Source organism: Durio zibethinus, chromosome 9 (assembly GCF_047325235.1).
Source record: "Durio zibethinus cultivar Kanyao isolate XHJ-2024 chromosome 9, ASM4732523v1, whole genome shotgun sequence".
NCBI classification, from domain to species: Eukaryota; Viridiplantae; Streptophyta; class Magnoliopsida; order Malvales; family Malvaceae; genus Durio; species Durio zibethinus.
The window spans coordinates 21,789,404-21,861,492 of NC_143170.1; the positions used below are offsets into that span (position 1 = coordinate 21,789,404).

At 30.4% G+C, this 72,089-nt stretch overlaps 1 protein-coding gene across 17 annotated transcripts; it reads right to left on the minus strand.

Annotated features, from left to right (window-relative positions):
• Window positions 1–19,093: 19,093 nt before the first annotated feature.
• LOC111311528 (protein MODIFIER OF SNC1 1-like) lies at window positions 19,094–30,634 on the minus strand. 17 transcript variants are annotated; one of them, XM_089765874.1, is made up of 12 exons: window positions 30,510–30,634; window positions 30,322–30,388; window positions 30,184–30,227; window positions 26,739–26,815; window positions 25,925–26,005; window positions 25,765–25,808; window positions 25,267–25,636; window positions 24,687–24,789; window positions 23,812–23,889; window positions 22,399–23,698; window positions 22,037–22,301; window positions 19,094–21,961 (listed from the first exon to the last, which is right to left on the minus strand). In XM_089765874.1, the coding sequence occupies exons 4-12, from the start codon at window positions 26,793–26,795 to the stop codon at window positions 19,448–19,450; spliced, it is 4,812 nt and encodes a 1,603-aa protein (XP_089622000.1). In that variant the 5' UTR covers window positions 26,796–26,815; window positions 30,184–30,227; window positions 30,322–30,388; window positions 30,510–30,634; the 3' UTR covers window positions 19,094–19,447. The 17 variants fall into 17 exon arrangements, with proteins under 17 accessions (XP_089622000.1, XP_089622002.1, XP_089621999.1 ...); XM_089765876.1 differs by having other exon boundaries at window positions 25,769–25,813; XM_089765873.1 differs by having other exon boundaries at window positions 30,317–30,388.
• Window positions 30,635–72,089: the final 41,455 nt, after the last annotated feature.

The window sequence follows — 72,089 nt, forward strand, 5'->3', positions numbered from 1 at the left end:
CTTTTAATAAAACATTTAAAACAGGTTTAAAGTTTTATAAAGAGAATAAATTTATAATCTTCAAAATCAAAGTTTAGGTCTAGAAGTCAATTACGCATAGATAAGGATTAGTACCCTGACAGTGCTTGTCGAAGATGATACCAATTAATTGCATGTTATCATTTACTTATGGTTGAAAAGGTCTTATTTTTTTTAATGTTTAAAATTAATTCCTTTTTTTTCTTTTCTTCCTTTTTCCTTTTTTTTCTTTTCTTCCTTTTTCCTTTTCTTTCTTTTTAAAGAAATCAAATTTTGAAAAAAAAACCAAAAATATTTTTTTATTATTATTTTTACTTTAAATATTGAAACACATCTTTCACTCTTCTATAATTAGGTAGAACTTTAAAAATATTTTTAATTTAAAGTTTTTAAATTGTCCCACAAAATTGAGATAACATCTCTTATAAATAATAATCATTAAGAATCCCTCTATAGTTAGGCAACATCTTGATGACTATATTTACTTGAGATATTATCTTATTTTAAAACATTTTTACTTTGAAAACATATTTTTGAAAATATATGCATGAAATGCTTGAATATAATAATATGATGAATGCATGATAATATAACATAAATGACAAAGTATGGATGCATGACAATGTAAAAATGCATGTGGTGACAAGGTAAAATGAAATGCAAATGCATGATTAGTTTTAAGGTTGGTTTGGTTTTGGAAGGTGGTTTAGGGTTTAGAAGGTGGCTTAGGGTTTGAAAGGTGGTGGTTTAGGGTTAGGAGGTGGATTAGGGTTTGGAAGGTGGTTTAGGGTTTAAGTTTTAGTGTTTAGGGTCTAGGGTTTAGAGTTTATGGAATTTAGGATTTTATGGGATTTGGGGTTTCATGAAATTATGCATGTTGTATTACAAATAAATTACAAACAAGTTTTATATGAAAAATCAAGAGAAAAATGGATCAAACATGAAAAACTTTTGAAATTTATTTAAACGTTTCACCATTTTGTTCTTTAAAAACTAACCAAACAAACACCAAAATCATCCAAACAACCTATTAAATGAACATTCTTTCATTGAAAATTTCACCAAAACCCATCGAAAAATTTGTAGAATCATGCAAGAAGCAAACATTCAAGCAAAAATTAAACAACCTATAGCCATGAACCAAGTTGGAAGTTTTGGCCAAGCATGGGAATGGCTTGGCCGAAAACTTCCTTGACCATTCCAAAATCATTCAATCATTTACTATAGCATACCATAAATCAACCACTTATTAGATCACCATATGAAGAGATTTATACCATGAGAAAAGCTTTATCAAACATATATGAACTAGTTAGAATGGAAACCAAGAAAGCTAGAACATTAGCCAAACAACCACACATTCACTAATAAATCAATCAAAATTCAAGTAAACTAGCAACTAAATTATCCGTTACCAACACAAGGAGCAAGAAAAACATGTAAGGAGAACAAGAGAAAGTTTGACCATAGTGGAGTTCTTTGGCCGAACCTCCGAATGGCCATCAATGGTGGATTGAATTTTTTTTTTTTGTTTTTGTTGCTTGGTTTCTAGTTTCAATCCAAACTATTAACTAGTTGTAGGAAAATTGATCAAAGCTTGGATAAAAGAAGAAATGAATAATTACAACTTTCTTAAAAGAACACTACAAGAAAAATCAAATGAAAAATCAAGATGAAAATGTTATGAAATTATGATGAGAGAATAATGAAATGCAAGAAAAGAGAGTAAGGATTCTACTTCTTCCAAGCTTCCTCCAATCTTTCTTTCTTTCTTTTTTCTTTTTCATGTTTTTTTCCCTTAATTTTTGCTCTTCTAGTTTTCACCTTTCCAGCCCCTTTCCCCTTCATTTTGCAGAAAACGTGACTCCTTTGTGAAAGAGAACGAGAAAAATATCCCCCCATGTAATTGAATCTTGGCCCTAGGATAAAAACCATCTATTGGCTTATAATTCACCCTTGTTTTTTAATTTTAAAGAGCCAGCTTTAGCTATTGGATCAAGATTCCCAATGAAATCCAATGGTCTAGATTGTTTACTATAAAAAATGTGATTTTTAAAGCTCTTAGATCAAGTGAAAAAAATCATTTTGCCCTTAATACAAAGTTTTTTATCATTAAGCCATTTTCTTAGAAATCAATGTTCTCTTGTTCATTTTTTGGATTTTAAAGCACCAAAAATCATGAAAAAATATGAAATTAAAATCTAAAAATTTTCGTGAAAATCTAACTTCAAAAAAGTCAAATTACAAAATTAACCCTAAGGGGTGTTTTCATAATTTCACACCTCTCGAGGTTCTACAATGGTTTTAAATACACCAAAAATTATCAAATATTATAAAAATATGATCTAGAAAGTTTCACAAAAAATGACCTCGAGAATGTTAAATTATGAAATTATCCCTAATAGGTAATTTGTCAATTTCACACCTTCCAAGGTGTGATTAAGGTTTTCAAAATTTTAAAAATCATTGAATAATATAAATCATGATTTGGAATGTTTCACAAAACTTTGATATTGGGAATGTCAAATTATGAAAACATTTTTAAGGGTATTTTTGTAATTTCACACCTTCTAATGTGTGATTTGAGTTTTTAATACATCAAAAATTATTTAAAAAAAATTCAATTATGATCTGAAAGTTTTCATGAAATCTAACTTTAAGGAGGTCAAATTACGAAAATATCCCTAAAGGTATTTTAATAATTTTGTATCTCCTAAAGTACAATCAAACTTTGTAATTCTTTAAAAATCACAAATTTCAATTTAAGCCACATCGATTCCAATTTGGTTGTAAATTTTGAGGGTTGACCCGAATTCTATCCATTTTCACTAATGTTGACATTAATTGACTAAATTTAACTAGTATTGACTAAGTTTGATCAAATTTGACCAGAGTTGACTTGAGGCTTTAGGTTAAAAAGGTTCAAAATTCGATTTTAAAAACTTGTAAAATTAAAAGAATATTGGATTTGAACTGGATCAAAATTTAAAGTGCTTCAAAAATGGTCAGATATTGCCTGAACAAAATTAAGTGTTTATAGCTTCTCTTTTTTGCATATTTTTGAGAATCCAAAATAATGCAGCTAAAGACAACATTTTTGTTCAACACCAAGAGCTAAGGAGTTTTGCTTGTTTGTGCTTGTTTTTTTTCAGGTTTGAGGATTTTTTTTTAAAGGTACTCCTATAATCATAGACAAGTGACTTTAAAAATCAATTTTGAAAAGTGTTGGTGTTGTGTAAGACCTTGAAAGGATTTTTTTATTTTTTGTTTTATTTTTTGTCTTTTTTTCCCTTTTTTTTTAACTTTTAGAGATTTCTTTTTTGAAAAACTATTTTTGGAAAGGGCTCCAATAAGAATAGGTAACTTTAAAAAAATTTGGGCTCTTATGAAAATAGGGAACAAATTTTAAAAATCTCTTTCTAGAAAAAGCTCCTATGAAAATAGACAACGAACTTTAAAAATCTCTTTTTGGAAATGGCTTATATGAAAATAGGCAACAAACTTTAAAAAATCTCTCTCTGGAAAGGGCTCATATGAAAATAGGCAACAAACTTTAAAAGTCTCTTTTTGGTGTTAGCTAATTTAGGCTTAATTTTTCTTAGCGCTAACTAATTTGGGCTTAATTCTTCTCAGTGCCAATTAGTCTGGCTTACTTCTCCTTAGTACTAGCTAAATTAGGCTTAAATCTTTATAGGTACCAACTAAATTGGGCTTAATTCTTCATATGTGCTAGCTAATCTAGACTTAAATCTTTATAGGTAGCTACTAATCTGACCTTAATTCTCCTTTGAGCCAGCTAAATTGGGCATAATTCTTCTTTGTGTTAACTAGTCTATGCTTAATCTCCCTTGATGCTAGCTAATCTAGGTATAATTCTCATCTCTTTCAAAATTTCTTAACATTTATTCTTTTTGAGAACCAACTTGTTATTATATCTCATCTCATTATTTTCATTCATTGTTTTAAGCAACCCCTTCTCTTTTGCATATTCTTTTTTTTTTTTTACTCTTCAAACTTATTTGTCACTTTTGTCTCTAATCAAACTATTTTCTCTCTTTTTGCTTACTTTTTCCCCCTTTTCCATGGCATTATCCTTTCTTTCTTTTGGTTGTTTTTTTTTTCTCTTTTCTTCATCTTTTTTTTTTTCAAATTCTTTTCCTCCATCATTTTTCTTGGCAAACTTTTCTTTCCTTGTTTCTTGAACTGGGAGATCCTTTTTTTTCTTTCTTTCTCTTTTTCCTCTTTTTCTTCTTTCCCCTCTTTTTTTTTTTTTTGCCTCTTTTCTTCCATCCCATTTCCTTTTCCTTTTTTTTCAAGCTGTTCTTCTTTGATAGACTTATCCCCTTTTTTTTTTCTTTTTAAACCTTTTTTCCTTTACTTTCTTTACCTTTTCATGGCTTAAAGTGTTTCTATTTCTATTTTTTTTCTATTTTTTGTTATTTTTTATTATTTTTACAAATTTGACAAATGCAACTGCGTCATAAATGTTAACTCACAACAAATTATGTGAATACAAATGCAAGCATCCATGATAGGACATTTTTATAATGCAAATACCAGTGCAAATGCAACTGACTTTCATGATGCAGATGCCAATGCAAATGCCGATGCTTATTCATGATATGGATGCCCTAAAGAGATATTTATGCAAATTTTGTAAGTCCAATTATTTTGTTGTTGTTGTTGTTGTTACATGTGTGTGAGTTTTTTTTTTTTTTTTATGATGTTAATGCCAATGCTCATGTAAATGCAAAAACTTCATGATGTGTGTGCCCTAACTTGGATGCAAACACCAAAAACACTTTTTTTCCCAAAGAAAATTCTTTTCCAATTCTTCTTATCCCAGCTGTTTATCCAATCACATCTTTAACTTCTTCCCAAAATAATCTTAACTTTTCATTCCCTTATTTCTTCACCTATTCCACCTTGTTTCTTTACCAATATCTACCTTCTATTTTGATTTTCCTTTTATTTCCAACATGCTTTCTTTTTCTTTCTAGTTTAAACATACAAACATGAAATATGCAATATGCATTTTGGATTTGATTGTGAAAACAACAAAACAAACCATAACTTCTAGAAACAGTTTTAATGAAAAGTAATTTTCTTTTTCTTAAATCCAAATTGATCTAAAGATTGCCTCAATTCAACAACTTTCTTTTTACAACAAACATGACTTCCTTTTTACAACAAACATGACTTCCTTTTTTTATTTTCAAAGATGTGTGATTGGTTATTCAAAACTTTAAAAATATTCAACAAAATTTACCCCACATAATTAAATTTCTTAGTTAAAGAGAAATGAAATATTTAAACAAATGTGTTCTTGAAAGTTGGTGTTCCCTATTAAAAATGAAAGAGGCAAAATTTTTTTTCTTAAGTGGATTCAATGGTTCAACATGTGAAGGCTTTATTTTATCTTAAAAAGGTTTCATGGCTAGAAAGGAATAAAGGAAAAATATATTTTTCCATGCAAGCTCACAAATGAGACATAAGTTTGTCTAAAGCATGAATCTTTTGAAAATCAAATATGTTTGATATTTTCTTTAGTATCTAAATGTGGCATTTTGATAGATGGCAAGACTAGCTATGAGGGACTCAAAATTTTGAAAGGTCATTTAGGGATGAGGAAAGAAGGCTCAAATTTTTAAAATCAATTCATTTTTATTCATTTCAAATTTTTAGGACCTTGGCAGCTTTGAGTCTTTAGAGGGGTCTGGATTGCCTTTAGTTAGTATCGAAAATGACTTTGAGGGTTTTAATATTTGCTCGACTGTCATTTTGTAGGATTTTTACCCTAGAGCCACATTCATCATCTTTTTTCTTTTTTTTTTATTAATATGACATGTACTTAAGAATTCAAACTTATCCAAAATGAATCAATGGCCCAAACGGGTAGTTAGGTAATAAAGGGAGACAAAAAGGTTCATGGTTTTTATAGTCATTCCTCAAAGAGAAACTCTTCAATTTTAAGCATCTGTGCTTGATCCAATATGAACTTTTATTAGGATGTAACGTAGGCAAGGCTTGGGGTTTTTTAAGAAAGAGATAGCTAGGCCCAAAGTAAGTGTTTGAGGGTGATTAAATCAAGGATCATTTTTTCATTTGAAGGATTCATTTTGGGCACATGTTTTTTTATTTTCCCATATTCTTCTTCTTTTCCTTTTATTTTTCTTTTATTTTCTCTTTTTTTTTACTTATTTTCTGTTTCTTCCACCTTTTTTTTGTTTTCGTTTTCCTTGAGTGAATTTAAAACTTGAGGACCTTTTATTAGACATTTTGCCCCCCAATATATAAGGTTCATCTTTAAGCATTACCATACTTAACTGCTTAAAGGCATCTTTTTTGCCCCTAGTGTAGAGGGTGATCTTTGATCATGGTTTATTTTGAAAGAACTTTATCAAGCTTAAATAGGTAGCAAGAGATAAATTTTTATATTTGTGAATGGATGATGAAAAATGATCATTTATCATTTTGGAATAAAAAGGTTTGAAGAAAGGTTTTTTTTTTTTTTTTTGGATTTCCTTGGACTTTAACTCTCTTTAAACATTTTGGTTTTCTCTTATTAGGTTTTCTTGTAAATTTATTTAGATTTTTTTTTGGATTCATTCAAATGTCATAAGTGCATGATGTCACAATCAATTTTTTTCTTTTCTTTCTCATTTCATTTCATTATGCTTTTTCTTTTTTTTTTTTTTTTGCATATCCCCACCACAACTAAAGAAAGATTCTTTATTTTGGCAAACCACCCCTAATGAAGGTTAAAGTGAGAAAAAAAGTCATGTGGAATGAACTCATTTAATGTATCAAGGAGCCCATGTCACTCTATTATAAAGGACAAGTTAATCACAATTCAAGTCACCTTATGGGTAATAAGGTCTTTATTTCTTGTCAATATGCCTTAAGATACTAATCAATGATAATTTTAAGGTAGAAAACTAGGATACTAGTGTGCCTATGATCATTTTAAAGGATTTAAGTGGCTTTGATTTTGAAAACTTTTAAAGCTTCACCATAACCTTAACACATCAATATACCATATCCAAATTCTTAATAAATGTTGTGTTTGCCTAATTTTCTCAGAATCCCAATTTTTCTTTTTTGTTTTGAAATTGATTGTCTCATTATTCATTGCCTAGAAAAAGATTAGTACCTTTTGATATTGCAATATTACCAGGTAAAGGCAAGGTTCAAAAATTCAAGGTCATGTTTCTTAAGGGGTTATGGTTGATGAATGACAATAACTGATTTGAACAAGGCATGGAGGTATTTGATAAGTTTATTTCAAGTAGAGATTGCCAACTCTTCTGAAACTCTATTAATCTTTTATTACAAAAGAAAACTTCTTTCCTTTTTCTTTTTTCTTTTTTCTTCTTTCTTTTTTTTTTCCTTTTTCTTTTTTTTTTCAAGGCATTTTCTTCTCTTTTCATGATTTTTGAAATTATGTGGGTCTTTACCCTAAATTGAAACCCTTTTTTTTTTTTTTTTGTTAAAAAATCCTAGAAATTAAAAATTCATACTTAAATGAATGGAAAAATTTAGATCACATATCTATAAAGTAGTATGGCATGCAAAAGTCTATCCATTTAAAATATCCAAACCAAATTGGAGTTCACATCTTCAAACTAAGACTATTTTGAAAATAGTGGCTTAACAACTTGTCATTATGAGCATAGCTCATCATTTTTTAATAGTACCTGGTGATGTGTGCCGATGGGCATTTTTGTTTTATCATATTTCTCGAAATCCAAGACCTTAAACTTTGATAGAATGATAAGATTAGCACTAAACTTAGTTCACCGGCATCAACACTCCTATGCATGTTTTGTCCCTTTATTGCTTTTAACCTCTTTTTCAGCAAGCCATATTTATCCTTCATTTCTATATCTCCTAATGGATTTGACATTCTTTTCAGCTTCTCCCATTATTTAGGATCATCCAATTAGGCACAATAGTGAGGTCATAGGTATTAGGCCCCGAGATCGATATTTATCTGAACCGAAGATAACTAGGCAGAAGTGCTAGTATAAGGTTAATGGGCTATTGGGGGTGCCTGTGGCATATAAGGGTCTTGAACATATAGATATGTGAACCTGGGTGAATACGATAGTTATTTAACAACTATTTCTTCCCTTACCTCATTTGTTTCAACAATCCTTTTTCTTTTCATAAGTCCTACCAGTATCTATTTCAATTCATGAATTACCTATCCATGTTTTACTTCACCTGACTAACTGTCTCCTTTGTTTCTTCCTGTGCCTTTTCCATCCTATCAATCCAATTAGCATTCTCATTCTCTACAACTTTTAGGATGCGTTATCTTTAAACCTTTTATTAATTTTCAAAAGTTAGAAATGCATGATATGAATTTTATTATTGGCCTTAAGAGAAGGTTTAAAAATCTTCTAATATTTAGGTAAAACCTTTAACAATATCTCTTTGCTTTGAAGGTTTGATGAAAGTATACTTACAATCACCATTCCTCATCCTTAGCTAGCATGAAAACAATGTTTAAACAAATGATGCATGATATGCAAGTCAATTTTATTATTATTATTGTTGAAAAGGAGCTTAAACTCCCTCCTATATTTAGGCTGGGTTATTTAAAAACATTCTTTTCACCTCAAAAATTTGATGAAAGCATACTTACAACTATCATTCTTTTTCATCAGCATCTTTAAGCATACTATTAAATATAAATAGGGATATTCATTTCTTAAATAATTTAAATCAAGAGAAATTTCCATTCATTCTGAAAATTCCAAGTCTATACATCATCCACCATCCTAGAACTAAGGCTATAAAAGTGTCAAACTTGCTCACACTATCCCTTGACCTCATTCAAAAAATCCAAAAGAGGTTGAATTTGACTACTGGTGGAGATGATCCTTTGCTTTATGGTTTCTACCTTTTTACTCATTACCCTAGCCTACCTGATTGTCTTACAAATCTGAGTATATAAGTGGTCAACATATACTTACCTTCTTGGCTCTTGGCTTTCCTTTGCTTTTAGATTTCTATTAACCAAATAATCCACTTGTGACTCTTGAAATGCCATGAAACTTCTCTTAATAAATTGTCAAAATGGATATCTCTGATGCCTTACGTCAAACAATAATGCTTGAAACAAATAAAACAAAAAGGAAACACAAAATATGGAAAAACCAATAAAAAGGTAAAGGGTGATGAGAGATGTTCTCATGAAAATGCAATGTAGGTTTTAAAACCTATGCATGACGAAAGCATGACAAAGAAAATATACTAATTACAAACCAATGCATTTACAAAACTAAATTACAAACACATTGTGTATGAAAATTCAAGAGAAAAATGGATCAAACAAGAAAAACTTTTGAAATCTATTTGAATGTTCCATCATTTTTACTCTTTAAAAACTACCAAACAAACACCAAAATCACCCAAACAACCTATTAAACCAACATTTTTTCATTGAAAATTTGACAAAAACACATTGGAAAAATTGTAGAATCATGCAAGAAACAAACATTTAAGCAAAAATTAAACAACCTCTAGCCATGAACCAAGTTGGAAGTTTCAGCCAAGCATGGGAATGGCTTAGCGGAATGCTTCCTTAACCATTCCAAAATCATTCAATCATTTATTATGGCATACCATACATCAAGCATTTATCAAATCACCATATGAAAAGATTTATACCATGAGAAAAGCTTTATCAAACATATGATGAACTAGTTAGAATTGGAACCAAGAAAGATAGAATATTAGCCAAACAACCAAACAGTCACTAACAAATCAATCAAAATTCAACTAAACTAGCAACTAAATCATCCATAACCAACATAAGGAGCAAGGAAAACATGTAAGGAAAACCAAGAGGAGGTTCGACCACGGTGGAGTTGTTTGGCTAAACCTCTAAATGGCCATCAATGGTGGATTGAATTTTTTATTGCTTGGTTTCTAGTTTCAATCCAAACTATTAGCTAGTTGGATGAAAATTGATCCAAACTTTGACAACAAAAAAAAAAAAAAGAAATGAAGAACTATAAGTTTCACAAAAGAACACTATAAGAAAAATCAAATGAAAATTCAAGATGAAAATGTTATGAAATTATGATGAGAGAATAATGAAGTGCAAGAAAAGAAAGCTAGAATTCTACCTCTTTCAAGCTTTCTCCAATCTTTCTCTCTCTTTTTTTTCTTCATTTTTTTCTTGAAATTTTTCCCTTTTGTTTTTCACATTTCCAGCCCTTCTTCCCTTCATTTTATAAAAAACGTGACTCTTTTGTGAAGAAAACAAAATATCCCTTATGCAATTGAATCTTGACCCTAAGATAAAAAACCATCTAATGGCTCATAATTCACCCTTGTTTTTTTATTTTAAGGAGCTAACTTTAGCTCTTAGATCAAGATTCCCAATGTGATCCAATGGTGCATATTGTTTACCACCAAAGATGTGATTTTTAAAGCTCTTGGATCAAGTGAAAAGATCATTTTGCCCATAATAAAAAATTTTCAGTCCTTAGGTCATTTTCTTATAAATCAATACTCCCTTATTCATTTTTTGGATTTCAAAGCACTAAAAATATGAAATAATATGAAATTAACATCTAAAAATTTTCGATAAAATCTGACCTCAAAAAGGTCAAATTACGAAATTATCCTTAAATGGTGTTTTGGTAATTTCATACCTCTTGAGATACTGATGCAATTTTGAATACACCAAAAATCATAAAATATTATAAAAATATGATCTAAAAAATTTCACGAAATATCGACCTTGGGAAGGTCAAATTATAAAATTATCCTTAATGGGTTATTTTAATAATTTCACACGATCTTAAGTGCAATCAAGGTTTTCAAAATTCCAAAAATCATCAAATAATGTCAAATTATGATCTAGAGTATTTCACAAAATTTTGATCTTGGGAAGGTCAAGGTATTTTGGTAATTTCACACCTTCTAAGGTGTGATCTAGATGTTTAATGCATAAAAAGTCATTAAAAAATTTAATTATGATTTGAAAGTTTTCATAAAAATTCAATTTCAAAAGAGGTCAAATTATGAAAATACCCATAAAAGCATTTCGATAACTTTATATTTCCTTAAGTACAAAGTTTTTAGTATTTAAAAAATCATAAATTTCATTTTTAAATATCGATTCATATTTGGATTGTGAATTGTATGGGTTGACTCAAGTTCTATCCATTTTGACTAAGTTTGATCAATTTTAATTTTGTTTGACTAATTTTGACTAGTGTTGATGAAGTTTGACGAGACTTGACTAAAGTTGACATTGGAGCATTTGAGTAAAAAAGGTTTAGAATTTGATTTTAAAAGCATGTCAAAATTAAAGAAATGTTAAATTCAAACCAGGTCCAAACTTAAAATGCTTCACAAATGATTTGATATAGCCCGAACAAAATTAAGTTTCTACACCTACTATATGCATGAAGAAAATTTTGGTTTTCTCTCTTGCAATCTTTGATTGATCTAAAATTTTAACTTCTAATTCTAAACTGATAGTGCATCTTTGGTTTAAAATTTGAGAAATTTTGGACAAGATTTACCTAGCCAAATTGAAGCCAATTTGAAATATATCCACTATTTCATGCAAAACCATCAACATTGGAGAAAAACATTAATTCTCTTTCTAGGGTTATTAGTTTGCTATGAAATTTTCACACAAGATAGTAGACATCTTGAGGTCATTGTGTTAAATGTTGATGACAAAATCTGTCTAAAAAACTATTTTTGGTGGTTGCATGTGTCTAAATTGTTTGGATGCATAAAAAACCCTAATTTGATTATTTAACTATGCTTTATTGATGCAGCTGGTATTCTTAATTGTTAAGAGTCCTTAAACTAATTCACTAAAGTTTTAATGAAAACAAACTTGGTAATTAAGTTTGGGAACTTAGTAAACTTGTTCATCAAGATTTCAAAATTTACTTTCTTGATTATCAAGGTGGGCTATTTTACTTAAAACTTAATTAATTGTTACTTGTGGTTTTATTATTCATAATAAGAGGCAAATAGGTGCTTGTCAAGAAGTTGTGAACTCTAGATTAAATGCTTAAAGGTGTGGCATTGGATGCCTATCCTAAATACCACAAATTCCATAATGAAGATGTTCTAACTGCAAACAAACTTTCCTATTTCAAATAGGATTCGAAGAAACCCTAGGTTAGATCTATTCCATGTATGATTTGGATTCCTAAAAGGTTTAGGAATTAAGAAATTGGATTTCATTAAGACTCCAAATCAAATTAGAGTTCCTAAATGGTTTAGAATTCCTAATCAACCTAGAACTAGAATCCTAGTTGGATTAAAACTTCAAAAGATTTGTAGTTTGACTTGAATCTAATTAACTTGGTAATCCTAATTGGATTAGGACTTGTATGACCATAATAAATTAAGAATCACAATTGAATTAATAGTCCTAAATAGTTTAGGATATTAATTGCACAAGGAACTACAAATCCTATTTTAATTAGAACCAAACTAATAATCCTAATATGATTAGGATTTCCCAATATAAATAGTTTGATTGGATTTTAATTAATTGATAATCCTAAATGGTTTAGGACATAAATTATCAATATAAATTAAATATCCAAATTGAATTATAAATCTCAAATGATTTAGGATAAATAATTACAAACTACTTATCCTAAAACATGTAGTAGACATATTTGGTCATGTTGTCCTAATTTGTCTAGGTTGTAAATAATGAGTTATTTGAACCAAGTAAAGCCTTGCATCATAATAGTTGAGTTAATATTTGGATCTATGATATTGATATTAATTCAAATGATAGATTTGTAAGATCATGAACTTGAATCAAACATGTTATATCATATTTTGGATATGATTGTGTGATTGGATGATTATAGACTTAAGACATTTTTACATACATGTGTTGATGGTTAAATTATACTTTATGATATTTCTTTTGAACTAAGGCTTGCACACCTTGTCTTATCTCTTGAACTCTAGAGTTGTAATATTCTTTTCTCATCTTAATGCCTTTAAATGTAACTCGAGGTTTCTCTAAATGATGTAATAGTTACATATGTTGGAATTAAGATAAAAATTAAAAATAAGTTGCAAGTCCAAGAATGGTGATTTTTGGTACCATGAAGACACCAAGGAGATTCAACAAGGTAGTTTTGGAAGTCTTATCATTCCAATCCTTAGGTTTTTTACCATTTAGCTCCTTATTGGCTCAAAGAAAACTAGCTTAGTGAAAGTCTATAATCATAGAAAGTAGTGTGATGTTAGAATTATATATACGTTTGATATATGATAAATGCCATTTATATTAAAATGACCATGGTAATATTATATATATGTGATACATGATGGATACTTTTGCATACTATTAAGATAAATGTCATGCATGCTATGTTGGTTTGTCATTATACATGCTAGAATTTATGTGTGATAAATGTCATGTTTAATTGTGAGATGCATGATAAGATAACATGCATTGGATATATGATAAATTCTTATACATGCTATATGAGACCTATGATGAATAAAAAATCTCTCATGAAAATGTTAAGTTTTGATGCCTTCCATTAACATAAACAACAAAACTTTCTACTGTTGGGGCTTGTTAGGACAATACTCAAGGCACTCATTATTTGAAATAAAGTTGTGTTATAGTTAATGAGTCTTACTTAATTGACACTATATTATCCGAATACGAAAAACTTGATTGTATAATGTTAGTGACAATGATTGAGCAAATCACATAAGATATGATTGACAAAGAGTTGTCACCTAATTGATCTAGGAGTCACATGAGATGTGATTGATAAGCAAGTTATCTACCCAATTTACTTATCATGGCTTGTTAGGACAATACTCAAGATAATGGAAAACTAAATGGATCCTAATCCCCTAGAAAAATATGAATTTTTTGAATTGATAGTGAGGGCTATTGATTTGATTAAAATAGTGGGAGCAACCAATTAAATGGTAAAAGACCACATCTAAATTGGTTTAATGTAATATGATTTTTACTTATTTATACTTTTTACTTGTATGGTTTTTAGAACATAGAATAATAACTTGTCATTTTGTGGCATATATGATGTCAACTTGGCCAAAACTTTTTGGATTGAGACTAAAACTTAAGAATAGCTCTCAAGCAAGAAAGAAACTTGTTTGTTCGAATCTACTTATCCCTATTAAGGATATTAAGAGACTAAAAATCTATCAAAATCATAGAGATGATATTAATAAAACCACATATATGATATTAGCTATCATGAGTTGCAAGTTTCTAAAGTAACACCAAAAGGGTACTTTTATTCTTGTTTCATCTTCTAAGATTAAGAATGGTTCTTTAAGAAGAAAAAAAATAAAGAAAGAAAGTACCATAAGTTGCTAAGCCAAAAGGTCAAATAAAGAAAAGACAAAGACAAGGACACTTGTCATATGATGACAAAATAGGCTGTTGGAAAATAAAATTGAGAATTTTACTTGGTAAAGCTTGAACAAGAAGAAACTTAGTGAAGTTGTTACTTCAAGCATAATTTATGATTGAGAAAACTTTTCATTTATTAGGATTAGCTACTAAATGAAGTTCTCATTTGTATAACAAATTTGAGGAACTAAAGGAAATTATAAAATCAAAATTCTCAATATAAATGCAAAAAAAAAAAAAAAAAAAAAAAAACCTAAACTAGATAAACCAAATCAATCTTATATATGGCATTGAAGGTTTGGTTATATCAAGGAAATAATAATCATAAAGTTATCTAATCAAGGATATATTGATTCTTATTATTATGAATTTTATGAAACTTGTGAATCATGTTTGCTTTGAAAATGATCAAAATCACCTTTCACTTGGAAAAAAGATAGAACTAGTATGCTCCTTGGACTTATACATTCAGATGTTTTTTGTATAGTGAATATAAATGTTCAAAGAATTTAGAAGTAAGATTGAAAATCGAATTAGCAAAGTATTTTAACACCAAGATTCGATCAAGGTGGAGAGCTTAAGCCAAGAACTTTGAGTTATCTAAAATAGAATTGCATTCTCTCAAATAGTCCCCATTAGAAACTCTACGATCAAAGATAACAATTTCAAGTGGAGAAACTGAACCTTGTGGGACATGATTCGATCCTTAATATATAATCTTTCTACTTCCTTTAGGGATATACCCTAGAAACTACCACTTACCTACTAATTAAAGGTTCCATTGAAATCCATTAACAAGATAACATATGAGATATGAAATGACAAGATGCCCCACATGTCATGATTAAAAGATTTGAAAAATGCGTGACTTACATGAAGTATGCATAATCTAACAAGCTTGGAGCTTGGTTGGATAAATGTAAGTTTGTGGATACCTAAAAGGTTGGATATTAATTTTATAATTCCAATAAACGAAGGTGTTTGTTTCATTGTATGCCATTTTCTAAAAGAAATTGTACATTTTAAAAAAGGGCAATGGGAGTAGAGTTGAACTTAAATAGTTCAGGAACACAAAACAAGCATTTCAATGGAAAATAAGCTAAAGACTAAGGCATTGAGTGCACTATTAAAAGTTAAAAGTACACAAACTTTAAAAGACAAGTAGGATACATTAATCTTCAAAGAAATATACGTTTCTTACAGACAAAGATATATTTCTCATAAATGATGAGATTACAAAAAAAGATGAAACATTCGGTTTTATGAGATAATCAAAAGAGTTTGATATCATCAAAGATTAGGATGAACCTTGTGTGCACAATAAGTTAATGGGAGTATAATCGTTTTGATAAAGCTTTATGTGGATGACATATAGCTCGTTGGAAACCAAGTACCTATGCTACAATTTATAGTAGATTTAGCTATCCAAAAATATTTTCATATTGGATACAAGAGAGGTAATGAACATAATGGGATAAAGATTTATAAAGATAGATCCAAAAGGTTGTATACCTATCCTAATCTATAAACATAGTCAAGATGTTAAAAGAGTTTAACATAATGGAATCTAAGAGTAGATCTTTGCCTATGTTACATAGCATACACATTAATAAGATGCTAAAAGAGTTTAGCAAAAAAACACTTATCTATGTTGTATTACATGAATCTCTCCAAAGGCAAATGTCACAAGACACAAGAAAAAAGAGAAATAACATCGATAGAATACAATAACTAAAATTGTATTTGTCATATTCGAATGCTATTTACTATACTAAATGTTTTAGTATAAGGAAAAGCTAAAAACCATATAGATGGTTGCTTCACATTTTTGCTATCATTTGACAAGGATAATAACAAGTTACAAAATGATCATGTTTTACTATGATGAAAAAATTAGTTTGAAAGAGTTTCAAACATAATATGACCATTAATTCTATAAACTCATGCCGAAAATAATTCTTTCTTTGAGGCAACAAAAGAAGAATTTTGGATTAAGAAAGTTTAAAAGTTGAACTCTATAATTCCAAGCATTGTTGAGAACAATGGAGCCATTGCATAAGCAATAGGAATCAAGGTCTTAAAAGAGATCCAAATATATATTGAGGCATTACTATTTGATTATAAAGATAATCAAGAGAAATGGTACAAAAGTATGACAAATTTCAACAAAGGTTAAATCTAGCACATCCTTTCACTATACCACTATCCCATGATTGCCACATAAAAGTGTTCGGTATTTGATACCAAAGAGATTAGTATTAGTGCCAGTAAGAGATTGTTGGTAATATACCCTAAGACCAATCAAATTGGCTATGGGTACATGTCATAGTATGCATTTTTATTATTATCAAAGGCATTCTTTATCTATGAGATTGTATACATATAATTAGTATTACTTCTTATAGATAAAGTCATTAGAATAAATATGTTTTGCAAGGGAATTACAGTAAGATTGTAATTATGAAATCATCATTGCATTAAAGCATTATTCATTGTTCCTAGTCGATGCTTTGTCAAGATAGAACATTGATAAAAGCTATTAAAACCAACACATGGTTATACTCTCGCTTATGAAGCAAGCAATCGATCTCATAGGTTGAAATTTGGGTAAGCTTAAGCTAACATGTGGGTGTTTGTTACAAGAACAAGTTCACTGAACATTACCCGAGATGAGAATGCTATGTGGTAGTTCACATAGTGTCTATAGCTACATTCTCATGTGATGGTTGTATAAGTGATCCTTTGACTTGAGATTACTTATGATCTTATATGATGAATATTATACTTTGACTTTACTTATGATTCTAACCAAGAATGTCCAGTTAAATATTGTTGCGTATAACATGAGGCATATAAAAATGCATGAAGTAATCAAAATGGGATTCATTAACTTGTGTGATCAAGAAAGTATCTCAACTAGTCTTGATTTAATTAACTTGAGTGAAATAAAAGTTTATAATTGTTCTAAAGCTTATTTGTGAGTTAATATCAAGGATAAGACTTAACATGGTTGAACAATATTGAGTAGACACTAAATCATACTTAATGTTCAAACCAAGATACTTAGTGATGAAATGATATTTAATTATAAATTAAAATCATTCGTGGATAGGTTGTCAAGCTATATTGGCTTTTCTTTAGCAATTGGGGATAATGGCAATGAAGCTAGCACTATCATGATCTACAAACATAAGATTGGCTAATTAGAGAATTAGTAATGAAGTCAAAAATTTTGTTGCATCCATAGCTGAATACTAAGGCTCACAATGCTTTTGTTTATTACCAACATGCTAAAAAACCTAATGAGTTACATATAATAGGACAATTGTAAAAGATTAAAATTGTGAAAAATTAAGTTGGACTTCATTTGCTTTTGGTATGATCAAAAGATAGAGAAAATAAAACAAAAGAGACAAACTTTCCTTTTTAATACTATTTGGTCAAGCATGGGATATTTATGAAAATATACATGTCTTGCATTAAACCAAATATCCCTTTATAAAATGAACATTAAGCCTCCACCTTTTTTATAAGATACAAGGCATATTAGGTTCAAAATAAGCTAAGAGCAACTTTAAACAAAAACTTGAGAGAAAAATAAAAGGCTTTGGAAGCACTCACTAGCTAGATTGTGATGTGTGTTCTTCGCTACATAGAAAAGGTTCTTTCACAATAGTTCATGTGGATTACCTACATACTTGGTTAGCTTTTAGGCTTGAGAAACTATTTGGAACCATATCGAACAAAAAGAATTTCGGCACACAGGGTATATACTATAGCCAAAACCCATATAGTTTATATATATATATTATGTTTGTATGATCTTGTTGGTTAATCTTAACTTTATAAAATTAAAAATTTTTAAAATTCCACTACTTTAACTCTATATATTGATACTTAATTCCCTTTAGTTACATGAGAAAGGAAGAGAAAGTCAATCATCTTGATTTATATTTAGACTATGTAAACAAGTGATTGATGGAAATTAGAGAAAACGAAATTACCATTTATAAACCCTATGGAAACTTTGTAAAGAAATGAAATAAATTGAACTTTCAATGACAAGATATGAAAACAGAAGCATGAATAACAAAGTCAAATAATGTAATGGTATGAAACAACCAAAGTGTAATTGAATTGATCATGAAAACATACTAAGCTTTACTTAACTAAAATTACTAAATGATATTAATTTTAAATGCGTCTTTTCTATTTAAATTAAAATTAAAAAAAATTATTGATGATATTTTATAAATTATTTTTAATATTTTTAAAATAAAATTTATTAAAGGTATTTTAATTAAACACTTTTAACAATTTTTTAATCTATTTATAAAAAATCTAATAATAAAAAAATCATTTAAATTAAAATTTATAAAAAAAAAGTTACTAAATGTATTTTAATCAATTATTTTTAATATTTTTGGAATTAAAAATTTTTAAAAATTTTTAATTTTTAAATAATTTAATTTCACATAAAATTTACTTTTAATTTTAAATAAAATTTACTTTTAATTTTAATTGATTTAAATTAAACTTAAATAAATTAATAAAAGTTATAATTTAAGATTAAATTTATTAATTTAAAAATTCATATTAAGTCAATTACTATAAGTACTTTTGGAGTTTACATGTCAAGATAGATGATATAGATCAAAATGAAGAGGGAGACAAAACTTGTTGACTACTTCATTCCAAATAGAAGGCTCAAACAAATGTGCCCAGGGTCCTACAGAACACAAACTGTGACCAAATTACACTGGAAAATACAAAATGACATAAACCGCATTTGTGTACCTCTGATCAACAGCTATTATGTTTTGCCTAGGCACCAGCTGCTTTTCTCCTGACCCTATTCACATATACACCGTCTGTTCATAGATGATTTAATAGTATTTACAACTGAAAAATGCTGCCTACTCATGAATATCTAAAAATATTTGGGATCAAACGAGTTTTATTCATGGCAGGGCGGCTTTTTACCAAATAAATAACCAATTCTGAATCCCTTCCTTACTCATCATAAGCACCATCTACTCTAAAACTGCCACTTTGCTGTCCGTGGAAGTTTCCTGCACCACGCCTTGAGTGACTCTCACCCCTCTCACTGAACCTTGCACCGGTACCATGAGAACCATCTTTTGGTCCTTCGAGATTATTTGCTCTATTATTTTGGGGTCCAACTGGATGGTACTCATAATGTGAATTCTGCCTCTGCCTTTGACGGTTTGCAGGTGGGTTGTGCTGCTTAATTTCTTGACCAGATGAGCTCCAATCACCACGAAATTCATGCCCTCTGCCAAATCGGTTATTTTGGTTTCCATTTTTATGAAACCCTGCCATTGAGCACTGTTCATTTCTAGTATCCACATGCGATGGAGGATCTTCGACCGGAAGACCAGGACCTTGGTTTGGGTAGTGTGGGCATCCTTTAAGTGAAGCTACCTTCCTTTCCCTCTTGGAGTCATGATACCCAACATTATGTGTTTCTTCAACGCTTCTTTTATCAGAGATATATTGATCTTTAAGACGTTGAGTCATACTTTCACTGGTTTCTCTTTCTCGTTGAGAGGGATGTGACACCCTAAACTGAGTAGAATTTTTTTTGTTTGTCCTACCAATTTCAGCCGCAACATTTTGATCACTATCAGGCCTGCTTCCTCTTTGATGGATGGCTGAAGATTTGGGTTGCCAATGAGATGTTGTTCGATCCCCAGCACCATGATTTTCTTCTGAAGCAGCAGGTGAATCAGACTGAACCATCTCAGTGACCGAAGATTTTGGGTCAAGTTTATCAGCTTCACCGATATTAATTTTCTTGGGATCAAAATCATAATTGTTTCTCCCACTTTTGTGTCCCTTGAATGCATGCCACTTTCCTCTGCCTGTCATTCCATGATCTCTTATAACAGGAACTACTGGTGGTACAACAGAATCAGGATTTTCCGGAATGTTCGAACCATCAGAAGTGTTCCATTCATCATACTTGGGCCGCTCTTTCACTAGGTTCAAATCAGGCTTCTGCTGTTGGTTCTGCTCTGCTGATTTCTGAGCATTTTTATTTGGGTTGGAATAATGTCCATCTTGATAGCCTTGCAAAGTTGCTTCAGCTGAGGTCCATTGGTGCCAAGATTGATGTCCTCTTCCCTGCCTACTCTGCCTACCATCATTCCTCGACTCTGTAGTGTTTCCTACCTTCCCCATGGCTGTGCCCGCAGGTTGAGAACATTCAACTCCATGAGACCCAGAATCTGCTCTTCCCATTATCTCATCTGCTACAGTCTGATTGTCTGAAGGAGCTACTGGTTGTTGACTAATTACTTGCTGAGCCATTTCTTTTGCAACAGGCTTTGGGATGTACCTCTCCATCTCTGCCCTCTTGTTTCTTGTATTATACTGCACTTGAGCATCATCCTTTGCCTGTGGAGCAACAGCCTCAACTATGGACTTATGGCTGGCCTCCTCAGTAACCTCAGATTTGTTATGTGACTGAACAGGTGCCCAGATGACAGCATCACCACCATGGATTGCAGATCTATGAACTTGTGGATTTCGTGGCATCCTTAGAGAATGCTGAAATTTCTGGTTATTCGCTCGGCTGTAGGCTTCTTCATTAGGAAAAGCTGATTCCTGCTCTGAAGACCGATTTCCATCCTTTGAACCAGTCAGAGACTGAAATGAGCTAGGATCCAGCTCAGATTCAGATGACTTTGGCTTCAAACCCTCAACAGAAGAACTAGTAAGATTTGCTTCTTTTGAAATCCCAGATGGTAAAGGAGGCATATATGATGCCTTCTCCACTTTGTGCTTGTTCTTGCCACTCCTGTTATTTTTCCTTTTCTGTTGCATTAAGGGCTCATTCACAACATTTTGTGTAGAAATAGACTCAGAGATTGAGGCAATCTCATTTATAACAGCCTCAGCAGATGGAGCCACATCAACTGCTAAATCAGTATGAATATTTGGCAATTCAGTTGTACTTGCAGAAATATACTTCTCACTGGAACTCTTATCCAATGAGTTATAATCCTTTTTTTTATAGCCTACATGCTTCTGCTTTGAAGTGCTACCATCGCTAACCTGTGGGTGATTATGGAGAGCAGCATCAGCATTATTAACTCTCTGTTCCAAGGGCAAAAAATGGTTATGTGTATCTGCAGTTGCCTTATGGACATTCTTTATTGACACCAAAGGTTGTTGAATGGACAAAAGAGTGGGATTTTCAAGTTCCCCAGTGGTGCTTTGTAGAGCACCTGCAACTACAGTGGGGCTAGAAATCAAGCTTGTTACTTCAGATCTGATAGAGATGATAGTTTCTCCTGCGAGAGTTTGGGATTCTTCTTTATTATGGACAGCACTATCTGGAACAGATTCCAACTTCTGAGTTAAACCTTCAGCTGCTTGTGTACGTCTGTTCAACACTTCCAATTTAGCATTAGCCTTAGCCTTCTGGTCTCTAGCCCACTCTTCCTCCTCTTTTTGTCGTTGTTTGACACGCTGCTTTGCAAGTTCCCTCATCATGGCATGCTGAAGAAACAAATACATTGTACATCAAATTTCAGGTCTACAAATCAACCAGGCATATAATATAAAGAAAATTACCTGTGATTGACTATCACTTGGATCAAGTACATGTGGCATGGACTCTCCCTCATCTCTTGCTTGGAGATATGATCCAGACTTCTCTGAAGCCTCTAAAGACGTATAGTTTTCCACATTTGCATCAGAAGGATTTTCAGAATGTGTGTTGGATTTTATGTTTGACAAATCTGTAAATGGAGGTTTCTTGTGCCATCCATCAACATCTTGAGACTTGAATCTTCCCCTGCCTCGACGATCAGTTCTACCATCCATACTATAGGTAGATCTGTAAATCTGTGAGTAAGTATCTTCAATTCCATAGAAACAACAGACAAATTATCAAAAAAAAAATAAAAAGAAAAAAGCAGCACGAAAAGAGCAACCTGTCTATGCCTGCTCCAGCAACAGCTGGCAAATCAAGGCTCTTAACTCCGGCAGAAACACCTAATTCCTTAGAGGTAGGTCCAGTCATTCCAGAAACAGATGCTACATCAGGAAATACAGCACAAGAACCAGTTGCACCTTCATTTGCAAAATTCTTAGCCTTGGAACTAACTACTTGTGATTTATGTTTCTGCTCCTCCCTACTGCAAACAGATATGGACTCGCATCGTCCATCAGAGGCCCGAGCCTTTGCATTTAAACCCTCTATTTTCTGAATTAGACTGGAATCTTTTGCAGCAGCAGGCACTTCTGGATGATCCATTTTCATCACTGCAATTTTACCATATGCCTTGGCATTTTCCACACCTTCAGATGACTTCACTTTGCCCAAGATAGAATCCCCTCCATGGTAGTCAATAATCTGAGTGGAAGCTTCTTCAACAACTGTCCTTAAGACTTCTTCCTCCTTTCTCTGATCCGCTTTCCAGTCATTTTCCCATGACGATGTTCTCTTTTTATCACTCTTTTCTACAGTGGCTGTTGGATTCTCCTCTGACCTGTGCTCTTCATCTTTTCCTTCCCCACCATCATGCTGGTTCAGAAGAACCATGTACAGTCCTCGTGTATCATGAGGATAGCCAGATTCCAAATGCTCTGCAGCAAATGCTTTTCCCAGAGGATTGCCATGGGAACCACCAGGATCTGGAACATTTTGACCTGGATACCGGTTGTGAGCTGAAGCGCCACTTGGCATTCCCATAAATGGTATATCTCGTTCATTTGAATTACAATAGCCCATGGGAGGACCATAGTAGCCCTCATAGGCCACCCGAATAGGACCAGGGTAAAAAGCAGGCCTAATTGGCATACCTGGGTGGATAAAAGCATCAGGCATAGGGCCTCGGTACATATCTCCAGTTTTTTGATGAGGTCCCCTTGGTCCCACTCCTGGAGGAGGAACTGGCTGTGGATTAGCAAGAACACTACCTGGAATCTGAGGTTGATAGTAAGGAAATGGTTCCAAAGGAAAGCCCCCAGGAGCAACAGGTGGCCCATATGGAAGACCTGTTGGAGGTCCTCTATACCAAACACCACCTGGATGATTGTTTACTGGTGGGCCATGCCAAGAATCATAATGCTGTAGGGGAATGCCAGTATTAGGGTATGGATGGTGTCCTTGGGGATCTGCATGCCACTTCTCCAAGCTTGGGCGGACACCATCTTCACTGTATGGAGGATTATCTCTTCTCCAAGAATTTGCATTTCCACTCTTTAGATTTGCATTTACAGAAATGTCAACTGAAAAAAGAAAAGCATGCATAAACATTCTAATCATATCAGAATGCCAATATCCAATATAACAAAAGTTGATGCCAAACCAAAATGATAGGAAAAGGAAATTGCACACAAACCAACAATAGAAGTCCCAGTCCTCTCCTTCATTGGTGCTACTCCAGAGGATGAGCAGGGACGACCTTGAGAACCAAGTTCTGCAATCAAAAGTTAATCAAGTTGTAAAGGAACTGATTAGAATAGCCCACTCAAGACATAAACCCATTAATTATCCTATCTTTACTAAACCAGAGTGGAAAATATATCTAACAGCAACTAATATCACTAGCAGCCTGGAGAGGGGGCATCAAATGCCAATCCAAGAAACTCCCCCAATAACCACTATAACAACCACCTCAATACACATTCCTAATACTTTGTTAGATCCAATATGAGATACAACCAGTTTCATAATAAAAAGATGTCATCAGAAAATCAAGCTTTCAATATAGAACTTCATGCCATACAAGTGATTAAGCTACAAACATTTAAACCTACAAGTTCAAAACCAGAGTCGAAAATATATCTAACAGCAACTAATATCACTAGCAGCCTGGAGAGGGGGCATCAAATGCCAATCCAAGAAACTCCCCCAATAACCACTATAACAACCACCTCAATACACATTCCTAATACTTTGTTAGATCCAATACGAGATACAACCAGTTTCATAATAAAAAGATGTCATCAGAAAATCAAGCTTTCAATATAGAACTTCATGCCATACAAGTGATTAAGCTACAAACATTTAAACCTACAAGTTCAAAATTTGACGCAGCAAGTTTTCTCATGGAGAAAAAGTTCAATTGAGAACTCAACAAAAAAAAAATATATATATATATATAACAACCACTCACGTACCATTTTGAGAGAGGACCAAACTTTAAACCACAAGGATAAATTTACAATTAGGAAATAACTAACAAAATAAAAAATAAAAAATAAAACATGAAACCTTGCAACTCAGAGTTCTTTCCAGAGGTATCTTTTTCAGACCCAAGAGTAGGAAAATCTCCAGAAGTGAGAGAAAACCCATCATCCTTGGAAGAAGGCATTCCCTGCAATGTACAATGGTAACTGCCATATTTAGATATAACAGAGCAAACTGCAAGAGAAAAAAAGAAAAGACTTCATAGAAGGGAAACTTGGCAGTGCTAGGACTGGATATGTGAAATATTTAAAAAGGTTTAAGTTAGCCAAAACCCTAAAATATTAAAACATCTTACCATTTGCCCATCTCAACCCTACTTAACTCATAAAACACATTTAAACCAATGCTACACACCATGTGGCAAGCACCTCTAGGTATAGCATAATGATAAAAGCAATGTTTTATCAAGCTGTATAAACCATAATCCAATAACAAATAATTAGAAAGGAACCTAGAGCCTATCATTGCAAACATAATAATTACAATATGCTTGAAAATATGAACTGAAGCAAATACTTAATAGCAATAAGTATATATTTTCCATACAAGGAACTTTAGTTAATATCAGTTTTGAACATTGAACTCATTAACTACATGACCATACCAACTTTTCTGTCATCCTAGCTGCACTCCATGCCCCTGAATTTTCAGGCACAGCTTCAGCAAACCGGGATAACAGAGAGCTACCAGGTCTAGTTTCCGCACTGTGAGGATGCAAAGATGCAAGTGATGTCTGATTTGAAGCCAATGCCCCAGAAGCTGATGATGGACTAGAATTTGAACCCCAGGCGTTAGAAGGTTCATGCGCTTTGTCACTACCTGCGGTTGAAGGTCGTGTGCCACTTCCACCAGATGAAGGGCGGGCACAGAGATGACTAGGTGAACTGCTACAGCCATCAGTATTTGGAGACAATGTTGAGGAGCCCCATGCATTTGATGAAGAAGATGATTTACTGCCCCAACTAAGGGTTCCCCTATAGATACAGAACAATCCAAGCTACCGATAAGCATTTCTGCCATCTAAACAAAGATATTCCAAATACTTCATAGAAACCACAATAGGGGAAGAAGATAAAAACAAGATATTTAGATATGGTACAACTCACTTGGGAACAATTTCCACATTAGGATCCAGGCCATGATTTTCTAACCTTGAAACAACAGAGAGAAAAAAAAAGAGTTTAAAGAGAAGAATCCAAGGAGATCGAATTATTTGACCTTGAGAAAAGGAGAGAAAGAACATGTGTAATGGAAAAAAGTACCTTTGACTGGGTAAGTTTATAGGTTTTGGAACAGCAACTTTTCCCAAAACAGTCATGCCACTTCGTCTTGCAGAGGCCCATCTGCAGAAAAGTTAGCATCTTTAAATAAAAAGCAATTCAGATTGCAATACATAATCTCAGAACCATTCATTAGTGTGAACTATACTGAAGCAGGGAATGAATAAACTGCATGGTAACAAAGGTTACTAATACCAACAAATAAGGTGTACGCCTTTCTTTAGGAAAAGGGAGGGCAGCCAATATAATTCACTTAAAACTACAAAAAAAGGAGGATATCTTCACGTCAGAATTATGTGATCATTCTAAGAATCATTTCTAGAAAAAAAAAAACAAAGACTGTCATCCAACCTCATGTGAAAGCATTAATTATTAAAACAAACCCTCTCAAAACTTTTCTCCTCTAACTTATATTTTGCAATTTAAAGCACTGAAAGATAAAAGATAAGCACAAAGATGGAGGAAAATTTAAGATAGCATTCTAATAAAGGAACAATAATCATAATGCTTTCCTCGGGCCTTTCCTTGGTTCAACACAGCTTAAGATCACTCAAATAGACTCCAAACAATTAGATTAAAAACACTTTTAATCAGCTAGACCAAGATTCTTTCCTAGTCTGCGCATGAAGCAAAGCCAAGGTAACAAATTTGCTTTATTTTTTGAGCAGACTCTATCAATATACCAACACCCTGATGCCAAATATGAGAGTACACATGGTCAAGATTAAAAAGGAAGCACCAAAGCCAATCACACAAGTATCAAGGCCAAGTACACTGATTTCTAAAGACAAAATACCTTCGTTCTCCAGATAGCATACTTGATGTCATGATTCAGATTTTGCTGCAAAGTCATTCAAACAGATTGAACAAAACCTGATAAGGAAGAACAGGTAAATTCCACCAGTTGGACACTTTGTAATCAGTTAAAACAAATTTCAAAGGAAAACAATATAACTTTGTAAACAAGCAGAACAAGCTATGTAGAATATGCAACAATTACATAATATTTGTATGCACATCTCCATTGTCCAACATACATATGCATTACATTGTTTATTACATGTTTGTCTGTGTTTGTTAATCTAGGGAACTAAAATATTTGCACCATGCAGAAAGTCAGCACCAATCCCTGGAAATCCAGTTCTTTATAGGTGAAGATCCCACAGAGCACTCATACATGAACTGATGGCACGTAGAAAACAGATTAATCAATACTTAATGAGGTAACTGAAACATGGATGGTCAGAAAAGATATGAAACAAAGAACTGTAGGTAGGTAAAGACATTTAACATTTTGTTTGACCAACCAAAAAAAAAAAGAACAGCAGCAATAACCTAAATATGTCATATTGGGATATGTTTGTGACAGTATGTAAAAGTTTTTCACACTAGCTAGTTAACAGTAAAGATAACAAAATAAATTAAGAAGCAAATAAGTTATTTGCAAAGCTTTTGAATCAATTAAAACACAAATACTTAGATCTATCTCATGAAATTTTGCTTCATAACCTTTTAGAAAATAGACCACTACCTCTTTCTTGAATTGAAAGCTCATGTATAGCTTGACACAAAGACGAGAAAAAAGTTTTGACTTCCATTTTTTTTTATAATTAAAATTTAAATTATCATATAAAATTAGAGTTTAAAAGCTTTAATATGTAGAAGTTTAAAATATCATAAATAAGAACTTTGGGTGTCTAAAGAAAAACTTAAAAAAGAGAAAAAAAAAAGAGGGAAAAACATAGTTTTGGAATATCACAATCATGGAGGAAACAATAAACCGAATAAAACAAATAGATTAGCATATAACTCCAGCTTCACTTATCTTTCTAGCCTTCACAATTATCCATACCAATAACCATATTTTACAAAGGAATGCTAGTACCCAAGCTGGATCTCATTCATCTCCTTGCGCGCCACTAAATGCTAGTAAAGGTAATTTTATCACTTATCTCTAATTCTTAATCTTATCACTTATCTCTAATTCTTCACTCAGTACTACCAGAAAATTGACATAAGTAGGAAACTATGAAGCACGGACATGAAGACAATAGGTGTATGACATGACACAAACATGGTAACATGACAATTTGCAAAAACAGAGGACACAGGTATGATAGGACATGACAATAAAAAAAAATTTTATATATTTTTTTATGTAAGAAATTCAATGTAAATATAAATATAAATATTTTTATTAACATATAATCAAATTTTTCACAAAATTTTAAATCTAAAACTATCATAATTATAATTATATAAAAATTCTTTTTTATGATTTTTTTAAAAGTTGTTAATGTCATCCTATGTTATTTTAATGATTTTTATTTTTTATATAAAAATCTTTTTCTTTTAAATTTTTTTATAAGAAATTAAAATAATTTTTATCTACCTATAAGTATAAAAGAACTTTGTTTTTAATTTTATTTATAACAATTAACAGATGAATTTAGCCCAAATCTACTGTAGCCCACAGCAAGCCCAACATCCATTTTCCCATCAAAAAACCCACAAACCCCCATCCAATTCTCAATCCAAGTTTCACCTCCACGGTCGTCCTCTATATGAACCATATCAAACCAAAAAAAAAAAAAAAATGCCTCCTTTTCCAAGCCCAACCCTCTTTATATAATTTTGATTCCCAAATTAAAATTGAAAAAGAAAAATTTTGACTTCTCTGTTAGATCTCCCATATCTCTTCCCTTTATCTATCAAATACAATGCAACAACAAGCAGCAAGAGACATAGCTCCACCGTCGTCCATGTCAGTCATTCAGTCTCAAACCCAACAGTACCAGCAACAACACAGTCACAGCCACGAACAATGATGTTTCAACAACAACAAAAACAGCAGCAGGCAGGTCAGCCAAGTTAATTCTCATCCATCAACACAAAACAACAGAATATTTCTTTATTTTTCCTTAGCCATGTTCCTCCCATGGACCATATCGAGACCATGTCCAATTTGGATTTTTTTCTTTTTTGCCATGTTTGACCATTCCTGTACATATTTTGCCATGTCGTTGATGTGTCCATGTCGGATACCGGTATGACACCGATACACAGAGGGTTCTGCTGTGTCATTGCTTCATAGGTAGGACATGTATTTCAGACTTCTGATATGCTAACTTCTAGAACCTATACGCCAACTTTCTAAATCCTTTATGTAGGAATGAATAAAAAATTACCAATTAAGTTACAAGCTCTGCTGGCAGCACTAGTACTCCTCACAAGAAACCAAATTAACAAACTTATCAAACAGCTTCTCAGAAATGTAAAGGTTTAGGGCCAAGCAAACACCTCAGACCTCAAGATCAAAGGTCATAACATTAAACTTCAATCTTGGCCTCTTAGAACTGCCAGCAAAAATGTTATGTATAAAAAGTCCATCCAAATAATCTTCAATGGGCATTTCCAACATTTTAACTCAGCATGTGAACTAAAATATTCTCAGTGAAACCACTGAAGCAAATAATCTTTCACCCATCCAATACTGAAGAATAAACCGTTGTTTTTGCTTCTATCTTTGTGTAAACTCTCTTCTCCGATGGTACACTCAAAAGAAACCGAAAATCCAACAAACCCCCCAAGTTTCAGTTGAGCAAGACAATGCTCTTCCACCAATAAAGGTTTACTTCGTTTTGCTCTTTCCTTCCAATATTGAGTTTTATAGGCAAGGCCAGCAAACAAATACACCACAAAAGAGACTTAAAGTGAACACATGTCCAGTAGCTTCCCATTCTCTTCACTTCTAGAACATAACCGTGTTGTATTACGTCTTACCCTTCTCAACGTTCATAATTCAACCCAGAGCACAGCATTTTGTAAACTTGAAAACCTAGATCTATCAACACTCTACCTATCTCACAAACCCCTTTATTTCCTTTTCTCATCTCCCTATTATCAGAAAAACTTCTTAACGTCATTTTATTATACCCCAAAATTTAAAAATATATATATATATATTAAAAGAACAGGAAAAAAAAAACTCAATGTAATAATAAAAATAAACTGAAAAAAAAAAAAAAAGGCTCCCAGTTATTTTAGTTCCCAGAAGATCAAATCACGACCCAATAAAAATGAACTTATGTCGCACAAATATGAAACATAGTTTTCCCTTATTATTATTGGAACTATTTTCCTTATTAGCCCATGATTGTTTCTCGGGAAACAACAAACTCCAGAGATTATAAACAGTATCTAGAATCTAAAAGGAAAGAAAATACAAAGGAATGACTTGCCTGAGATAAGATGGGATTCTTGGGGTCGTCCCTTCAAGGAAACCCTAGAGAGAGAGAAAAAATCACAAAAAGCGGTGTCCTTAATTTAAAAAAAAAAAAAAGGATGGAGAGAGAAAGAGAAAGTGATCGAAACCTCACAGATTTCGTGAGATCGCGAGAAGGGGAAAAAAAAAAGTGATTGGGAAATAGAAGGAGATCGACGGGGCTGCAAAAGCAACGGATGGGCTTGAAATCAGATGAAAGGAAGAAGGAAAAAAATAAAGGAACTGAAGAAGAAAAAAGTGAGGTTTTTGAAAATAAAAAAAAAAAAAAAAAAGTTCTCGCACGAGTGACTCCTGCTTTTAATATCAAATCAAAATCCCAAGTCTTCCTGGCCTAGTGGTTGAATGGCTGCAAAGAGAGCATACAAAGCTCATGGTTTCCAAGCAAGATTTCTTTTCTGTTCCAATGTGGAATGTTTATCCTATAAAAGTTAGATTTAATGTAATGGAAAAAAAATAAAAAAAAAAGTTGAAATAGAAATTATGAAAAAAAATTTCTCTTCCATTTCTTTTTTCCTTTACGAATCAAGAACACGATTAAAAAATGTAACTATTTGATATATTATTAGTATAAAATTGTAATTTCATAAGTGACATTAAAAAGTGATATATTTTTTTAAAGTATATTTTAAAAAATAAAAAAAATTAGAATGTGTTTTTTTTTTTTTTATTTCGCTTGTATAATTAAGTCATATTTAATTCATTGCATTTTTATTTATCTATTGTTTTTACACTTTATTTTACTTAATTTATATTTTACAATTTAGACCATATCATAAATGTGTTACATGCTTTGTTTGATTTTACTTTTTAGTTAGTTTAATGCAATATTTTTCTTTATTTAATAAGCTAACTTTAGAAGGGTATGAAAAAAATAAATATTTAGCTTAGAAATTTTTTTGCCTAATCTTTATGGAATGATATCTTGATCAAAAAGTTACTATTATTACTTAAACAATTTATGCACTTGTAGATTTGTCTAAACATGATTTAAAGTAAAAATCGATTTGAAATGTAAGCAATGAAAAAAATTACAAATTTTAAGCTAGAACATCAAAACTAAAAATATAGCAAAATCTGGAAACCACATGATTAAGCTATAAATTTAACCTAAATTGTGTAAAATTATATAAACATACACTGAAAATTGAAAGAACATTGAAAGAATTATAAAAGAAATCGATTTAAAGAATAAGACAAAAAGAAAATGCAAAAATGAATAAAAAGAAGTAAAAAAAAACTGAAACTGAGTTTAGCTGGTAACTATCGAGTCAATAGAGAAAAAAAATCTAGAATTTTTTGAAAAAAAAAAAAAAACTTGAACTAAGCTAGTATATCATTCATCAATAAGTTTACTATAAAATTCAAAAAAAAATTGTAGCAAAATTAAAGAAGAACATCTCAACAAATTAGCAAATCAAGATCTATTCAAAATAGAAAAAAATAAAACAATAAATGAACAAATCATCCAAACAGCAATCAAAATCATAAAATAAATTGCAACAAAATGAAAATAAGCAAATGTAGACACCGAATTTTATATGGAACATTTTTAACATGATTGACTTAAGCTCATTTGTAAATAAGGGCTGGAACCATTAATATAGAACCATTACGGAGAACTATTTACAACCGATAAAGAGCCTACAAATTATCCCATTTAGAGACCCAAAGTTAACTTGGGTCAAATTGATCAAACTTGATCAATAAAATTAAAATTAGCTAAACAAAATCAAAATTGTACAAAATTTAGTCAAAATGGATGGAATCTGAATTAATTCTCAAAATTCATAACCTAATTGGAATCAATGTGGTTCAAAAGTTAAAATTAGCGATTTTTAAAGCACTAAAATTTTTATTGCACTTAAAGAATTATAAAAGTACTAAAATACCTTTTAGGGGTATTTTCGTAATTTATCTTTAATGAGCTTGAATTTTTATAAAATTTTTCAGATATTAATTTCATAATATTTCATGATTTTTGATGCATTTGAAATCATAACAATACCCTGAAAAGATAAGAAATTACTAAAATACCCCTTTTTCGAGCTCAAATTTTCATAAAACTTTTTAGATCTTTATTTCATAAATTTTGGTGCATTTGAAATCATAACGGTACTACAGGAGGTATGAAATTACTAAAATACCCCTTAAAGATATTTTGTAATTTGAACTTCCTAATCTTAGATTTTTTTAAAAAAATTTAGATTTTAATTTTATAATATTTCATGATTTTTGGAGTTTTAAAATCTCAAAAATCAGTATAGGAACATTGATTTTTAAGAAAATAGCCTAAATACTAATAATTTTGTACTATAGGTAAAATGGTATTTTCATTTGGTTTAAGAGTTATAAAAATCCAATCATTGTAGTGAATAATGTAGGTTGTTAGATCTCTTATTGGATCTCTTATTGGATCTTAATCCAATGGCTAAAGGTTGCTCCTTGAAAAAAAAATGGGAAGAACTTTAACCATTATATGAGATTTGATTTAATGGCTATAATTCAATCTTAGATAGATTTTTGTCTTCATTTTCTTTAAGAGGGTGAGGTTTTCAACAATTTTGAATAAGGAAGGGTAGCTCATGAAAAGAAGAAAGGAAGAAAAAAATCAAAAAGAAAATAAAAAAAGTTGTGAAAAGCTTGAAGTATGTAGAATTCTTTTTCCTATTTTTTTCTCTTTTTTTTTTTCCATTTCATAACATTCATCACATCCTCCATATCATTTACTTTTTTAATTTTCTGTTTCCTTTTTAAGAAAGTGATAATTTTTCATTGATTTTTTTACTAAGCTTAAATCAACTTACATCCAACTAGTTAATAGTTTGGATTGAAACAAGAAAATCAAGCAACAAAGAATTTTCAATCCACCATTTTGACCTATAGACATTTGGCCAAACAACCTCACCATGGCCAAACCTCTTTTGGTCCTCCATTAATGTTTTTCTAGTTTTTGAAGGTTATTTATGATGATTAAATGATAAGTTTATATGTTGTTTACATAAATTTTAGCTAAAATGTGATATGAGGATATTGTTTGACTTTTAAATGTTGACTCCATGTTTTCTTCTCTTCTTAGTTTGTTATATGTTTGTTGAAAATCCTCATTTATTGTAGATGCTTTCATATGGAAATTGTGATATTTAATGGATATTTGAGTGAAATGAAATGTTGATTGCTTAGGGAAACGCCATAGAGTATCTAACCATGGTAATTTCCTTGCTTGGCCAAAACTTGCTCATCTATTTGTAGCCAAATATTGCTTGATCTTATGTATTTGATTTTTATGTTTGTTATGTTTACTAAATTTTCAATGTGCTGGATTAACTTTTTAATGGAAAAGTGATAGTTGAATAAGTTGTTTGGTTTATTTTTATATTTGTTTGGTTAGATTTTTAAAGAACAAAATGGTGGAATATTCAAACCAATTTCAAAAGTTTGTCATGTTTGATCCATTTTTTTTTCTTGAATTTTCATACGAAACTTGTTTGTAATTTAGTTTTGTAAATGCATAGGCTTGTAATTAATTTGTTTTTTGATCATGCATTCAGTAATGACATCTGTGTAATTTGTTCTTATCATGTGTATAATTTCATAAAATCTCAAACTTGTTTTAAATTTCTCAGAAGTTGCATGAAAACCTTTTATAAAGTAATCTATTCCTGAATGTCACCTAGATGTTATGGTATTTAGGAAATTTTATCTTATTAAGAATTTTTATACATTTTCACAACTCAAAATAAACTCATTTTGTTAAAACCATGATTATAAAAAATATATATAATAAAAATAATATGACGATATTTTAAATATAAAAAATCGCATTCAAACTCTGCCTAGACGTGAGAGAGTCCAAATGATCCTTTTATGTTTAAAAACTCGATTCTTAAATTTGTATTTGATCATTATTGGCATATATTTCCTTTTCAAATTAGTATCCTAATTTATAATGAATATATATATTTTAAAGAGGTTCATAAATTCTTAAAATTTGAACCTAAACCTACCCAAAATCTCAAACTCGTTTTAAATTTTTAAGGAGTTGCATGAAAACCTTTTATAAAGTAATCTACTCATGAATGTTGCCTAGATATTTAAGTATTTACAAAATTTTATTTTATTAAAAATTTTCATACATTTCTACAGCTCAAAATAAATTCGTTTGTTAAAACCATGATTATGAAAATACAAAATAATAAAAATAATAGAACATAATTTTAAATATAAATAAAAATAATAGAACAGAATTTTAAATATAAAAATTTACACCCAAACTCTACTTAGATATTAGAGAGTCTATGTGAACTCTTTATATTTGAAAACTCGATTCTTAAATTTGTATTTGATCATTATTTGCATATGTTTCATTTTTAAATTAATGTCCTCATTTATGATACACATATACGTTTGCTCTAGTTACGAATGTTTAAATATTAATTATATTTTTTTTGTTTTTTTTACTACATAAAAAGTTTTTTTAAAATTTTTAGTTTTGAACAAATAAAATTAAAATAGCATTTTGTGAAATATAATTATTGGTACTCTACCTAGATGTTCAAGAGTCATCAATGATTATATTTTACAAAGAGTGTTATTTTATAATTTTAGGAGGAATGTTATGATAAATCTTAAATGAAAAGACTATATTCGAATTCTATCTTTATGTCAAAGACTTTAAAGGTATTTCTTTAATTTGAAGATTTTTATAATATTCCTAAATAAATTATTTCTTACAAACAAAGGAAATTATAATTAAATTTCATATAAAAAACCATTTTTATCTAGAATTACAAATAGCGCCTAACTAATTGGTACCAATTTTATGGGTGTTGTAGGAGTACTAATCTTTCCTCACATATAACTGACTCCCGAACCTAATCTATTTTTGTAAACCAAAATTATCTTTTTAATAAATTCATTGTTTTTATTAAAAAGATAAAATTTTTGGATAATCAATCACATCCTAAAAAAGATTCGTAGTGACTCTCTTTGTTTTTCACGATTTTTTAATTTTTATGTCTAGGGGTTGAGTCTCCGAACTGATATGTTATGACAATAAGATAACAAGTAAATCTAAGAGATTAAAAATTGAAAGAAGCAACAAATCGCCAAGAAGAGAGAAGAACCAAGCTCCAACTTGAATTGCACATATGATCTTCACTGCTTTTAAGATTTCAACCTTAACTTGCCAGAATTACTTGTATTATGTCAATTTTTTACTATGTTAAAGCCTAATGAGCTATGAATTTGTGAAAAAATTAGAGCAAAAACAAGTACGAAATGATTGATTTTGAGAAAACACTACAATTAGGTCAAGTGTGAAAATGTAGAAACAAAATTGAGATCAATGAGAAAACTTGAAGTTTGAGTTAAAAATCAATCAAATTTATGAATTTCATTACCAAAATTGTAAAGAACACTAAAAAATATCTTAGGAAAGTGAAAACTACAACAAGAATCAATGAGAAAAATTGAAATTAAAACTGTTTGGCAAGTAAGAATATGCAAGAAAATAAGTGTAGGAAAATGAAAAGTGCAAAAATTTTAAAAACAAAAAATTTAAATCCTAAGTTAAAGTCCTGGCTAAAGTCTCTCTAAACTAGTTGGCTCTCTCCTTATTTATAGGCAGGTGAGTGATGCATTGAGCCCAAAAAATCTCTCTAAAATATCTATAAATAAATAATCTTTTAAAGCCTTCCTTCATCCTTATTTCATTACTTGTTCTTGGCTGTTTAGCTCTTCGAACTCTTTTTCATTTGCAAACCTATTTCTCATGCATTTTGCCATTTCAAGAAGGCTATATTATAACCAATGAGAACCTTCCAAAATGCTAGCTCATCAACCTTTTAAGACCTTATTTGAATGCCAAAGTGTTAGCGTCAAAGCAATGCACCACTTGAAGCTTTATGAAGTCATGACAATAGCATTTTCCCTTGTAGTTTTGGCACCACTTGCATGCTTTATTCTCTTCATTTGGCTACCAACAAGTCAAGACATTTAATGAACAAATTCAACATTAAAATTAGTAAAAAAATTTTAAAAATTAAGCTCAAAAAATTCATAAAAGCAACGATCAAGAAAACTCTCTCAAAAGGTAATATAGCTTATTAAAATTAGTTTAGGCCATTTGCACAAATTAGACAAAAATCCTCCAAATTGTATAAAAAATTATCTGAAATTTTTTATTTTTTTATTTGCACCTATACATGAGATAAATGTGCATTTATGAGTAATTTTGTCAAAAATATCAAGGAATAAGCCAAAATATAAGTAAAATTACACTAAAAATGAGCATGAAAAATCTAAAATTTTAGTACAATTAAAACCACAATAGCTGGCTAGTTTTCTTCATGGAGTTGGTTGCCAACTTTCACTTCTTAAACAAATGTCATACAACAGTCGTGCTCTTTTAAACCAACTCGACATTTGTTTATGCACCAAAATTTTGAGTAGAACACCCCATGTAGGTAGTAATCTGTGTAGGTAGCAGTTGCAAGTTGCTGCTTCTTATCCTCTTATGCTAGCAGCTTTCTTCTTCATGCAAATGGCCAATAAGGTTATGTCCTCAAGAAGTAACTTTGGTTAGCATGGTGTGGCAACTCTTTTCATGACCAATAAAATCAAATCCATGCAAATTTTAAATTGACATTAATTCTATACAAATTAAGAGACCAATTCAGTTTAGAATTCTTGAACAAAATTTTTACTCTTTGCCATGTCATCATCCTAGTTGCTCAACCTATCTAATTAAAGTCTAGCTACTATCATGTCACTTAAAAATTATCCATTGTATGTACACACATCCAACATGGCATCCAATAGATTAGAATTTCACCTTATTCTTTATTATTTAATTTACTTACAACATGAAATAATTAAATTAATTAAGTTTATAATTGAATTAAATTGTTAAGAATCAAGCAAAGTTAATCTAGTAAATCATGTAATTAATAAATTAAATACCATAATAACTTTATAAAAATAGATTATCACCTATCACACCTATCTCCACTAATGTACATAAACACATGACTAAAGGTCAATTAGAATTTTATAAACTTGTAATGTAAAGCTAAGGTGAAGGTATGATAAAAGTCATTTTAAGCTTAAGTACCCTAACAATGCATTACTTTCATAGAATTATTAATGTTGAGCTTTCAAGGTAAAGAAAATTAAGAGCTTTTCTAAAGAATCACCCTCATACTTTTTTCTTTGCATACACTTTTCTTTTTATTCCCTTTCTTTGATTTGCACACCACTTTATTTTCTTTTCATTCTTTGTTTTTCTTTTCTTTTTCAAAACCTTTTTTTTCTTTTCCTTTGGAACATAAGCTTTTTTTTGTTTACTTATTTTCATTTTCATTCTTCTACTTTCTCTTCTTTTTCATTCTTTTTCCAAGCTTTACTTGTACTCCCTAATAATGCATAGCTCAAAGATAATGCATGAATATCCTAATGCACATAGGGTAAGGGACCAAAAAATACAAAATATCAAATCAAGACTTGGGTTTATATTGTGGTTTTATAACAAAGAAAGGTATCATTAGGCTCAAAAGGGTGACTATCGAAGAATTATATCAAGGTTAGCTTGAAAGGAATATTAAATTTTAAAACTTGTCACAATTTTCTATCACAATATTGAAAAATCTATCATAATATTCTATCACGATTGTCATATATTGTCACTAAATTCGTCAATTTTTGTCATCCATGTGAAATATTGTTACTAATTCTATCACTATTCTTGCTACATTTTGTCAAAAAATATAGAATCTATTACTAATTTTATAACACTTTTCTGTCACAATTGTAGTATATTGTGACCATATGCAAAAAATCTTATACAAATATAGTAAAAATCTATCATAAATTTGTTAATATATGATACATATGTCTAACTATCTAATTTTAATAAAACTATTATTTTTTATTAGTTTGTTAAATAAATTAGAATTATAATTTCGTACTATAAGGGTAAAATTATTCATCAAATAATGTTTCTATTCCTTTAAAGTAAGACCTATTTAAACAATTTTTTATAATCAAATCTATGTTCAAGATTCAAAATACATTAAAGTAATTTACTAAATTCAATGTGTATTGGTATTGGAATTAACCCCAAATCACTAGCACTTAGTCCTTAAATTTAAAATTCTTACTTCTCAACCTAAATCATAAGTATTTAGAATATATGATTCTTGCTTGAAATCACCGCTAGCGAGAAAACGAAACTATTCAAACAACTTATGTTTACCTAAATAGGGAAAGAAAGCTGTTTAGAATCTTGGAAGTTAAAAAAAATCAGTACGAGGTATTTAATTTATTGAAGGCTCTTTTAATCGCTTCAACAAGTGATGAGAATTTTGGAAGGCGTTTCTTTGGATATAGCAACTATCATGAATATATGAATGAAATGTGCATTTTGGTATACTAAAATTGATTTTGAAGTTGGTTGTGAAGTTTGAAGCCATTTAAGAATAAAAATGTGCAATTAAGGCTAAGTGGTAGAGATTTCAAATTTAAAAATTGAGTGCTAGAGATTTGGGACTTAGGTATTCTTTTCATTTTTGAAGTTGTTTGTTTTTCAATTATTAATGTGTAACAAAATAAAATTTGATTATTATGGTTTTTTTTTAAATAAGAAATAAAAAGTTTAAATATGCTGTGGACTAAAAGTCAAGTCACATGACATGTCATTCAATCCATAGTAGGTCAACATTTTTAATGACAAAAATTGAAAAGAGTATTTAAGTGATTAGACTAAAATTATCAAATTAAAATAGTGTGAGGACTACATTTGCATAAATTATACTAGGACTATATTTTAAATTTCAATAAAGTACAAGGACTTTTGACATAAATGGACCTATATAAGATAAAATAACACATTTGAATGATTTAATTTTTTTGTACATAATATATTTATTTTTATACTTAATATATTATTATCGATAATAATCATATGACAACTTAAAAACTATATTCATACTTAATTATAGTTTATGAGAGAAAAAGATAACCAATACTTTAATAAGAAGATAAAAGGCTTGAATGCTAACTATATTTTCTACTTGACATTTCATACCATTAACACTACATGAAGGTAAGATTTTGGAGGCTTACTTGATTATACAAATGATAACTCTATCAAATATAGTTATTTTTATTATTTAAATGAGTTAATTTTACTTTTTTTTGGTAAAATAAGCTTCTTTTTACTCCTAATGTGCTTAATTTGTTATTAAAAAATTCTACAAGTGCACAGGTTATGTAAGTAATAACAGAGGCTAAAAAGCCTAAATGTCGATCCCACAAGGATTAATTAAAGAGATTCTTAACCTAAGTACCTATTATCCCCATACAATATCTAAAGTTAGTTCAATTGAACAAAAGTAAGCATGACATTAAGCTAACTAAAAAGATAAAATCAAACAAAGCATTAAGCACAAGTATAGTAAAATATAAGCTTACTATATGTAAACTAAGTAAATGAAAAGATTCAACAAAAACAATACTTAAAGTAAAATGCAAAGAACTAAACATGAATTAAAATGGAAATTTAACCTAAGAATTGAAAATGACAAATGCAAGAAGTAAGTAAAACAATAGCTAAAATATTGTAATTCAATTAACTACTTTTAACTAACTCTAACTAACTTTAGTAATAACTTAATTTTTAGCTAAGAAAATACAAAAGGAATAAACTAAACAAGATGTAATTGGTAAAACACAGTAGCCTAATCTAAGTGGAAACATATTTGAAGTGAGCATTAAGAAGCAAGAACACAAAAATTATAATGAACAAGTAACAACAAAAAATGTCGTGTAAAGCTTGGAAAAACCACATTTCAACAACTAAAACTAGATCTAAAGTGCATCAATTTAGATAGACTCAAGCTTAAAATTGTAAAAACAAGTAATGATCTAGACTAGAAGCAATTTTGAAATACAATTAATGAAGAGAAATTTGCAAGATCTAAGCTAAGGAATGAAAGCCAAAAATTAGTTACAAAATTGGAAACCAAATTCCAAGCTAGCAACTTGGATCTAAATTGTGTAGAATCAATTGAACATGAGCTAAAATTTAAAAGAAAATTTAATGAACTAAAAGAGAAACTAATTTGAAGAACAAAATTGAAATGAAAATGCAAAAACTAACAAAAGAAAGTTAAAATAAAAACTGAGTTGAAATAGGAATTTACCATGTCAAGGAAAGAAAAAAAATTAGATCTAAAAATTTCTAGAGAAAATGAGTTGGAACTAAGCTAAAGAAGGATATATCAACAAGTTTATAAAATGATTCAGCAAAGAAATCACATCACATAAGAAAATTTTCAGCTCTTTTAACTACAAATTCAAACTATATGCAAATTTGGAAAAATAGAGCAATTTTAGATAAATCCATCCAAACAGTAGGTAAAATCATGAAATTAAATGCAATCAAATGATAATTAACAAGTAAACACATGAATTTAAAAGTCTAAAGTATAGAAGTTGCAAACCAAATGCCAAGATGGAGAGAAGATACTTACTATGCTGTCACTCATGCAAAGTTCAACTCTGCTAGTTAAGTTTAGCTAAAAATCTAAAGCTAGATCTGAAATTGTGTGGATGTAATTTGAATGAGATTTTTTTTTAAATTAAAGATCTATGAGCTAGGAACCCTAAAAAAAAGTTTGGCCAAAAACAAGTTAGATTTAATGAAGAACTTGTCAAAATATTGCAAGGAGGTCAAAAATCAAAATTGCAAAATAGCATTGATGATCACATGAAATCAAGTGAATTAGGAGGTAAAAACATAAGATTCTTGGAATTTCAATGAGAAAATATGAAAGGCCATTGAAAATTGATGCTAGAAAGTTAAATGTGCATAGAAAGCAAAGCAAAAGATGCCAAACAACCTTGTTCGAAAAGAGAGAAAATATAAGTGTAGAGAAAATAAAGTGCAAAAACTTAAAACTAAAAATCTAAGAATCTAGCTAAAACTCTCTTATAGCTGGCCAATCTCTCCTATTTATAGATAGGCAAATGAGAACTTAAAACTAAAAATCTAAGAATCTAGCTAAAACTCTCTTATGATTGGCCAATCTCTCCTATTTATAGATAGGCAAATAAGAGGTGCTTTAGTCCCTAAACTTGCAACAAAAATATCTAAGCAACTACTAGCCTTCTAGATATTTCTTTTTTCCTTCCTTTATGGCCTTTGCTTGCTTGTTTGGTTTCTTTAGCTCCCTTTTCTTTCAAGCCTTCTTCTCATGATCCTTTGAACTTTAAGAAGTCAAAATTATGACCAATGGGAGGCTTTCAAAGAGCCAACTTAGCAACTCTATTTGGTTTTCTTTGAAACTCCAAAAGTGGCACCTAAATGCCTTGATCACATGGTAATGTTTCCAATAGCCAAGAATGAAATTTTGCATTCTCTTTTTAGCGCTATATGCAACAATTTGTTCTTTTATTTTGGAAGCAAAATTCAAGCCATTAAGTGAACAAATTTTACATTGTAATTATTAAATTTTTTTTGAAAAGTTGCAAATTAAAAATTAGCTTCTAATTACACTAATGCATTTATTACCTTTCAAGCAATTTATAAAGATACTACAAAGGTGATAATGCATTATTGAGCCAAGAAGGATAATTTCAAATGAAAATTATGAGAATTTAGACTTGAAATAAGGTTCCATAAAGTTCATTAGAGCTTAAAAAATCATAGAAGAAAGGGTTAAGAAAAAATCCCCTAAAAGGCAATATAGCACAATTACACTAGTTGTGGGCTTTTCTAGCTTTTAGCACCTTAAATCCTCCAAAATGAGTTCAAAATTTCTAAAGTTCTTCATTTTCTATATTTTCACCTACATATGAGATAATTATGCATTTTAAAATATTTTTTCCAAAATTCTGAAGAAACAAACCAAAATGCAAGAGAAATTGCATTAAAAATGGTAAAAAAATACTAAAATTTTAGAGCAATCAAACCCTTAAATTTAAGCTTTTGCTTGTCCTCCAGCATAACAAGATTGAGCAAGAGTCATTATATACTTTTAATGCTTTATTCAACATGAATGCCTCATAGATTAATCAATAGTTATAACAAAAGTAAAATTGTGAACATATGCTAATATACAAGAAACAACCTAGACTAAGCTCATTCCTAACTATGGTTCTCAAAAGCAAGCAATATCTCTCTCAAATCCTTGCATATAATCTAATAATGTTATGCAAAACATAAAAATTCAAGAACAAAGATCCATAAAGTGTGCTCAAGTTTCATATATTTGCTTATCTCATCTATCTCCACTTAAGTAGATAAACACATAACCAAGGATTATTTAGAACTTGAATAAGCTTGTTATGTAAGGCTAGGGTCAATATTTGATAAAAGACATTTTAGGCTTGAATACCCTAACAATGCACCACTTTGTCTAGGATTATTCATTGTTGAGCTTTCAAAGTAAGAAAGGTAAAGCTTATCTAAAAAATCCCCTTAAACTTTGTTTTTGCTCGTTTTCTTTCTTTTTTTCTTTGTTTTTCATCATTTTATTTTATTTTTTTTTACTTTGCTTTTTTTTCTCTTTTGCAAACTAGGTTGACTTTTTTTTTTCATTTTTTTCTTTTTGTTTTTCCATTTTTTTTTCAAGTTTCACCTTTTATCCTTAATAATGCATAGCTCACTAATGGTGATGAATGTCCCCATGCAGTTAGGGTAAGGGATAAAAAAGATAGAAAATATGCAAATGAAGGCTATGGTATGGTTTCAAAATAAAAAAAGGTATCATTAGGCTTAAATAAGGTGGCTATGAAAGTATTATATTAAGGTTGGCTTGAAAAGGCTTAAATGATCCAACAATAGCCTATATCATTTTTCTAATCATGTGTCCTCTAGGATTTTACCTCGAGAGATGATCAAAACAAATTTTAAAATATGAAACACAACTTCAAAGACCAATGAAAAAAAACCTCATGCTCACATAATCAAACAAGATAAAAAATGTAATTCAATGATAAAAGTATCAACTAACAAATGAAAACTCATACTTAAGAAGTCACTAAACCTAACCATCATCTCATATTTCACATAATATTCAATCTTTTTCTAAAGTTATATTCATTATCAATCTTTCCTTATCATTGGCTTCATGAAGAACTAATTAAAGAAAGCATACTAATGATTCAAGCTATAACAAGTTAAGCTCAATTTCAAGATAAAACTTAAGGAAAATATGAAAAATTTTGTAAAAATTTTGAGCAATTTTCTCACACCCTAAACTTAAACAACACATTGTCCTCAATGTGTAAGCATCAAGAAATAAAGCACAAGAAAGAGGAATAAAAAAACTCTTTTATCAACATAAAGGCATGGTGGTTGAATCTTCTATGACTGTTTTGGCTGAAACTACTGCATTCTTTCTTTAAGCTTTTATTCATCCTACAAAATAAAGAAAACAATTACATAAAGAAACCACATCAATATGTATAAAGAAAAGATAAGCAAAACATGAAAACAACAAAATAAGCAAATAAACAAAACATGAAATGTAAAATTGGGTTACCTCCCAAAAAGTGTTTTTTTTAAGCCAAAAGCTAGACTATCAAAACAAGCTCCAAGCTATATGTTTATAGTAATCACTCCATACTCATGTCTTGAATCCAATCATTTAAAAACTTATTTCTTAACCATCTTATCCAAAATACGGTCTAATGGTGGACTATTTGGGCAACTTGAAGTGACAGTGAAATTCTTAACAAAATCTTAAACCTCATACCTAGAAGGATTAAGGTAAGTGACTTTCAATTTTAACATCCAATCAATCGGTATATCCTTAACACTAACCATGCCACAGTATTTTTGCATTATGTCCACACCTTCCCTCTTATAAGGATTATGATCAACATGGTTAAATTGATATTTCTCATAGACCAGTAAATCTAAAACTGAAGGTCTAATCATTCTATGAAGAGTGTCAAAATCAACTAAAGGCTCCGCACTAGAAGATTGTACAAATCAAAAAATAAAGACCATAAATATCTCATCATCATCATTACTTAAATCCATATCCTCTACCTTATCAACTATAAGGGATTCCCTAAGATGTAAAATAGGGTGCTCTAAGTGAAAAACATCATCAACCAATCCACTAACTACCTCTACCGTGGAGCACTCATCAAAATTATTAGGGCATTGAAACATTAAATGAAACCTCTTGATCTTGAACTCACATGGTTAATTCCCCTTTTTGCACATCAATCAGAGCCTTACCAGTGACTAAAAAAGGTCTTCCTAGAATAATCGAGATCTTACGATCCACCTCTATATCTAAAACCACAAAACTAGTAGGTAAAATGAATTTATCTACATTTACCAAGACATCTTTCATAATCCCTTGAGGATATTTCAATGATCTAGCAACTAACTGTAGAGTAACCAACATGGGTTTTACCTTTCTTATACCTAATTTTTTAAAAAATAGACCATGCCATCAAGTTGATACTAGTGCCTAAGTTACATAAAGCTTTATCGAAGGATATACTACCTATAATGCAAGGAATAGTAAAACTACTAGGATCTTTCAATTTTTTAGGTATTAAATACAACTATCTCGTAATCGTTTAGTTTTCTTGTTTGAGAGATAATGTCGTTTGTGAATTTGGCATAAGTGAGCAGCTACTTTAATGCATCCATGTTGATGTATAACTTCTTAAACACCTTTAAAAATTTAGAAAATTACTTTTTTTCCTTTTATTTCTCAAACTTCTGAAGGAAAAAGATGTAAGGCCTAAGTGACTTGACTCTAGAAAGAGCAGACTTAGATAAACTGGGTATTGAATTCTATACAGTGTTTAGGATAATTGGTAGAAACTACACTCTCATCCATATTTTTACCCTTATCCCGGTTTTGAACGAAATCTCTCTTAAGCTTATCTTCAGACTCATTAACTACAACATCATGAGAACCTACCTAGATCAAGTCATTAGGTACTTGTTTTCTATTCCTAAAGGTAATGGCAAGGCACTACTCTTTCCCTTCCCTTCTAAGGTTACTTTTGTGTTACTAGGTAGAGTTCCTTATGGTTGAGTATTAAAGAATATAGCTAACTGACCTATCTAGGTCTCTAGGTTTGGAACATGGTGTTTTGAGTCTACATCAAAAAGGTTTTGGCTTTATCATGGAACATAAGAGATTTTCTATTGAAGGTTTCTTTGTAGAAGGTGGCATAGGTGAATAAGAAGGCATGCACTTCTATGGGTGTTGTTGTTACTGATATAGAATAGAATGGAAACTTGAGTGGTTCTGTGGTCTAGTGTATTGAAGCTATTGTGATGCCTGAATAGATTGAACTAAGATAAGATTACTTTATTGTTGATTCCAAGCACTGATTGGGTTATTCTTCCAACTTGGGTTGTATGTAGAAGCATAAGGATAATTGGGTTGCCTAGGGTTCTATCTTAAATATTGGACACTTTCTAGATGACTAGGACAAGACGCTTCTGGTAGACGTACCCTACATACGTCATAAGTAGCTATGGAACTATAAGTGAACCTAAACTAACTAGGACTAGGCTTAAAAGACGTAACCTTATAATTTAGAGACTTTAAAGATTTTGTAAGAAACTTTACCATAGCATTCAAAACTATAAACTTACTTAGTTGTACACCCCTAAACCTTTCCTATGATGCTATCTATCATTTGACCATTGGCTGTTATTGGTGGCCATAACCTTTATCAAATTGTAAGCACTGTCGAAAGTTTTACTCATTAGGGCACTTGCTGCTCTAGCCTCTAAGATGGTTCTACTATTTAATAAAACCTAATATAAAAAATCTCTAGCCATTTAGATAGTTCTTGGTGTACATACCTCCTCAAGAGCTCTTTTTATCCATCCCATGCCTTAAACAAGGTCTCCGAGTCATAGTGGAAAAATGTGGTGATCTTATTCCTAAGTTTGGTTGTCCTGGCCAGAGGAAATAACTTAGCCATAAACTTTTAAACTAAATCATCCTAAGTAGTGATGGAATTTAGTGGCATTGAGGCTAACCATCTCTTAGCTTTATCTTTAAGGGAAAAATGAAACAATCTAAGCATAATGGCATTCTCAATAACACCATTATATTTGAATGCATCACATATCTGCAAAGAGTCCCAAAGATAAGCACTTAGGTCCTCACTCGTATGACCACTAAATTATACTAACTGTTGTATCTCTAGATGCTTGTAGGCTTAATTTTGAAGTTATTAGCTTATATTGCTGGCTTTCTAATGCTAGGTTAAAATCTATTAAGATCAAACATAGCATAATCTCCAAGAGTTCTAGTGTCTTAGTCGACCATGGTAATTGTAAGATCGAATTATCTCTTCTTTCTAAATCTTTTAAGGTTATTCTCAAGCTTGAGATTTAAAAAGATCAACTCATGTCTCCTAATTGAATACATACATAAGCCATAAGAATACTATACTGAATGAACAACTCTAAAAAAGAAGGCTTAAAGATGTACAATTAAAAAAAATGATCAATAAAGATAAGTAGACTATGTACATCCGAAGTTCACAAAATTGAAGCAATCATAATACTAGTCTAGTGTATGTACACTAAAGGTGAACCGGTTTATACAAGAGTATGGTGAATGACTATATTAGCCTAAGACTCTTTACTCATAATCATCAAGAATAACACCAAAAACTTGATTCAAAAATTCTATAAGCGTATAGGCTATTCAAGTAATAATAGAGGCTAAAAAGCTTAGATATTGATCTTATAAGGATTAGTTAAAGAGATTCCTAGCCTAAGTACCTATTATCCCTATACACTATCTAAAGTTGGTTCAATCAAACAAAAGTAAGCATGAAATTAAGCTAACTAAATAGATAAAATCAAACAAAGCATTAAGCACAAATATAGTAAAATATAAGCTTGCTATATGTAAACTAAGTAAATGAAAAAATTCAACAAAAATGGTACCTAAAATAAAATGGAAAGAAATAAACATGAATTAAAAAATGGAAATTAACTACCTTTAATTAGGTCTGACTAACTTCAACTAACAACTTAGCTTCCAACTAAAAAAATACTAAAGGAATAAACCAAACAAGATGTAAATGGTAAAATACAATAGCCTAAACCAAGTGGAGACATATTTGAAGTTGGCATTAAGAAGCAAAAACACAAAAATTACTATGAACAAGCAACAACAAAAAATGCCATGCAAAGCTTGAAAAAACTACACTACAACTAAAACAAGATCTAAAGTGCAACAATTTAAATTGACATAAGCTTAAAATTGTAAAAGCAAGTAATGATCTAGACTAGAAACAATTTTGAAATATAATTAATGAATAAAAATGCAAGATCTAAGCTAAGGAATGAAAATAAAAAATTAGTTACAAAATTGTAAACCAAACTTCATGCTAACAATTTTGATCTTAATTGTGCAGAATCAATTAAACATGAGTTGGAATTTAAAAGAACATTTAAGAAAATAAAAGAGAAAGTGATTTGAAGAAGAAAAATTGGAAAGAAAATACAAGAACTAACAAGAGAAAGTTAAAAAATAAACTAAGTTGAAGTAAGAATTTACCAAGTCAAGAAAAAAATTAGATCTAGAAATTTCTAGAGAAAATGAGCTAGAATTGAGCTAAAACAAGATACATCAACAAGTTTACAACATGATTCAACAAGGAAATTGCATCACACATGAGAAATTTGAACTTTTTGTTTGAACTTTTTGAACTACAAACTCAAACTGCATACAAATATGGAAAAACAAAGTAGTTTTAGAGAAATTCATCCAAATAGTAGGTAAATTCATGAAATTAAATGCAATCAAATGAGAATTAACAAGTAAACATATGAATTTAAGAGTGTAAAGTGTAGGAGTTGCAAACCAAACACCAAGATGGAGAGAAGATCCTTGCTAGGCTGTCACTCATGCAAAGTTCAACTCTGTTTGTTGAGTTTAGAAACTTTGGAGCTAGATCTAAAATTGTATGGATGGAATTTGAATGAGATTTTTTCCAATACTAAAGATCTATGAGTTAAGAATCTAAAAAAAATATTTTGGCTCAAAATAAGTTATATTTCATTAAGAACTAATTAAAACATTACAAAGGGGTTAAAAATTGAAACTACCAAATAACATTGATGATCATATGAAATAATGGAATTTTAAGGCAAACATGTAAAATTCTTGGAATTTCAATGAGAAAATCTAAAAGTACATTAAAAGTTGATGTGAGAAAGTTAAATTTGTAAGAAAAGTAAATAAAAAAAAGTGCCAAACAACCTTGTTTGGAAAGAAAGAAAATGAAAGTACAGAGAAAATAAAGTACAAAAACTTAAAACTAAAAATTTAAAAATTTAGTTAAAACTCTCTTATGGCTGGCTACTCTCTCTTATTTATAGGCAAATGATAGGTGCTTTAGCCCCTAAAATTACAGTAAAAATATCTAATTAACCACTAGCTTTCTAGATCATTCTTTTTTTTTTCTTTTTTTATGGCCTTTGTTTGCTTATTTGGTTCCTTTAGCTTTCCTTTCTTTCAAGCCTTCTTCTCATGTTCTTTTGAACTACAAAAAGTCAAACTTATGACCTATGGGAAGCCTTTAAATAGCCAACTTAGCAACTTAATTTGGTCTTCTTTGAAACTCCAAGAGTAGTGCCAAAATGCCTTGATCATATGGCAATGCTTCCAACGGCCAAGATTGAAATTTTGCATTCTTTTTTTAAAACCAAATGCAACAATTTATTCTTCATTTTGCTACCAAAATTCAAGCCATTAGGTTAATGCACTTATTACCTTTCAAACAGTTATAAAGATACTACAAAGGTGATAATGCGTTATTGAGCTAAAGAAGACAATTCCAAATGAAAATTATGAGAATTGAAATATGAAATAAAATTCCATAAAGTTCATTTGAGCTTAAAAAATAATATAAGAAAGGGTTAAAAAAAACTCTCTTAAAAGGTAATGTAGCACAATTACACTAGTTATGGGTTTTTCTAGCTTTTAGCACCATTATTCCTCTGAATTCAAAATCTCCAAAATTTTTTATTTTCTATATTTTCACTTACATATGAGATAATTATGCATTTAAGAGTATTTTTGCCAAAGTTCTCAAGGACCAAGCTAAAATACAAGAGAAATTACACCAAAAATGGGTAAAAAAAACTAAAATTTTAGTGCAATTAATTTGCTGTTTTGTAGGAAATCTTGAAAGAAAGATTGAATCTTGGTGAATCTTAAAGAATCTTGGATTTTCTTAATCAATCTTGGATGATTCTTAATCCATTTGGAGTAATCTTAGACTGTTTTTGATGTGTTCTTATTGATTCTTGTAAATCTTGAAGTTGGATTGATAAATTTCTATAAGATTTGCTTGGTCAAATCTATTGGAGTTAGAATTGATGAATCTTGTTGAAAATTTAAAAAAATTCATGCAAAATTTAGGTAAGGGATATTTGGTTATGATTAAGGATAGATGTGTAATTTCAAGTTAAAAGCAAGTCAATGGTGTTTTATGTTGCCATGCATGCATGGGTGATTACTGCTTTTTATATAGCCTGCAACTGAACAGATGGCATTATGTAATAAAGTGAGTAAGTAGAGTATTATTCTCATGAGGATTATGAATTGTGTGTTGGGTGCAAAACCAAGTACCAAAGGTGATGTTGTACTAGCCTTATATTTAAATAAATTAAAAAAAGTTATTGTTTATATTGAAAAGTAAATAAAGAAAACAATTGAAAGTTGTGTATAGGCCAAGAAACAACTAATCAACTGTCACCTAAAAGTTTTAAGGGTTGGCTGAATATACTTTTAAACTAAAGAAAATTGAAAGCCTAGTAAAGAAATTAAAGTTGGTTGATAGCAATAAAGTGGGAAAAGAACAATATTGAAAGCAAGATTGAAAGTTGAAACTTAAAAGAATAAAAAGATTGCTTGTGAAAGAAAATAGATCTTGAATATGTAAAGAAAACTTATACTAAAGAAAGCTTTAAGAAACAAGATTGTTATGGCTAGTCTAACACCTTAGCTAAACTAAAGAAAACTACAAAGAAAATTTAAAGAAAATTGAAAAAGAAAGAAAGAAGAAGAAGAGATGTGTTGTGGGATGTGAGATATGCTACAAGTGAGGGATGGCTCACCTATTTATAGGCATAGATTCGGCCAAAAAGAAATAAGATTACAAAGTCCTACATTAATTTGAATTCCTAAAAGATTACATTCTATCTTGATCTTGGAAATATTTGATCAAATATGGGATCCTTAATGGAATATGCATTAGTCGAATGGTTTCCTTTGATTGGTCTTCTATGCACACTTGTCTTGCCATGTCATCATCATTTTGAATTTTAAAAGAAAGTTTCACCAAAGATTGAAATCCAAGACTCATCTTCTTGATTTGATTAACTTGGGTTCAAACTTTCATAGATAGAAATAAAAAATCATTCTTAAATCAAAACTCTAGCTTTTATCTCTTTTAAAATGTCCATCTTGGAGTTAAATCTTTTAAATTGAAAAAAAAGTCCTTATGCAACAATAGCTCATTCAATAGTCGAATGTATGTAGGAAATCCTTAAGCTAGTTAGATTTAACTATAACTTTCCTATGTATGGCCGAATATTACTTATTATGTGCTTGACTAAATCTTGTATGGCTTTGCATGGCATTCATGTCCAAAGGTAGCAAACCCTAAAAATCAAGAATTCAAACGTTAAAAGTATCGTATTCAAATAAATTTTCAAAATTTTGAACTAAAATGAACTTATAAAACACTAAAATTTTAATAGTCATCAATAAGATTACTAATGGATGACATGGAAACATGTTTTTTCTCATTACCCAAGAGAGATGATTTGGAGGCTTATGTGGCATGCTGACTTGGAAATTCTATTCATACTTTGAAATGTCCAAATTGCCTTAGTAATCCTAGTTCAAAAGGTTTTCCTACTTTGAGTTAGATTTCTCGCTTTAACTTGGAATTCTTACCTTGACTAGGAAGAGCATTTGGCAATCCTACTTAGAGTTATTTCTTTTAAATTGACTAAGAAATCCTGATTTGAATAGGTATTCTTACCAAGGGTAGGATTGCATGAAAATAGAAAAGTACTATAAAAAGGGATAGCACATGAGGAAAATAGAAATTAGAAATTTACTTCTCTCTTCTCCAAGAACTCTTTAAAAAAAAAAGCATAAGTCCAAGATCTAAGAATCTGAACTAAGATCAATTGATTTCAAGATTCAAGCCTAATTTAAGAAATGTCCAAAAAGTGCTAAGGCCTTGTCCAAGTTGGAGTTCCTATTCAAGAAAGTTACTAAAGGTTTAAAAGTAAGTATAAAGCAATTTTTTCTCTTGAAGAAAGCCTTAGCCATCGTCTACCTATCCATCTAACTTTAGGATTCTTTGTGTTCTTGTTCTATAAATAGATAGCTTATACATTAGAAAAATCATGATTGCGATAATAGACCAATATTTAATTTATTAGCTTTCTTCTTTTTTTTTTTTAAAGTTTTTATTGTTCTTAAGCTTTTCTTTATTTCAATTTAAGTTGTTGAAGTTTATTTTCAATTTTCAAGGCAAATCAAGTTTCTATTTTTAAGTTGAAGTTTCTATTTTTTCTTTTTTTAATTTAAATCAATTCAAGTTTATGCAATTTATTGTTCTTTCTCTTTAATTTGATGCTTGCATGTTTTAATTAATTAATTATAGTTCGATTTACATGTTAATGCTTTGGTATTTATTTAAATTGCTATTATCTTAGTTAGAATTAATTAGTTAAATTGGATGTTTTTAGGTTTAATTGAATTTGGTTAAGGTTGAATTGACTTAATTAGTTTAAATTGTATACTATTAGGGTTAATTAAGATTTAATTAGGTTAAATTGAAATAAAATGAGCTAGTAAGCTTAAATTCAGTAATTATTGCATGCTAACTAGTTTAATTAGTCTCTATTTTTAAAGTTCTAAGGTTAGTTAAAGTTAACTCATAGTAATTGCATGTTTTAGGATTTAATTAAGTTTAGTTTGCTTCTACTTGAGTACAAATTCAAGTTATTGCTTTTCTTTATGTTATTGCATATGCATCTTAGTTAAATTGCATGATTTTAAGTTTAACTAGTTAAAGTACAATTGGTTTTATGTTAATTTATCTTTGCTTATTTGGTTTTGGATGCATGTTTAATTGTTTACTTAGGTTGTTACATTAGTTAATTCATAAGTTTTAGTTCTTGATTTCAATTAAAGTATATAGTTTGCATAATTAGGGTTCTATTTAGAGTTGATACATATTTAAAATGATTTTACATGCTTGGTTTTTAATTTTAGTTTGTTGGTAATTATGGGTTTAGTTTAAATCAAGTTGGTTGCATTTTAATTCATTTAATTACTTGTTGTTTCCATTAGTTTAGGTTTGTTGACATCTTAATTCATTGTTTTTGCATGCTTTTGAGTTAGTTATATTATTCTTTATTTGTTACTTAATTTCATTTTTTATTCATTCTTATTTTGATTTTTCCAAATATAAGAAAGGTTAGATAATTTCAATACTTGATTCACTTTTTCTCAATCTCCATGGGAACAATATTAATTGACTACTAGTATGATTTATGCACTTGTAGAATCTCAATCAAATCAACAATCTCAACACCATCCACCTCTTTTATCCTTAGAAAAAAATACTTTTCATGAAAGATATGATTACCCAAATCCTACAAAACCAAGTAGCTTCCATAAAAAACTTTAAGGTTCAAATAGGTTAACTTGTTAGTACCCTTATAAACCACCATAAAAGAACCTTACCTACTATTGTCGAGAAAAACCTAAAAAAAAAAAAAAAGAAAGTAAGGAGCAATGCAATTCCATTATCATCTAAAAACATTAGGAGTTTAGTTGAGGTGTAGAGAAAGTTGATTCTGATAATGATTTTGAGATGGAGAAACCTGTTTTGGTGAATATGCCTAGTTTTATCAAGCTTGTAAAAGAAAAAAATAGAGATGATTAAAGAGGATTTATGTGAAGCTGAAATTGAAAAAGATCCATATAAAAATAAAATCGATGAGGATCTAAGTGAATGTAAGCTTAAAGTAGAAGGCATGGCTATAGAAGAGGAATTGACAAAGGAGTTGTCAGATGATCGAATGATTTATGATGCTATGATAAAGGAATTTGTTTATGAAGGACCATTTGTGGAGGCCAAGCCAGCTGTTGAAGAAAAGCTTAAGAAAGAAAAGACTAAGATTGAGAAAAAAGTTAAAATTTAAGACAAGGCAAGGAAAGATGAAGATCAATAGAAGCTTACTCTAAGGATGTCTACTCTATGTGAGAAGCAATTCACTCTTTCACAAGAAGTTAAAAAGCTTACTTTGGATGAGCTATTTGTTGAATTAGAGAATGTTACGGTTATGGATGAATGTGGTATTATTCTTTAAAGGAATTTGCTACAAATGCTTAAACATCTATGAAGTTTTTCTTTTCATTATTCTATTGGGTCTATTTCCTTTAAAAAAGCTTTATGTGATCTTGGTTTAAGTATTAATTTAATACCTTTGTCTATTTTCAAAAAATTAGGTATTAGAGATTTGAAGCCTTCCAAAACCTATGTGCAATTGGCTAATAGATCTGTTATGCATCCTTTGGGAATTATGGAGAATGTTTTTATGAAAATTGATAAGTATGCATTTTAGTGAATTTTGTTGTGATGGATATAGCTGATGATAAGGAGATCTCTATTATTTTAGGAAAGCCATACTTAGGTACATCTAGGTTTATAATTGATGTTCACAAAGGGGGGCTTATTATGAGGTTCCAAGATAAGAAGGTTGTATTTAAGCTAGGAGCCCTGAGCACCCTCAAGGAGAATAGGTTTTGTATTGATGTTGTGAAGAAAATGAGAATGGAAGGAATGCTAAGAATGAGTTGATTTATTTAAGTCTAGCTAATAGGAAAAATAAGATAATTGATGCTAAGAAGTATGAAAAGTTAATAAAGAAAAACGTGAAATCAAAGTCGTCTGAATTGAAGTGGAAGAAAAGAAAGTCATGTTGATGGAGTTGTGCACACCCAAAGCTTTAGAACATTATCCTAAGGAGAATGTCATGTAAAAGAATATGGTTTAATAGATAGATGCTTCTACAAAGAAAGGAGTGATAAATTTATAAGGATGAGGATTTTCAGTAGTTAGACAAGCTTGGCTATAACTAGTACTTCTTGAAAGGTAACCCAAGTTTTAAATTTTAGTTTTGCACATTTAGGACTAGTTTTCCATTTCATGTATTAGAAATAGCTAATGCCTTAGGTTTGTTTGATTTTGCTTTTATATGAACAAGGATAAAGAAGCCTAGGAAATGTATGGTGCAATAAAGAGTATGCTATATAGGTAAAATTCATCTTAGAAGTTTAAGAGAGTATCTCTTTTTTTTTTGTGCTTTATTATTATAGTTTAACATATTGATGACAATGTGTAACTCAAGTTGGGGGAGAGAAAATTTAAGCAAAATTTTCAATATTTTTATTTTTAAGCTTAAATTACCATGCTTAGAATCATTATATAAGATTCGTTTGATTATTTTCTCATAATCTAATGATAGAACTTTGATTGACTTTGATTACTGCTTATTAAAAAAGAATGAATGTAGTGATAGCAGGAGATGAGTTCTTGATTTAATTTTTATTTGATATTTTCATATTATTGAGCATTTAATCTTAACATAGAGATGTGTACATGTTTAGTTAAAGCTATGTAGATATGGAGTTATATTAATTTTTAAAGTTTAGAATTTGTTTAAGCATCTCTCGAGGTAAAATCAAAGAATACACTTAATTAAAGAAATCATTTAAGCCACTTTCAAACTATTTGAGCCATTCAGGCTAACCTTATATATGTTTATCCTTAGTCACCCTTTTTGAGCCTTTTATATATTTTTTCTTTCTCTTTAACCTTTATGAATTAACCACCTTTAAATTATGCTCTTTATCTTTCTACCTTACCCTTATGTGTATATGGATAAATCAAATGAATATGAGAGCTATGTTCCATTAGGATGGAAGGGTGGCATTTGAAAACAAATAATGTGCAAATTTGTTTGAAACAAAGAAACTAAAAGCTAAAAACAGCTTTCAAAAGAAGAAAAATAGAACTCAAAAAAAGAAAAAAAGTGAAAATGATAAAATAATAAGGTATATGTGAGAAATGTTCGTGTTTGAAATAAAAGGAAAGTTGAAAAAAAAAAAGAAAAATCTAAGTTTGGGGGTGTGTACATTTTCTTGAAAACTCTTTCATAAAAAAAAAAGATCCTAAGTAATGCATGTTTAGGGTTTATTAAGCCTAAATTTTCTTTTATCCTACATTAACCCTAGCCTGACATTACGAGCTATCTAAAGACATATTGATTTTTGGTTAAGTGTGGCTACATTAGTGGAAAGATTATGTAAAAAGCAAACTTATGAAATTTATGCCTACTTTGCGGTGATATGTTAATTCATGTTTGCATAACTTTAATTGAATATATTTTATTGATATGAGATAGATTATACATATACACGAAAATTTGCAACTGAGAGGTACTTGTTCATAAATGATTCTTTTGTTATATCAGCTTATGATTTTCTTTAAATTATATTCATCATGCAATTTTTGAGGAACTTATGAAAATCTAGCCATTGGAAGTTTATATGATTTCAAGCAAGTGTATTTTGATATAGCAAAGTTTTATTTTGCTTGAGGACAAACAAAAGTTCAAGTTTGGGTGTTTGATAACTTTATCAAATAAAGTTATTTTCAATGCTTAAATGAGTTAATATTTCTTTGATTTTGGTAAAATGTGCTTCTTTTTACTCCTAATATGCTTAATTTGTTGTTTTGTAGGAAATCTTGAATGAAAGATTGAATCTTTGTGAATCTTGAAGAATTTTGGAGTTTTTTAATAAATCTTGGATGATTTTCAGTACATTTGGAGTAATCTTGGACTGTTCTTAATGTATTTTTTTTATTGTTGTAAATCTTAGGTTAGATTGATGAATTTCTACAAGAATTGTTTGTCAAATCTAATAGAGTTAGAATTGATGAATCTTGTTGAAAATTTCAAAAAATTCATGTAAGAATTATGTAAAGAATGTTTGAGTATGATTAAGGATAGATATGTAATTTCAAGCTAAATGCAAGTCCATAGTGTTTTGTCTCAGCATGTATGCATGATAGTACTAATGTATGACATGGTAGTAAGCCTTTCTCATTGGCTAAGTGAGACGATTTAGGGGCTTATGTGACAGGCTGACTTGAAAATTCTATTCATACTTGGAAAAGTCCAAATCGCCCTTAGTAATCCTATTTCAAAAAGGTTTTCCTACTTTAAGTTGGATTTCCCACTTTAACTTGGAATTCTATTTTGATTAGGAAGAGCACTTGGCTATCCTACTTAGAGTTGTTTTATTTAAGTTGACTAGAAAATCATAGTTTGAATAGGTATTCCTACCAAAGATAGGATTTGCATGAAGATAGAAGAGCATTATAAAAAAGGGGTGGCACATGAGGAGAGCACAACTCATAATTTCACTTCTTTCTTTTCCAAGAATTCTTCAATTAGAAGCATAAGTCCAAGATCTAATAATTTGATCTAAGACCAATTGATTTCAAGATTTAAGCCCAATTCAAGAAAGGTTTAAAAAGTGCTAAAGCCTATTCCAAGTTAGAGTTCTTATTCAAAAAGGCTACCAACGGTTTAAAAGTAATTAAAAAGCATTATTTTCTTTTGAAGAAAGCCTTGGCCACTTTCTACCTATCCTTCTAACTTTAGGATTCTTTTTATTCTTATTCTATAAATAGCTAACTTTGGCATTAATAAAAATCATGATTATGGTGATAGACTAATATTTAGTTTATTAGCTTTCTTCTCGTCTTTTTAAGTTTTTATTATTCTTAAGCATTTCTTTCTTTCAATTTAAGTTGTTGAAGTTTCTTTTCAGTTTTCAAGGCAAATCAAGTTTCTGTTTTTAAGTTTAAATTTATGTTCTTGTTTTTTTCAATTTAAATCAATTTATGGTTATGCAATTTAATGTTGTTTCTTTTTAATTTGATGCTTTCATTCTTAATTAATTAATTCTAGTTTGATTTGCATTAGTACTAAAAAAGTGGTTTTAGCAACTATGATTTGCAATAACTAAAAATATCGCTGTAAAAAATAATTACATTTGCAATGATTTTTCATAGTCGTTGCTTATTTGATTTTTCTTATATTGTATGCACCAATATTTTTTATTGTTGCGAATTCCTATATAATTTGTAATGGGAAAAAAGTCGATACGAAATCATATTTATTTGTAACAACATTGTTAGCCTTGAATTGATCCTTAGTTTGAAATGACAAAACATTAAAGCTAAATAAACTTGATCAAGATTTTGAAAAAGATTTATTTAGTACATGTTCTTAAGTTATAGTTTGGTACTAAATAAATAATATGATTTTCAAAGCTTAAACAAACCTTTCTTTGTTTTCATATTTCTCAAACCAAATCTACCTTTAAAGTAGGGTTTCTTTTCAAATGGTGGAATAGATGCATATTGAGGTGTAAATTGTTGTGGGTGCTACTCCTACTGATATGAAATAGGTTGCTGGAAACCTAGAGGGTTAGATGGTCTAGTATATTGAGGCTGTTGTGGTGCCTGAATGGACTAAATAGGTTGAACTATGTGGAAGTATAAGGGTTGTTAGGTTGCCTAGGTTTTATCTTAAATGGTGACTAGGACATGACTCCCTCGGGTGAGCTACCTCATATATCTTACACAAAGCTATAGGACTCTGGGTGAACTTGGAATGACTAGGACTAAGCTCAATGGATGTGACCCTAATATTCAAGGATTCTAAAGATTTGGCTAGAGACTTAACCCTAGCACTCAATGCTGTAAACTTATTAAACTCATACATCCCTGAAGTTTTCTTAGGATGTTATCTATCATTTGATCACTGACAATTATTAGTGGCCATATCCTCTATCAAATCGTAGGCACTATTAGAGGTTTTACTCATCAAGACACCTCTTGTCATAACATCTAGGATGATTCTAGTGTTCAATATCAACCTATTGTAAAAGAATTGTATTCTAGCCATTTTGGTAGTCGTGGTGTGGACATCGCCTCATGAGCTCTTTTTATCTCTCTCATGCCTTATACAAGGTCTTCGAGTCATACTGGGAAAGGGTTGTGATCTCATTCCTATGCTTGACCATCTTGGCCGAAGGAAATAATTTAGTCATGAACTTCTGCACTAAATCATCCTAAATAGTAATGGAATTTGGTGGCATCGAGGATAACCAACTTTTACTTTATCTCTAAGGGAAAAAAGAAACAACTTAAGTGCAATGGCATCTTCAATAACATCTTTAGTAACACCATTATATTTGAATGTGCCACAAATCTCTCGAAAATCTCAAAGATGAGCATTCAGGTCCTCACTTTATGACCACTAAATTACATTGACTATTGTATCATCTGGATGATTATAAGTTTAATGTCAAAGTTATTGGCTTGTATGGCTAGCCTTCTAACGTTAAGTTAACATCCATTAAGATCAAGCATAGCATAGTCTTTAAGAGCTCTAGTGTCTTGCTTAGCCATAGTGATAGTAAGGCTAGCTTATTACTTTTTTCTACGTCTCCTAGGGGTAGCTTTAAGCTCGGTATCTAAAAGGATCAATTCACGACTCCTAATTGAGTGCATACATGGGCCAAAGGGCACTATAACTAAAGAATAAACTAAAAATTGAAACCTAACTATGTACGTCTAAAAAAAACGTAAACAACAAAGAAAGCTAGGCTAGGTACACTCTAAGGTCACAAACCGAAATAGCCTAATACTAGCCTAAAGTATATACACTAAAGAAGATCCAATCTATAGTGGCTAGGGGTGAAAGTCAATATTAACCTAAGGCGTTTTACACCTAGTCCCTGAGAATGGCACCAAAAACTTGAGGTGGATAAGCTACAAATATACAAGTCATACAAGTAGTGGTTGAGGCTCTAAGAATTAAATGTCAATCCCATAGAGACTATTTAAAGCAATCATAAGCTAAGTACCTTTTATCACCTCCCTCTTACTAAAGTTGGACCAATTGTAAAATTAACATGAAAACTACTACAAAAATAAAATTGAATAAAACATAAAAATGTAAGCTAAGTAGGATGAGAAAATAAGCAAAAAAAATAGGTAAAAATAAATGCCAAAAATGTAAACTGCAGTAGCTAAACTAAAAAAACTCATATTTGAAATGAGAATGAAGAACTAAAATCACAAAACTCAATTAGCAAGCCTAAACCATGAACAAGGCACAACACATAAGCAAAAACCATGAACAACTAATGAAATTCGAATATATGAATTTGAGCTGTAAAAGACAAACAACAATTAATGCATGATCTAAGAACAACACAATTAAATTACAAATTGAAGAGATAACTATGAACTACAGGGTGAAGTCAAAATCGTATCTTAGATTTAAAGCTAGAGAAAAATAGTTTTTTAAAAGAAATTTCTACTTTGATTCATGTAAAAGATGGATGGATTTGCATTGAACATAAAAAAGAACAATAAAAGAATAGCAGAAAAGCATGATTTTAATATCAGAACTGAAGAAAAGTTTGCAAATCTAACAAAGAGTAGCAAAAATCAAAATTGGTTGTATTTTTTGGAATCTAACTTTAACTTATGATTTGGATTCAAGTAATGCACAAGAAAATGAAAAATAGCTAGAAATGTAGAGATCACTAAAGGAACTAATGAAAAACTAATTGAAGAATGAAAATTAGAGAAAAATGCAAGAACTCACAAGAATTTAAACTAAAATAGAATTTAAATGCAATAGAAATTTCAATGGATCAAGAAGAGAAAATGCAAATATAGAATTTTCTAATGAACATAAAGTTAAGTTGAGGTAAAGCTAGATTAAACAACAAGTTTTCTACAAGATTCAACTAAAAATTTGTAGCAAAATAAAATAAAAATAGCTCGTCTAGCTCACAATTCAAACATGTGAAATAAATCTCATCCAAATAGCTATCAAATATAAAGAAATGAACCAAATCAAGCAAGAATCAACTAGTGAACAATAAAACTGAAATTATAGAGTGAAAAAAAAATAAACAAATTGCCAAGAGGAGGAAGAATCGTGTTTGAGCTGGATTGTATGAACTAGAATTGCACCTCATTTAGATTTCAACCATAAATTGTGAGAATTAACTAGAACAATTAGGATTGAATTTGATGCTAGTTTTATACTAGATTGAAGCCTAATGAATTACAAAATTTTGAAAAAAAAATGATTAAAAACAAGATAGAAATCGCTAAGCTTCAAATAGATCATTGAAGCTAGGTTAGGTGCATGAATTTGATAATAGAACTGAGATCAACCTGAAATTAACAAGATTTGAGAAGGAAATTAAGAGAAATTGAAAAATTCATTTCAAAAGTCTTAAAAAACATCAAAAAATATTCTAAGAAACGTAAATTGGCAATCAAATTCAATAAGTAAAATCAAAATCAAGGGTTATTTGGCAAGAAGGAAAATGTACGAAAATGAAATATAAAAAATTAAAGAAACAAAAAATGTAAATCCAAAGCTAAAATCTCCCAAAATGGCCGACTCTTCTTTTATTTATATGTAGGTAAATGGTGCCTTCAACCCCAAAAAATCTCAATAAAAAATCTATGGATGATGGGCCTTCTAGATCCTTCATTCTCCTTGCTTCGTGGCTTCAAGGCTGGTGTAAAGTTTGATGCCTCAAGCTATTACTCTTCTTGAGTTTTGCCACCCTAAAAAGTCCACTTTATGGCCAATGAGGACCCTCCAAAATGCCAGCTCATCAACTCCTTAATGCCTTTCTTAAACCTCTAAAGTGTGATGCTAAAAGCATGAAGTTACATGTAGTCATATGGCATATGGCTTTTGCACCTCTCTTTTCACTAGCTTCCTTTTTAATCTTCTTTTTGCACCAACTTACTTACATTTTGCTGTAAAATAAGAGTCATAAAATGAACCAATTTGTCAGTAAAATGTTCGGCAAAAATTTTGAAAATTAATCATCCATAAATCAATTTTTATCTTAATAATGCATTTTACCTTTCTAGCATGTATAAAAATGCTAGAAAAGTACTAATGTAATATTGAGCTAAGAAAAATCATTCTAAATGAAAATCATGAAAAATAACATTTGAAATAAAGTTTTATGAAGTTTAATTTAGCTCAAGAAATCATAAAAGAAAGGATCAAGAAATCCTTTAAAAGGCAATGTAGCTTAATGACACTAGTTGTGGCCTTTGCTAATCTTTTCCACCATAATTCCTCCAAAATGGATCCAAATTGACCAAAATTCATCATTGACACAATTTGTAAGGAACTACCCAATATATAAGGAAAATTGCACTAAAAATGAGCATAAAAATACTAAAATTTTAGTGCAATCAAACCCCTAAACTTAAGTTTTTGCTTGTCCTTAAGAAAAATAATATTGAGCAAGAATCATCATATATTCTCAATGCCTCACTCAACATGAATGCCTTATAGATTGATCAATGAATATAACTAAAGCAAAATCATAAACAAGTGCTAACATACAAGAATCAACCTAAGTTAAGATTATTCTTAATTATGGTTCCACAAGCAAGTAACACCTCTCACACATCATTTCTTGAAAGATAGTAATGTCATGCAAAACATGAAACTTCAATAACAAAGACCAATACAATGTGCTCAAGTTTCATAAGTTTGCTCATCACATCTCTCTTCGCTAATGTAGATAAACATATAACCAAGGATCATTTAGTACTTTCATAAGCTTGTAATGTAAGGCTAGGGTCAAGGTATGATAACAGTCAATTTAGGCTCAAGTACCCTAACAATGCATTACTTGAATTAGGATCGTTCATAATTAAGTTCTCAAGATAAGAAAACTAAGCTTGACTAAAGAATCAGCCCCTCAAACTTTGTTTTTGCCTTTTTTTTTTCTTTTTTTTTGCCTTTTCATCACTTTATTGTTTTTGTTTTTTTTTTTTATTTTGCAAGCTAGTTTGACTTTTCTTTTTTATTATCTTCACATTCTTTTCCAAGTTCTACCCTTAATCCTTAAAAATGCATAGCTCAAATGGTGTATGAATGTCTTAATGCATATAAGGCAAGAGGTTAAAAAGATAAGAAATAAGCAAATCAAGGCTATAAGCTTGTAATGTGATTTCAAAACAAAAAAACATGTATCATAAGGCTCAAATGGGGTGACTATGGAAGTATTGTATCAAGGTTGGCTTGAAAAGGCTCAAATGATCCAAATAAAGCAATGGAGAATGCTTGGTCGAACCTTCCATCCTTGCTTGATAGCTAGAGATTGAGTATTTTTGTTTGCTTTTAGTTATTTCCTTTTGTTTTCTAAATCTTTGATAAAATTCTCAAAGAATAAAAATGTTTAGTTAGTAAAATTTTTGGTAAACTTTACTTTGTTTGCATGTGTTGATTTGAAACAAAATGGTAGAAACATTCTTTCTAATGAGTGGCCAATACAACAAGGTTTAAATTTGACCTTGAAGGTTTCGATTAGCCCCAACCATTGCTTGGTCGAACCTTCCCTTGCCTTTGGAGACTTGGTGTTTGCTTTATTTTGATTAGGTTTATTGCATGCATGTTAGTTTATGAAATGTATGTAACTATGCTGAAGTCTTGGTTTCCATATCCATCCTCATTTCATGCATTAAAGGTTGTATTTTTATCTTGTCACATGCATTGTCACATGCATCCAAAACCCTAAACCCCAAACCAAAAATCTAAACCCTAAACCTTAAACCCCAAACTTAAAACACTAAACCCTAAACCCAACACTAAACCCTAGCCAAACCTTAAACCAAAACCCTTGACTCGAAACCAACCTTAAACCCAAGCCTAACCCTAAACCAATCCCAAACCCTAACCTAGCCCCTAAATTGAATCCAACCCCAAAGATCCAAACCAATCCCAAACCCTAAAAATAACCTTTGATCCCTTTCATTAATTTGTGTCTCATTTTAATATATTGTTATATACATTTTTGAATTGTTATGCATTTACATCTTGTCATTCATGTTTAATTATCGTGCATATGTTATATATTATTGAGTTCATGCATATCATTCACATGTTGTTACAAATAAGGTTACTATTAAGAAAATGTTTTTAAATAAATAAAATAAGGTAATACTCCAAGTAAAAATAACCCTTAAGATTTGGCCCAAATATAGGAGGACTCTTAATGGTTATCATTTATGTAAAGTATTATCTTGATTTCATGGGCAATTTGAAAACTTCTAAAGTTAGAAGTATTTTTTAAGCTCTGCCTAAATATAAGGGAGTAAATGAAGTGTTTTGATATTTAGAATTTTTCATTTTGATCCAAAACAAATTGTTTTTGCTTTTAAAAAATAAAATGATTTTTTTTTTAACAAAATTAAATTTTTTTTTTATTTTTGAAATGAATAAATGAAAAAATTGTTAAACATTAAAAAGAGAAGCATTTTTACAAAAAACTTAAGGATGAAATGCAACAATTGCTACTGTCTTTAATGGGCACTGTGGAGGTGCTAATCCTTCCCCATGCATAACTAATTCTTTGATCCAAACTTGTTTTTCGCAAAGCAAAATATTTTTTTAATAAAGTTTAAACTAATTTTAAATGTTTTATTAAAAAAATAAAATTTTTGAGGTGGCCAATCACACCCTAAAAATGATTGGTGGCAACTCCTCGATTATGATTTCTTTTAAAATGCTTTTAATAGTTTTCCCCACGTCCAGTGGTTAGGTTGCCAAATCTGTATGTTTTGACTATTTGGCGACTCCACTGTGGATATATTCTTTAAAGAGTCAAGCCAAAGATTGATTGCATGTCGTCCTATGTTTTAGTTGAATTGTCCTAGTAAATGTTTAATCTTAATTCCTTATTTTTAATTTTCTTGTTTCCTAAAAAATGAAAGAATTGAAAAAAAATGTTTGACTTCAATTTTCTTATTTCCAAAAAGCATAAAATTTGAAAAAAAAAAAACATAAAAAATGTTTTACATTTCATGCACATTTTGATCATGTCATTTATTTTAAGTTGGTATTTAAATTATCTTCAATAAATTGTGAGGGCATTTAGGATAGGGGTATTTTAGAAAAATGTCAAAAGTTTGTATGTTCCTTAGCATACACTCATATATGCATTGTGTGTATAAGTTCTATACGTGGGCTCTAATCATTTTTAAAAGGAAGTAAAGTAGATATGCTCTCATGAGGTGAATACCTCTGCAATGGCTAGTAAAACACTCCCACACAAACTGAAATCTTTTGGCTTGTAGCCTATAATAGATGAGAATCGGGGTGCCTTATTAATTTGTGATGGATAATAATGTATGGAACAATTTAGGAACCTTTAGATGTGTTAATTCTTAGCCTAACATATAGTGAACTTTAGGGAGCCAGTTTTAGCTAAAGCCAAGCCATACCCTCTTTGTAGAAATTACCAAAAATAAGTTACATGAAAGAGTACTCCTTACCTTTCTTATTTAATTTTTTGTTAATCAGTTAATTTGTTTTTGTTGCTTTAAATAAAAAAAAGAGAGAAAAAAAAATCATTGGGAATAACAATCGTTTTTGTTTAAAAAAATAATAAAGAAATAAGAAAAAAAGACAAAAAAGAAAAAAAAGGAAAAAAAAAGAAAAAAAAAGGAAAAAGAAAAATGAACAAGGGGAAAGGAAAAGGAAATAGAGAATAAAAAATAAAATTGCTTAGAAATGTTAGTTTGCTTTTTACATTTGCATTTGCATTTTTAAGCTTTCTTTTTACTAATTTTTCTATTTTTTGTGTTTTTTTATTCTATTAGTTTCATACATCATCTATAACATCGAGACATATATTTTAGATAATTTATCAAGAAAAATTTTTATGGCATTCTAAGAATCACAAGTAGGGTCCTCGATTAATAAGTCATTTTGGGAGGTTAAGGAATAATCGAAAATAATAGTAGATAAAGGGAGATTATTTGATGAATGGGTATCTTATGAGTCTTCTAGAGTTTGTTCATTTAGATTTAAAGTAGATTAATATGATGGAATTAGAGGCCATTTAAAGTCAACGAAAGTAGGAAAGGAAAATAGCTTTCACAGCTAAATATAGAGGCATTGCCCTACTAATAATGGTAAAGCCTAGTCATCAATTGTGAAAGGCCAGAGTTAGATTTTGGAATCCCGTTTAATTATGCTTCATATTCAATAAGGAAGACCTAATGCCCTAACACCTATCTTAGAAAGGTACTTTGCTTTACTGTACCTAAAGCTCCCCAAAATTGATAGAGGATACTAGAAAGCATAAAAACCATCAAGGTATAAAAAGAAGCTGGTGAAGTTAATTGGGATCGATGTTTAGGTGGTTGAGAAGAAGTGAAGGGCTAGTGAAAGTGTACCATGGACATTTTTGTAAGATATAATGCTCAAATATCCTAAGAAAGACTAAGTTGTGGATATCTTTGCCTTGGCACTTTATGGTTTTGTGATTTTTCCAAAGATTATAGGGTATATAGAGGCCTCAGTAATCAACTTTTTTGCATAGTTGGAGCAAAATATTAACCCTTCATCAACTATTTTGGCAAAGACTATTAGATTGCTAAATCATTACTGAAGGATGAGAAAAGGGAGAATGATCAATTGTATTTAGTTACTCTATATATGGATTTAAAGCTACTTCTGGGGCATTGACAGAACTCTCTTGATGATGTACATAAAGACCTTATCACCTCTTACCAAGTGTAATGTGAAAGATTGGCCTAGAAGTCTCTCCAAGGAACAATGGACAATGTTTTTTTGAAGCTTATAAAGGGATACGATAACTTGGAAAACACCTTAGATGCCTCATATCTCAATCATGTATAGTTGCAGGGATTACCCTTAGGTTCCACTACTTGGAATTTGAGGAGCCACTAGTTATCTACAATTGATGATCAGGTGACAATATAGGTCTTAACAGTTCATCCCATTGACCCAAAGGCTTGATCAAATAGAGTTTGACTATGGTGAGGAAAACTACATGGCTAGAGTATGCGGCATTATGAAGGCTTAAGGGTAGGCATTCATATAGAATTAGGAAGATACACTGACGATGTAACTCTAGCATATTCAATTTGAAGGGCCAAATGAGTTAACAACATTGTGTTTCCATCATATGATGAGTCGATACAACGTTTGAGGTAGAAAAAGATAAGATAAAGAAAGAAAATTTGAAACTACAAGTTGAATTGGGGTAGTTGAAACATGAAAGGCTAAGCTCAAGAATGTGGCAAAAGAAAGAGATGTAGCCCAAGGCAATCTCAAGGAGTTAATTTTGGAAAACCAAAGGTTAAGGGCTCAATTAAAAGAGAAAAAAAAAGAAAGTAAGTACAATGAAGAGATAAAACAACTTAAGATGAAAATACAACTTTGAAAAAGTAAGTGCTTAATTAAAAGAGAAAAAAAAAAGAAAGTATGAAGAAGAGATAGAATAACTTAAGATGAAAATACAATTTTGAAAAAGTATGGCCCAAGAAAATAAAGATAAGTTTGCTTAAATGGTACAAGAATGAATGATTCAGATGAAATGAGTGTTGTAAACAAGAAAAAGGTAAGTAAAGGCTAAAAAGAGAATGAGAGGCTAAGGGAGGAATTGAGGAGTGAAAAAAAGATGTGTCTAACCACTCAAGAGCAAAAAGATACACTTGGCATAGAAATCAAGGCCTTAAGACTGCAATTACATAAAAACGAGGACTACATTGCTCTTTTACAAAAAGAATGGTGAGAAAAAAAAGTAGAATGGAAACATTTATGTAACTAAAAAATAGATGCCCAACAATAGTGGAAGGTCGAGAGTCAAGGAAGATAGATGTACATTAACCACTTTGGCACATAAATTCGCAAGGTAGTCAAGCAGGCTATATTGATGATGAAAAAGGTAGAACCTCTATAGCAAAAGGTTGTCCCCACTAGTAGTCATTACTAGTTTCTGTTAAACTTCTTGTATGAAATGAATGGGTTGTATGAACAAGTGCGGCATGTTTGTGGCCCAAGTTTTAGGATGGTTAATGATGTATAGACTTGGAATTCTAGGAATTAATGAAAAATTTTATTAATTTAAGTTATCAAAAAATGAATGTCCTTATTTACATTTTCAAATAATATGCCTAAATGAGCCCATGAAAAATGAATGATTATTGTAAAAATGCTTTCATCAAACCTTCAAGGCAAAAGGAATATCTTTAAACAACCTGGCCTGAATAAAAAAAGGGGATTTAAGAGATTTCCTTTTCAAACTAAAAATAAATTATAAAATTTGTTTTTATAACATGTATCATTTACTTGAACATATTTTGTATGCCAACTTAAGTCAAGGAATGGTGGTTGTAAATATAACCTTCAAAGCGAAATATATCTTTAAAGGTCTTACCTAGTTATTGGAGGATTTTTATAGAATTATCTTTTATGGCAAATAATAAATTTTGTATTTTGCTCTTTACTTATGGTAACTAATAAAGGTTCAAGGATAATGCATCCTAGAAAGAAAAAATGATTCATTTCTCATACGTACAATATGTAAACTTATACCAGAATCATAGAAAGTGAAAATGCAAATAGTATTGAAAGAATTGTGAAGGCATAAGAATAAATGAGAGAAAGGGTTGTAAAAATGCATTAAAACATTAATAGACAACTAGTGGAGTTAAAGAAAATACTATTAAGATTGTCAAAAGGAAAAAGAATTATTAAAACATTTGGGGTAAAGGAAGATGTTGCCATAAAAGAACCACTGTATCCATTTAAATTTACATTGCCATGCACTCAGAATCCTTACACTGCATAGACACCTCTAATAAGCCATCTACTTTACAATTACGTTGTTCCTTCTACTAGACCATCTCCAATTCAAATAAATGTTAACCTTGGGTCCACTCTTTATGAACTTGTCATAGTACCTAATCTCAATGATCCAAAAAAATAAGAGAAATTGAAAGAGGTGTTAAAGTTTATAAAAAATACAAAGATAAAGAACAAATATGACATATTAGAAGAGAGACTAAAAGCAATAGAAAGGCATGACGTATGTGGTAGTATTGACACGAATAAGCTAAGTTAGTATCTAGTTTCATTATACTAGCAAAGTTTAAGGTTCCAAATGATAGGACCAAGTGCCCTTCGACTCATAACACCATGTATTACAAAAAAATGACAAGTCACACTCATAATAATAATTTGTTGATTCACTATTTTCAAGATAGTCTTATTGGGTCTACATCAAGGTAGTATGTCTAGCTGGACCAAAGTAACATTCATTCTTAGAAAGATTTGGTCAAGCCTTTTATAGAATAATATAAGCATGTTGTGGCTATGGTACCGGATAGGTTGTCCCTATAAAATATGAATAAAAGGGCTATAAAAACTTTCAAAGAATATGCCTACCATTGGAAAGATAAGGTAGCCTAGGTCCATCTATTGCTAATGGAGAAAAAAACCATTGTTCTCTTCGTAAGCACCATAAAGGCCCCTTACTACGACAAATTGGTAGGTAATGCCATCAAATTTTATCGATATGGTGATATCATGAAAAATGATCAAGAATGCAATTAAGAATGACAAGATTGATAGGCAAGAGGCCTCTAGCGCTAAAAAGACAAGAAAGAGTTAGAAACCCATGCAATTACTATTCGAAACCTTTCACCTAGACCTTTTATCTCATACCACTCATACCTTGCTTATTCCCCCTACTATCCATCTTTAAATCAGGTATCCCAAACACTATACTCATACCCACCATATCCACAATCTATGTACTAACTATGTTTTTGACCTTAGGTTCTTTAATACACCCCAACACTAACCATGTAGCTTTTTACCTAACAAAACAACTCGATGTCTAACCAAAAGAGCCTATACAATAACAATAACTAAGAAAAGACCTCAATTGATCCAATACCCATGTCCTATATGAATTTTTGCCTATATGCTCTTGTCCTTATAAAACCTCTCAAGCCTTTATATCCGAAATGGTATAACCTCTATGCCCGATGTAATTATCACTTTGGTAATGTAGGTCATTCTTTGGAGGATTGCATAGCCTTAAAATACAAGGTGGAACATTTGGTAAAGATTGGGTTATTGAATTTTGACACCTGGACAAAGTCAAATGTTGGTGGGAACCCACTACCCAGTTATGCTTAAGGGGTGACTAATATAGTAAAAAAGGATAAAATGGTCAAGCTTAAGAAATAGGTGAATGAAGTAAAGACTCATATGGAAAAAGCGTATGATTGTTTAGTGAAGACCAATATGTTTTAGCTAATAGTCTCTAAGATTAGTGACAGTCATTAAGATTTTTATATGATGTATTAGTATCATGGAAAAAAGGTGGGACATGTACTTTACGACTATAAAGATTTTAAACAAGTGTTGTAAGAGTTGATAAATTTTGGAGTAGTAGAGTTTTATGATGAAAATAAAAAGAATAATATGAGTATGATAGTAAGTCAAGCTTTAGGGGGATTTTTTATTCCAGAACCAACAACAATCTTCTATGATGAGAAACCAAAACTAGTGGCTAATGAGGCAATCCCCTTTCTCAAAGTAAAAGTGATAATATATGTGCCCTATTCATTTCTGTATAAGAGCGAAAAAGTGGTCCCTTAGAAAGATGATTGTGATGTAATAGTCTAAGGATCGAACATCAGTGCTATCCCAAACAATTTGGACATTGGAGATGAGATAAACATATCAGGGATTGAAGGAATGACTCATAGTGGTTGGTGCTATACTTTGGATACTTTGGAGCAAGCAAGAAAAGAAAAAGCAAAAGAAATAGAATGAGCTAGAATAAAAGAGTAATAATCCCTATTATAATGAATCCTGGGATGCAATGCAAGAAGTCGATGATAGAAAAAGAGGTATGTGAATTTTTAATAATCATTCAACATACCAAGTACAGTATGGTTGATCAGTTCAATAAGTTGTCAATGTGTATTTCACTATTGTTCCTATTGCTAAACTTTGAACTTCACAAGAATACATTGCTAAAAGTACTAAACCAAGCCTACATATTATTGTAAAGTGTAAAAGCCATACTATGGCAAAGTTGTTGATCGACAATGGATCATTTATCAATGTCTTGCCAATGGCCACCTTGACAAAATTACTAATAGTTCCATCTTACATGAAAAATAGCCATACGGTGGATAGGGCTTTTGATGGTTCAAGGAAAAAGGTTATTAGGGATGTCAAAATTCCATTGTAAATTGGCTCTTGCACATTTTAATGTTGAGTTTCAGGTCATGGATATTTCACCATCATATAGTTGCCTACTTGGAAGGTTATGGATCCACACAACAGGTGCTGCACCATCATTATTACATCAAAAAGTATAGCTTAGGGTTTTTGGAAAGCAAATATGCATAGATGGAGAAAAGGATATATTGGTAACTAAAACTCTAACCACTCCATATGTGGAAGCTACCAAATAAGATTAGAATGCTCTTTTCGAGGCCTTTAAAGTTGTCAACACCACATACGTAAGAGAGGGCTCAATCATACTGGTTCTTCACTTGTCAAAAACCATAAAAATAGTGGTTAAACAAACTATTAAGAAAGGATGATAAACTAGGTTGGGTCTTAGAGTGGCACTATAAGGGATGAAAAAGGCACGAGATTGTAAAAAAAAAAGAAAAGATTTGGTTTAGGTTATCGATCAACTACTGCTAATAAGAGGAAAGTTATGTTAGAGAAAAAAGAAAAGAGAATGGCTAGCCTTAGGAAGGCAATACTTGGACGAGAGTAAGATGGTGTTACCATACCTTTATGACACTTTCCAATTAGGATGATATGTCTATCTAAAAATGTCAAAGGTAAGAACACCTATAAAGGAAATAGAGGTAGCCTTCTTTGGAATGAAATTGGGATCTATGTAGGAAGAAGAGCCAATAAAGATGGAAAAAAAATATTTATATTTCCTTTTAATTACGGGATGTAGGGATTAAGTTTGTTTGTTTTCATTATTCTTGAACTTTAAGAAAGTTAAATAAAAATCGAAGTGCCTTTGCGTAATAAAAACTGAAGGCATGTGGAGAGTTTGTATGAGCTTATTTTTCATTATCATCAATAAAATGTCAAATGTGATGTATTTTTCATCACATATCTTATCCTTTTCCATCATTTTTAATTTTTTTTTAATGTTCTTCTTTTGCCAATATATCTCTTACTCTTGCCAAAATGTTCATTTATAGCCCTGCAATCTTAATAATTTTTTGGTTTTCAAATATTGAACATCATGGATGACCATGATGATTATTCTAGATTCTATTTTAAAATTTTCATTCAAGTTAATGTAGACATCTAATTTTGTCTGGGTTGACTCAAGTTCGTTCAACTTTGTTTTTAATTCAAACAGTTCAATTTGGACTTGTTTAATCACTTTCATCGATTATATTTTGTTAGCTTATTTGGGTTTTATTATTTTGAAACATATTTTGAATGTGTCATGATCCAATTCAAAGTTTGATTATTTGGACTTTAAGGCCCAAGATGCACTGAGTCCAAAGTTAATTCTTTAAAAGGTCCAACTTCATTTATTTAAGATTCATTAGTTTAATTAATTAAGATGAATAAATAATTTTAAAAAAAAACTAGACATCATTTTTTCTTGTTCCTATACTTTTATTTTTGTCTCCCACATCTCCTATTTTGTCTTATCCCACTATCTTTTTTTCATGCCATCTTGTCTCTATCACATGCCACTTCATCTTTATTTTATTCACATAACAATGCATCTTGTAGGCCATACAATTCCCATGCCATTCTGAGGCCATTAGCTGGAAGTATTAAAAGAC

What these genes read in the sequence shown, in the direction of transcription:
- LOC111311528 (XM_089765874.1), bottom strand. Translation starts at nt 26,795, where the DNA reads ATGACTTTGCAGCAAAATCTGAATCATGACATCAAGTATGCTATCTGG. An exon ending in ATAAACTTACCCAGTCAAAG is followed by an intron (nt 25,809 to 25,924) that starts GTACTTTTTTCC and finishes TTTCAAGGTTAG; the next exon opens with AAAATCATGGCCTGGATCCT. An exon ending in CAAGTGATAGTCAATCACAG is followed by an intron (nt 21,962 to 22,036) that starts GTAATTTTCTTT and finishes TTGTTTCTTCAG; the next exon opens with CATGCCATGATGAGGGAACT.